The sequence below is a fragment of the Schistocerca americana genome, chromosome 3, assembly GCF_021461395.2.
Source record: "Schistocerca americana isolate TAMUIC-IGC-003095 chromosome 3, iqSchAmer2.1, whole genome shotgun sequence".
NCBI lineage: Eukaryota > Metazoa > Arthropoda > Insecta > Orthoptera > Acrididae > Schistocerca > Schistocerca americana.
The window spans coordinates 909,593,221-909,665,309 of NC_060121.1; the positions used below are offsets into that span (position 1 = coordinate 909,593,221).

Consider the following 72,089-nt stretch of genomic DNA (forward strand, 5'->3'; position numbering starts at 1 on the left):
TCACACCTTTATTTACACTGATGGCTCCAAAACTGACGATGGTGTCGGCTGTGCCTTTGTCGTCGGGGCCGGCACATTTAAATACCGGTTCCTCGACCAGTGTTCCAGCTTTACGGCCGAGCTTTTTGTTCTCCATCATGCCGTTCAGTATGCCCGCCGCCACCGCCACTCATCGTATGTACTCTGCTCTGATTCACTCAGTGCTCTTCAGAGCCTTGGAGCTCCATATCCGGTCCATCCCTTGGTGCAACGGATCCAGCAGTCCCTCCATTCTTCTGCTGCTGATGTCTCTCCTGTCAGCTTTCTGTGGGTTCCTGGCCATGTAGGAGTGCCTGGGAATGAGGCTGCTGATGCTGCAGCCAAGGCTGCAGTCCTCCTGCCTCGGCCAGCCTCCCATTGTGTCCCGTGATCTGACATTAGTGGGGCTGTTTGTAGGAGTCTTGTGTCTTTGTGGTGGGATACTTGGTCATCACTTCAAGGGAACAAGCTCCGGGCAATAAAACCGTTCCCAACTGATTGGACAACCTCCTCCCGACCATCTCGGCGAGAAGAGGTCCTTCTGACCAGGTTGCGGATTGGGCATTGCCGGTTTAGCCACCACTACCTGCTCTCTGGTGACCCAGCCCCGCAGTGCCCTTGTGGTCATGCATTTAACAGTGCGCCATGTTTTATTGTCGTGTCCCCGGTTTAGTCAATATCATGTTGTCCTGTCTCTGCCATCTACTTTACACGATATTTTTTAGCTGATGACGCTCGAGCAGCTGCTCGTGTTCTTCGTTTCATTACTTTGACTGGCTTGTCCAAAGACATCTAACTCCTTCACTTATTTTATCTGCATCTTTGTAAGAACTTTCTGGTGTCCCCCCCCCCTCTTTGAGTTGTACTAGATTCTATGTGCTCTAACAATTGTGACTGGGCGCTAATGACCTCAGTAGTTGAGCGCCCTTAAAAATAAAAATAAAAAAAAAACACTGGCTGGCAAGCAAACGTCCATTCACTGTGGAAGTTAAGAGACTATTTCTGTTTTTCACTTTTATAGGAGTCATGTTACCAAAATCTCTTTCGCAGTCAGCACTTGAAAGTGGAGCGGATATATATGAGAGCGCAAACTATGGTAGCCCTGGAAATGATCTCCCCCCAAGTAAAGTTGTTAGGTTGAGTATGTTCCCTCAAAATATGTAAACTACTGAACAGTTCTTAATATTTTCGTCTGTTTTTACGTTATGTAGTTTTCTCCAGTGATCACTGATTTGTTCTAGATGCTTATCATCATCCAGAGAGACTATTATTGACAAATTTTGGTGTAAGAGGTTTAAGAGAGGGAATTTTTTCTTTTTCTTTGTTTGAAAGATCCCTTTCAGGTGTCAAAACTGCAATAAATGGCAGTAAAACATCATTCGAATTGTATCACTTTTCCAGTCCCGAACATCCCGTCTGCGTGAAATCCATACATCTGCGATAAATGTCTTTCACGGTACCCTGTTCATTATATATTTGTGGTTTCTGAATTGCCTTCAGAGCTGCTCTCAGGAAGATTCTTTGTCCTGTTGGGGGGTCAGCTTATTGGTTACGACATACTGCCAGCCCATGTCGCAAAGCAACATTTCCATGCATCATTCTACCGTCTTTTCTTGTAAGTAACAATAACAACTTAACCACTCCATAACTATTGATTTACATCTGTGAATTTCGTTAAAATGTAGGCCAAAAATAAATGAAACAATTTTAAAAAATTGTCATTGAGATTCAGGGATCGACGAATTTCTTCTGTAGCATTCAGTCCCTCTTCTAGGTACTTTGAATCAAAATAGAGACGCAAATTTCTAACATTCTCATTACAACGTCCCGGAAAGATAGTCGTCTTCACTGTGATGGATGCAACAGTTTATGAATTTTGATATCTAAAACCTTTTTTAATTCATGCAGTTGTGCCCCTCTCTTAAAATTGTCGTGATTATTCCTAGCTAGGTCTTCATAACATATGGAAAGACATTTACAGCCTTCAGTGGCACATATGAAAAGCGAGTGACGTATACATTTGAGAATAATTGATCCAGGACATTTTTCAATTAACCGAGAAGCAACAAAGTTTCTTGACCCCGTCATAGAATTACAGCGATCAGAAGCAGATCCTATAATATTGTTTTCAGAAACTTTGTATTTAGAAAATGAAAACAATAGATTAGAATAAAAGTTTTTACTTGCCGGACCTTACTTTGCCTTATCATGTTCATCTTACTTAAAAATTTCACAAAGATTCCAAAATATTTTTTCAGTTTTATTTGTGTCTTTATCAAATTAACTAACCACGACACACGACGTTTTAATAGATACTACGTCTGTTGACTCAGCAACAAGAACACTGAATTGTGCACATCTCAGTTTTTCTGCAAGTCTCTCTCTACTGTCGCGTTCTTTTACGATCTGGAACATCTAGTGCGACGAAAACGCATAGTGTCGGCGATTTTAGAGTAAGAAAACCAACTCTTAACTGCACCTTCCAGGTGATCTACAACACTGTGTTCTGTCACGAGTCCTGTCATTTTAATTTCAGCAATGTGAGCCTGATTATTTAAAGACGCTTCAGTTGTAGCTGATTTCCAAATGTACCCAGAACTCTCTGGCTTTTATGTGAAACCACCTTTTTTTACATGATTTTAACTTTTAGAATGTTTTCTAACACACCCCAAGCAATGTTACCTTACAGATTGTACTTCTAGTCCTTTCAGAGTTCGATTCATCACCGCACAACCAACCTTCAAATTCAGGATTAGTTTCCCAGACTTTTCTACATTTTTGTTTTCATCCCTAGCATTTAAACACGCGCATTGTTGATTTCTCGAGAGAACTTTTCTTTCATCTGATCCAGTTTTGCCATCCTTGACACCCTATAAATCAGGGCTTCCCAACGTGTGGTCCGAGGACCCCTTAGGGGTCCGCCGGCTCTTTCTAGGGGGTCCGCGGCCACCTTTCACCAAATCGTGTAAAATAATGAGTAAAATTATTGAATAAAAATGTGAAAATCAAATTCATCACTATTTTTTTTCGTGTGAAAAACATGTTTTCTTTTACTTCAGGTCGTATTCCCAAGCAGCATTTGCGGTTCCTAAGTGAGAACGCATACACAGCTTAGTGCCGGAGAATGCGGTTTCTCTGATCGACTGTTTCTTAACTATGCGGGGGTCTTTTGTGCTGAAACCTTTACTGTTGTGATGTCCGGAATCCTGATGAAACCTTTTACGCATGCGCGGATGGAGCTTTGTCGACCAATCACAGCGCTCGCAGGCACGTATGCGGCCCCAGGCATCATTAAATGTAAAACTTGTTTTGTCAGTGCACTATCTATTTCGTAAGTCGATTTTTGACAGTTTATTACTTCTAACATGGATCGGTGGCTGAAGTCAGGATCATTGAAAAAGGGTGCAGTTTCTCCATCGTCTTCACAACAAGGGAAGTTCCCAGATCAAATGAATGCGGAGGGAGGACGACCAAAGGAAGAAGAATCACAACAAGCTCCACAGCTGGATTTATTATGTGAAAACGGTGCAAGTACTCTATTGGCTGCAATATCCTGTTGAAGGGGCATAACCAAGAAGCGTAAGTACAACGAAAGCTATTTAGTAATGAGCTTTATGGAAACGAAGGAGGGTAAAGCTCAGTGTGTAATTTGTGCGCGAGTCCTTCCGAACAGTTCATTGGTTCCAGTTAAATTGCACTGTCATTTTCAAGGTACTCACCCGGTTTTCCAGGCTAAAGACATCGTTTTTTTTTTCAAGAGGATGAGTGCTGAACTAGCTGCTTCTCGGCATTGCATGAAAACTCATGCAAAAACAATTAACGAAAATTCATCAGAAGCTTCTTTTTTGGTTAGTTATCGATTGGCAAAATCAGGCAAAGCTCATATCATTGCAGAAAATCTCATAAAGCCGTGCGTTAATGATATTGTTTCTTGCATGCTAGCCGAAAAGGCAGTAAAGCTTGTATCTTCGGTGATATTATCAAACAATACTGTCAAAAGACGTATTGTTGACTTGTCAAATGATGTGAAAGACACTCTAGTTTCTCGCATCCAACACAATTCATTTTCTCTGCAGATAGATGAATCGATTGATGTTGCAGGATTAGCGATTTTATTGGCTTTTGTCCGTTATGAACATTCTGGATGTTTTGAGGAGGACCTCTTATTGTGCAGACCACTACCTGCCAACACAACAGGTGCTGAAATATTCCGTCTGTTGGATGATTTTTTAAGGACTAACGAAGTTTCATGGTCTAATTGCATGGATGTGTGCACAGATGGTGCAAAAGCTATGACGGGTCCTACAGTCGGAGCAATATGAAAATAAAAGAAACGCCAAGAATTGCAGGAGTCGTCATTGTGTTCTCCACAGATACGCTTTAGCTACGAAACAAATGCCTGTTTCGTTCAAGAAAGCTTTAGACGAATCCATTCAAATCATTAACTACATATAATCAAGGCCGTTGAAGTCAAAATTTTTCACAATACTATGTGAAGATACGAGAAGCCTTCATCGTTCCTTGCTTCTCCATACAGAGGTGAGGTGGCTCTCACGTGGGAATGCACTCCCTCGGTTGTACGAATTAAGATTGGAAGTCTTAGCTTTCCTTTTGGAGCATAACACCACATTAGCAGATCTTATTAATGACGAAAATTGGCGGTGTATACTTGCCTATTTGTCAGATATTTTCTCCAAAATGAACGAAGTGTATATTTCACTCAAAGGACAAAGTGAAACAAAGGTCACTGCTATCGACAAAGTTCGATCCTTCAAGAGGAAAATCAATTTTTGGGCAGAGAGTATCGAGGAGGGGGAGTTCGAGTGTTTTTCACTTCTCAAGGAGTTTTTGAAAAATATAACATTGGCGCTTGGGAAGAATTTCTTTCTTCAAATCCTGGAACATCTCCGAAGCTTCATGTCATTGTTGGAGCATTATTTCCCAACAGCTGAAGATGAGAAACTGCAGAAATTCGAATGGGTGGTCAACCCATTCACTGTATCCAAAAAGCAGAACATTCTATCATCAAATGAATATGAGTTGTTGATAGAAATTGCCACCGACCCTACCTTGAAATCAAGTTTTGACATTGACGATTACTGACACTTTTGGATCCGTTTGTTGAAAAGGCAAAACGTGTACTTCTTCCGACACCACAACGTATATGTGTGAATCTGGATTCTCGATCTATGCTGCCCACAAAACTAAATACCGAAGCTGTCTAGATGCGGAACCAGACATCCGTCTCCAGTTATCAAGAACTGAACCCAACTTTTCAACACTGTGTCAGCAGAAGCACCCTCAACCAGCACATTAGGATTCCATTATTATTCCTACAGACTCATCTATAGTAAAGATGAAAGCATTTTTCTTTGTAGATGCTCAGTGAACGTACCTGAACTATAACTCTGTAGGAATTTTGGTTTCTGTCTTCTATCATCTACAAAATAATTATAGATTGAATTCTGTTGGTATTGATAACTTTTTTACGAAAATTAAAATGATCTCTAAAGCTAATTTCTTTTATTTATAATATATTCCGTCCTTTCAGTTAAAAATATGGCCTTTCTATACTTCAATTACAATTACTTGCTATTACTTTGACACTATATTGTGGCAACTGGCTGCGAGCGTAATCAAATGAGAACTTTCCACGTGTCACCTTGTAAAAGGTAAACCTCCTCTAACAGAATTGTTTCCTTCGAGAAAAAATGTCTTACGTTCTGTGAAATGCTTTGTCGTCTCATATAGAAATAAGAGAGTCTGTTTGTTTGTTTTTCTAATTTGTTTACAAATGGTTCAAATGGCTCTGAGCACTATGGGACTCAACTGCCGAGGTCATTAGTCCCCTAGAACTTAGAACTAGTTAAACCTAACTAACCTAAGGACATCACAAACATCCATGCCCGAGGCAGGATTCGAACCTGCGACCGTAGCGGTCTTGCGGTTCCAGACTGCAGCGCCTTTAACCGCACGGCCACTTCGGCCGGCCTAATTTGTTTACAGTCGAGGCTGACTGCCGCGATATAATGTCCATGTAGTAGAGGAAGTTGTCAGCTGTGGCTAAACTGTTGCCACGCAGTCTGCCACTTGCCAGCTACCAACTGATAGTACACTGTTGCAACGCCGCCTGCTAGCTGCCGGCTTTGGAGTGACAGCTGCCGTTCAGTAGATACGCAAAGACGTAAAAATAATTAGATTTTCCGAGCTGTTTACATGGGCATGAAAATCGATTGTCGAACTGGAAAACGGCTTTATAAAAGCAGATTTCCAAAATCGATTTTGAGGTGTTTACCTGACCAACCAAAAGCGGACCCGGGACATCGGCATACGAAATCCGGTTTTGGAAACGCATGTAAACTGGGTGAATGTATTCCCACACATTGCACAACAGATGTCACAATAGTCCTTTAAAGGCAATTCCTTGGCCTCTTTTCTTTCGTGATGTGTTTGTATCCCGAATCACGGGTCTGCCTCTCGTTTTCACAGCCGTGTGGAATGGCTGCGCAGTCTGAGGCGCCATGTCGTGGATTGCGCGGCCGCTCCCGCCGGAGGTTCGAGTCCTTCCTCGGGCGTGTGTGTGTGTGTGTGTATGTGTAAGTGTGTGTGTGTGTGTGTGTGTGTGTGTGTGTGTGTGTTGTCCTTGTTGTTGTTGTTGTGGTCTTCAGTCCTGAGACTGGTTTGATGCAGCTCTCCATGCTACTCTATCCTGTGCAAGCTTTTTCATCTCCCAATACCTACTGCAACCTACATCCTTCTGAATCTGCTTAGTGTATTCATCTCTTGGTCTCCCTCTACGATTTTTACCCTCCACGCTGCCCTCCAATACTAAATTGGTGATCCCTTGATGCCTCAGAACATGTCCTACCAACCGATCCCTTCTTCTGGTCAAGTTGTGCCACAAACTTCTCTTCTCCCCAATCCTATTCAATACTTCCTCATTAGTTATGTGATCTACCCATCTAATCTTCAGCATTCTTCTGTAGCACCACATTTCGAAAGCTTCTATTCTCTTCTTGTCCAAACTATTTATCGTCCATGTTTCACTTCCATACATGGCTACACTCCATACGAATACTTTCAGAAATGACTTCCTGACACTTAAATCAATACTGGATGTTAACAAATTTCTCTTCTTCAGAAACGCTTTCCTTGCCATTGCCAGCCTACATTTTATATCCTCTCTACTTCGACCATCATCAGTTATTTTGCTCCCCAAATAGCAAAACTCCTTTACTACTTTAAGTGCCTCATTTCCTAATCTAATTCCCTCAGCATCACCCGACTTAGACTACATTCCATTATCCTTGTTTTGCTTTTGTTGATGTTCATCTTATATCCTCCTTTCAAGACACTGTCCATTCCATTCAACTGCTCTTCCAAGTCCTTTGCTGTCTCTGACAGAATTACAATGTCATCGGCGAACCTCAAAGTTTTTATTTCTTCTCCATGAATTTTAATACCTACTCCGAATTTTTCTTTTGTTTCCTTTACTGCTTGCTCAATATACACATTGAACAACATCGGGGAGAGGCTACAACCCTGTCTTACTCCCTTCCCAACCACTGCTTCCCTTTCATGTCCCTCGACTCTTATAACTGCCATCTGGTTTCTGTACAAATTGTAAATAGCCTTTCGCTCCCTGTATTTTACCCCTGCCACCTTTAGAATTTGAAAGAGAGTATTCCAGTCAACATTGTCAAAAGCTTTCTCTAAGTCTACAAATGCTAGAAACGTAGGTTTGCCTTTCCTTAATCTTTCTTCTAAGATAAGTCGTAAGGTCAGTATTGCCTCACGTGTTCCAGTGTTTCTACGGAATCCAAACTGATCTTCCCCGAGGTTGGCTTCTACTAGTTTTTCCATTCGTCTGTAAAGAATTCGTGTTAGTATTTTGCAGCTGTGACTTATTAAGCTGATAGTTCGGTAATTTTCACATCTGTCAACACCTGCTTTCTTTGGGATTGGAATTATTATATTCTTGTGTTGTCCTTAGCGGAAGTTAAACTTAGGTCAATAGTGTGTAAGAGTAGGGACTGATGACCTCAGCAGTTAAGTTCCATAGACTTTACATACATTTGAACATTTTTCTTCGGATTTCACGATATACCACACACACACACACACACACACACACACACACACACACACACACACGACTGTTACGAAATATGCATGCTCCTTACACAATAGTAGCCAAACAGTGGAAGTGAACAGACCACAAGCGGCAGCTTGTCAACGGCGAACAGTTTGGACGTGATGTTGATTGCTCTTGGAGGAAGGCAGCTCCAACGTGTGAAATGTCAATTACCAAGTAACTTTTATCAGGCTATAGTGTGTTGAACAAAGGGAGTAAATCCACTAATAAGTGTCTGGATACAGCGGGAATTCAAATTGGATCGTTAATTTCAAGTTGTTTTCATTCAGCTCTAAACCAAAGACTATTGATACTCCCGGGGGGGGGGGGGGAGGGGGGGCCATTGGGGACGTGGCACTTGCATTATGAAGCTTTCAGTTCCGATGGGTTCCGCTCTGTAATTTGAAGTTACTGTGCTCTTCGTTGACTAGGGGTCCGCCATGGATTTTCGACTGAGGAAGGGGTCCGCCAGTTCAAAAGCTTGGGGAACCCTGCTATAAATCGTTCACTGTCCTCAGCTGAGCCAAAAGACTAACTGTAATCGTTTTTTCTTATATATGAGCACCGCGCAGATGCAAGGCAGTCGTCAGTACGGCGAATTCTCCAGGGGATTCGTCTCGAAAAAAATGGCTCTGAGCATTATGGGACTTAACTACTGTGGTCATCAGTCCCCTAGAACTTAGAACTACTTAAACCTAACTAACTTAAGGACATCACACACATCCATGCCCGAGGCAGGATTCGAACCTGCGACCGTAGCGGTCACGCGGTTCCAGACTGTAGCGCCTAGAACCGCACGGCCACTCCGGCCGGCATTCGTCTCGAACAGTAGCCTATTTGACTTATGCAGATGCAGCGTAATGACATTGGAGAATCCCCTGGCTGGACGGATTGGCATGTAGGCTGCTCAGAATAGTATTTGTGAAATAAATTGAAAAAAAATAAAATAAACCACAAAAATTAAAATAGTAAAAAAGATGAAACTTAACAGTAGTAAGTGTTTCAAAAGGTCGTACAACAGACGTGCCATCCGATGGATGGATTGTGTGTTTCTAGACCATTTTAAACTATCATACAGGTACGAACCAGATAGTAAGATTGGCTACGCTGCTCAGACGTTCGCTCCTAACTCACATTGTCGACGTAGTTCGACAATGCCGTGTCTGCTGGAAAAGGCGGGACACTACAGAAAATTCTAGAAGATAACACTCGCCAACTAGCGCCTGTTTGTGTGCATGTCGCTGGCAAAGATATGGATCACGGTAGCTTTAGATTTCAAGGTGTGCTTTCCAGTGGGGAAGTATTAGAGAACTTGGAAAGCTTCATACATGCGATTTTACATCCCCCCTTTTATTTCATACATTCTCACCCGTGTCAGTTTTCGTTACTAATTGTGACACGCACTGTGCAGATATCTTGTACTCCCAGCTCTACTGTGATGCGTCCTGAGCAGAACCCTTAAGGTTGTGATGCCTCCACCACCCCTCTCATGAGGAGAACACTGCAAGTGCCGTATCCTAATTTCCCAGAAATTTCAATTACCGGAAGAGGGATCAAAATAAGCGAACAAGTGCCTCAGCTTATCCACAGATACTCGACCGTTTCTGAGAAAACGATGGTTGAAGTTTTCGAGGTAATATATGTGCCTTTTAGCGACGAAACAGTCCGACTGGGGCAGTGGCACAATGGTCAGCGTCGCGGCACACACTTTTGCACCCCATGTTCAAAACCCGATTATTATTTTCATTTTTTTGTTTGTCATTTATCTACGCATGTCTGCAGAAGATTAGTAAACGAATGTTTTTCATTATGTGCCGCTTGCCGTGAAATTCTTGCCAAAGCGTGAAATCTTCAGCAATGTTAATGACAACCGGCCTTGTGGCCGAGCGGTTCTAGGCGCTTCAGTCCGGAACCGCACTGCTGCTACGGTCGCAGGTTCGAATCCTCCCTCGGGCATGGATGTATGTGATGTCCTTAGGTTTAAGTAGTTCTAAGTATAGGGGGTGAAGACGTCAGAAGATAAGTCCTCTAGTGGTTAGAGCCATTTGAACCATTTGAATGTTAATGACGCTTCTTCCCGAGTGAGATTCATACGAAGAAATGTTGCTATGGAAAATTTGCCTTCACGCGGTACTTGTTGTGTTCAGAATTTCCATGTTTCGATACGGTGTCGTCAGAGAGAATGCACCAAATCTACTTAAAGAATAAACATAAGAATAAAATGTAACTATAAGAATTGGTATAAGATTGAAATATAAGAGTGTGAGAAATTAAAAAGATTGTAACCCCTGAAAATACCATTCAAACATATACATAATGAATGTATGACACTTGTTGTGAATCCTAGTTGTGATTTTACAATTGGCATAACGCCCTTGTATCCCCTAACTTCATAAAAACATTCGTGCAGTACAAACTTGAACAGACATGAATTAGGCGCTCCAAGTGGGGGATTGTGTCGCTTGGACGTTAGACCGCTCCTAACGGCAGCTGAGGAGGTTAAAGCCATTCGAGGTACGAAGTAAGGAAATACGTCAGGAGAGAAATGAGGCACTATAGTACACTACTGGCCATTAAAACTGCTACACCAAGAAGAAAGGCAGACACGCTTCCAATGTGCTTTCACCGCGATGTCGCCAAACACGGATGCGACCATCATGATGCTGTAAACAGAACCTGGATTCATCCGAAAAATGAAGTTTTGCCAATCGTGCACCCAGGTTCGTCGTTGAGTACACCATCGCAGGCGCTCCTGTCTGTGATAGAGCGTCAAGGCTAACCGCAGCCATGGTCTCCGAGCTGGTAGTCCATGCTGCTGCAAACGTCGTCGAACTGTTCGTGCAGATGGTTTGGGGTCTTGCAAACGTCCCCATCTGTTGACTCAGGGATCGAGACGTGGCTGCACGATCCGCTACAGTCGTGCGGATAAGATTCCTGTCATCTCGACTGCTAGTGATACGAGGCCGTTGGGATCCAGCACGGCGTTTCGTATTATCCTCCTAAACCCACCGATTCCATATTCTGATAACAGTCATTGGATCTCGATCAACGCGAGCAGCAGTTTTGCGATACGATAAACCGCAATCGTGACAGGCTACAATCCGACTTTTATCAAAGTCAGAAAAGTGATGGTACGCATTTCTCCTCCTTACGCGAGGCATCACAACAATGTTTGACTAGGCAACGCCGGTCAACTGCTATTTGTGTATGAGAAATCGGTTGGAAACTTTCCTCATGTCAGCACGTTATAGGTGTCACCACCGGCGCCAACCTTGTGTGAAGCCGGCCGCAGTTTCTGTGCGGTTCTAGGCGCTACAGTCTGGAACCGAGGGACCGCAACGGTCGCAGGTTCGAATCCTGCCTCGGGCATGGATGTGTGTGATGTCCTTAGGTTAGTTAGGTTTAATTAGTTCTAAGTTCTAGGCGATTGATGACTTCAGAATTTAAGTGGCATAGTGCTCAGAGCCATTTGAACTTTGTGTGAATGCTCTGAAAAGCTAATCATTTGCATATCACAGCATATTCTTCCTGTCGGTTAAATTTCGCGTCTGTAGCACGTCATCTTCGTGATGTAGCAATTTTAATGGCCAGTAGTGTAATAAAAACATTCTTCTAGTATAAACTTCAATAGACATGGGTAGATAAATGATAAAAAAAAAATTGGTGGCCCAAGTGGGAGCTTGTGTCACTTGGACGTTACAACGCTCCTAACGCTAACTGAGGAGGTTAAAGTAATTCGTGGTACGAAGTTCAAATGGGTCAAATAGCTTTGAGCACTATGGGACTCAACTGCTGTTGTCATCAGTCCCCTAGAACTTAGAACTACTTAAACCTAACTAACCTAAGGACATCACACACATCCATGCCCGAGGCGGGATTCGAACCTGCGACTGTAGCAGCAACGCGGCTCCGGACTGGAGCGCCTAGAACCGCACGGTCACCGCGGCCGGCGTGCTACGAAGTAAGGAAATACATCAGGAGAGGATTGAGACATTGTAGTAGTCATAGGAACTGATTCTCTGTGGTTTAGAGCAAATATAAAAAGAAAGAAAATATTTATAAAAACACACTTGCAACTGATTTTATTTGCAAAAAAGAGGATTTGTACATAAATTACGGGTATCTGTTAGAGTGCAGAAATCCAGAAGTAGTGTAGAGGACTAGTGGCGTTGGCGTAGGCTGCGGTCGTCGTCAGAGCTGTGGTCGGGGTGGGCGGCTCAGCCGAGGAGCGCGGCCTTGGCCTGCAGGTGGGCGACGGCGTCGGCGACCTTGCCGGCGGCCACGGCGGGGGTGTCGACGGGCACGCCCTCGGGGGTGAGCAGGGTGCCGTCGTAGTGCACGCGGTAGGCGGCGGGCACGCCGGCCGCGTACGCGTAGTAGGCGGCCACGGGCAGCCCGGACGCCAGGTCCACGGGGGAGGCGGCGGCGCGGGCGGCGGCCTCGGCGTGCGCCACGGCGTTGGCGGCCTTGGCGGCGGCCACCTGCGCAGACAACTTGCTGCAGTCCAAAACACAAAGGAACGGGCGACTGCGCCGTCACAGGTGGTATGCCTGGCCCGCCACTTTAATCTGCCCGTGCAGGTAGCGTTCCACTGGAATACTCTAACATGTGCGTTCCTCAAGGTTCCGTGTTAGGTCCATTTCTTTTCCTGCCGTCGATTGGCCTTGCTTTGAACTGAAGCATATTGTTGCGAAGCTGTTTTCCTGGCAGGGTGTATACGACCCGGGACATCCGGGAGATCCGGGAAAAAACGGGGAATGTTTTCGTCAGGGAGAAAACCGCAAAAAACCGGGGATTTTTTTAGAAATCCGGGAACTTTTCCTTGTTTTTGTTACCAGGTTAAATTTTTGTGATTTTGACTGGTAAGAACCAATACTCTAACGAAGAATATTACTGTATCCCGCTTCTTCAGAAAAATGCTGCAGCAAAAAACATTAACGAGAGAAAAAAACCAAAATAAAACAAGTCGCACAGGAAATGCGCCATAAACAACAACAAAACACAATGCACATACAAGCGCCTGCCAACCACAGTGTCTCAAAGGCCTTAGGAAGAATATGCAGTGCTTCCTAACAACAAATTGCCTCCGATGAGCATGACATGACAGCTTTTTACATTTGATTCATTTGAGCAGTTGCGGGCGGGCTCTTGCGCATGCGCAGTTGAGTCGCTTATGCGTAGTACCTTCTCCCACTTCTGACTATAGATGTGTGGCTGGGCGTCACTATCCAAATTGCTCCGGTTCGTAAATATCGTAGATCCAGGGCTGACGCACACAGCAGTCTGAGTTGTTGTGGGGAGGTGGTAGTCTCCACGTGACCTGTGTTTATGTTTAGTGATTTTGCTCTTTCCACTTCGTTTATTGCTCTCACACTAAATGAAAACAAAACGGATCTCTGTGGCCAGGAGCTACCAAATGAATTAAAATACGTTCACATAATTACGGAACGCTAAAATATGTTGTTAGTTTCAGGTTTTATTTCCACCTTTCTGACAGTCAAGCATTAATCACCTTGCAGAACAAGTTATTTTTGTCGCTTTGCTAAAGAGATTTGGCTTTCATTAATGTTTTGCGCTGATTCAGTTTATTTGGAACGAAGTGTTTAATTTCACACTGTTGGCTAGTTTCAACTGTTCGCTGCATTTCAAGTGCACGTTTTCCATCTTCTAGCTCATATGGCATTATGCCGTAATAAAGAACCAAACATGAGATAATACAGTACTGGCACTCAAGATAATTTACATCCGAATCTGGACATACGATTGTGCACTTTAAGCCGAATTATGCATTTTAGTATAGTTCACGAAATTCCGATGCTCCTGAAGTATTCTTTGATGTCTTGTTTCTTTTATGACATAATGCAAGATCTTTTAATATTTTACATCTACGAACTTGCGGGCTTCCTGCGTCATCGTAGCTGCGCAGGCACAGTGACGCCTGTTATCTGGCGCTCTCTGGCAACTGCTAAAACTGACCAATTTCTAACAGGTCACGGGAAAATATTGCGAATGGTGGTTTGAAAAGTGTTACTTTAAAAGTAAATTTCCTTTTACGCAAGATGAAGTATGTGCGAGAATGTACGATGAATTTCTTAAATCACAGAGCGTTTGACTCTCAATTAAAAATCAGCTCTTTGAGGACGACCATCTAGAAAAAATTTCGAGCCCAGAAGATCAGACATTTACGTCGTTATTAAAAATTTTACTGGCACATTTGTGTGATTTATCTTGAAGTGTAACACGCGCAAGATGATCAGCATTATATGTGGAATCTTAGCTTCTCTTGCAGCTTATTAATCTTCGAGACTAATATTATTTGTGAAAGCATCGTTTTTCTTCTAGCAAAACTATGTATATTAATTTAAACCATTAACTTTTCTTTTTGTGTGTTCGCACTATTTAAGAGTGATCTTGCTATTGGTTGACTACACTACGTGTCCTGTGCTGTCATCAGCTGCCGAAATCACGTGACATGAGCTATGACTGGCTTACAAAACCCCGTCGCAATCTCGATTTCATTGCTTCGGAAAGTAACATGCAGTGTTTGGTAGAATTCGAATTTATACTTGCGTAAAACGAAGAAATGCAGCGTACATGTTGCTGCACATCAAAGATCTTTCCAAAACGTGTTTTTTCCCCCTTTGGTTTCGTTTTCTAAAGTTCCGACAAATTCTACGTCTGTGTAGAAAACCACAAATATTCTAAGGATCGATAAGTTGTACATTGCCGAGGAAAAAGTATAATGTCATTTAACATGGTAAAAATCTATTTTCACCCGGAGGAAAGTGTATTTTCAACCGGGAAATCCGGGAAAAATCCGGGAACTTTTTTTCCTTGTCCACGTATACTCCCTGCCTGGGTACAATTCAACCAGTATCACTAAGTTCGGGATATGTCTTATAGTTTTTTGTGGCATTGAAAGGTATGTGCTAAGGTCTGATCAGGGTGGTTCCAGAAAATAGTCGGTACTTGCCAACCGCAAGGTGGAACGAGTATAATATCTTTGAGTAGGAGGATCCTTGATGGTTAAGAGAGCTGGGCGCGCTCAGTAGGTGCCCGGAGGAAGCAGACGTGTGGTGACAGCGTTAAGGTAGGTCGCTGCCCCAGACCAAACTTTAGCACGTAAGTGAGAGATCATTTCAAATCGGTTTTTGTTAGACAATGTTCAGAGTTAGGATTTGTATGTCCAAGGTTTGACGCAGTAAGCGTTTTGTAAAATTTTTTGTAAGAGTGATTCGTGCTACGAAAATGTTTGAAATGGTAGGTTTTGTGTATGACGTAAAATTTTAACAATACATATATTGAGATCAACATTCTGTTTAAATCTAACAGCCTGAATCATAATCCACAACCTTTGCTTGTATTGAATATGAAAATGAGTAGTAAACTAACCAATGAAAGAACCAAGTAAACATCAGGGCCAAAAATTAGGTTTCTATGTTGGTAACGCTACATAGCGCTCTATATGAAAATCACTGACTGTGTTGTGTGAAGTCTGTGGCTGTTTGCATTGTTGGAATATTTGATATTGCCGTGTTGGGCAGCGGTAACACTGATGTATATGTTTATTTCTATTCTTTTCTAAAGCCCGAGTTACTACAAATGTTATCTGTTCTATTATGTTCTTTAATGATGTATTTTGTATCTTTGTAATTGTATACTTATGTTGTAAATTTATAATTGTATAGACATCAGTTCTTCAAATTAAGTTTCATTTCACTGCACACGTTTCTGTTGGTCATAGTATATGCACAACATGTGAAAAAAAGTGGAATGTTAGTGCTCGTACATGTGTTGATAATTCAGCAAGCGACTGGTTAACAGCATTGCTGGTTCTAAGGGGATGTTTCAAGGTTTTCCGTGATTTTCCTAAATCGCTCCACGAAAATGCCGGGATGGTTCCTTTGAAAGGGCACTGCCGTCTTCCGCGCAGTCCTTCCCTAAACCAATGAGACCGATGACTTCGCTGTCTGGTCTCTTCCCCCAACCAACCCAACCCTAACCATCAGAGGTATCAGAATGATTTTCGCTTGTAACGTTCGACTCGTTTGTTTCCGGTACAGGGACCCTTACCTTAGACTGATACATTTATCCCTCTCCATCATCCTAGGAAGATTTGTAACATCATCGCGGAATCACGTTGTTTATGCATACATTTACAGGCGCCGGAGGCTTCAAGAAGACTTCAAGAAGAATATAACAATTCCAATCCCAAAGAAAGCAAGTGTTGACAGATGTGAAAATTACCGAACTATAAGTTTAATAAGTCACAGCTCCACAATACTAACACTAATTCTTTACAGAGGAGTGGAAAACTGGTAGAAGCCGACCTCGGGGAAGACCAGTTTGGATTCCGTAGAAATATTGGAACACATAAGGCAATACTGACCTTACGACTTATCTTAGAAGGCAGATTAATGAAAGGCAAACCTACGTTTCTAGCGTTAGTAGACTTAGAGAAAGCTTTTGAGAATGTTGACTGGAGTACTCTCTTTCAAATTCTAGAGATGGCAGAAATAAAAGACAAGGAGCGGAAGGCTGTTTACAATTTGTACAGAAAGCAGATGGCAGTTATGAGTCGAGGGAAGCAGTGGTTGGAAAGGGAGTGAGACAGGGTTGTAGCCTATCGCCGATGTTATTAAGTTTGTATACTCAGCAAGCAGTAAAGGAAACAAAAGAAAAATTCGGAGTAGGTATTAAAATCTATGGAGAAGAAATAAAAACTTTGAGGTTCGCCGATGACATTGTAATTCTGTCAGAGACAGCAAAGGACTTGGAAGAGCAGTTGAACGGCATGGACAGTGTCTTGAAACGAGTATATAAGATGAACATCAGCAAAAGCAAAACGAGGATAATGGAATGTAGTCGAATTCAGGAGTTTTGCTATTTGGGGAGCAAAATAACTGATGATGGTCGAAGTAGAGAGGATATAAAATGTAGACTGGCAATGGCAAGGAAAGCGTTTCTGAAGAAGAGAAATTTGTTAACATCGAGTATAGATTTAAGTGTCAGGAAGTCGTTTCTGAAAGTATTAGTATGGAGTGTAGCCATGTACGGAAGTGAAACGTGGTCGATAAATAGTTTGGACAAGAAGAGAATAGAAGCTTTCGAAACGTGGTGCTACAGAAGAATGCTGAACATTAGATGGGTAGATCACATAACTAATGAGGAAGTATTGAATAGGATTGGGGAGAAGAGAAGTTTGTGGCACAACTTGACTAGAAGTAGTGATCGGTTGGTAGAACATGTTCTGAGGCATCAAGAGATCACCAATTTAGTATTGGAGGGCAGCGTAGAGGGTAAAAATCGTAGAGGGAGACCAAGAGATGAATACACTAAACAGATTCAGAAGGATGTAGGCTGCAGTACGTATTGGGAGATGAAGAAGCTTGCACAGGATTGAGTAGCATGGAGAGCTGCATCAAACCAGTCTCAGGACTGAAGACCACAACAACAACAAACATACATTTACAGGCGCCGGCGTCTGTAAGTTTGACGCACTGTCGTGTTGTTGGACGACATTTCCTGACATGGTTGCCTATGCAAAATTGTGTCTACTAAGTCCCCTCCAAAGCATGTAGAAGTTTATAACACGAATTGCGGACACACCCTGAGTATATGCATGCGTTGTCATGGAAACGAGCAGTACAAACCTCAGGGGTGTCCAGAGGGACACCTTGGGGTCCGATGACGATGTTGGCGTATCCGCCGACGGGGTAGCCGTAGTAGCCGCGGGCGGCGACGATTGCGGGGGCGGCGACGGCGGGGAGGCCGAGCGTGTTGCGCGCCGCCTCGGCGGCCTGGATGCTGAGGTGCGCGGCCTTGGCGGCGGCCACGTCGGGCGCGTCGGCAGTGATGGGCGCGGGCACCACGGGCACTCCCAGCGTGTTGCGCGCCGCCTCGGCCGACTGCGTGGCCAGGTGCGCCGCCTTGGCGACGGCGACGTGCGGCTCGTCGGCGGGCACGACGGACGCCGCGGGCACGCCCAACGTGTTGCGCGCCGCCTCCGCCGCCTGGATGCTGAGGTGCGCCGCCTTGGCGGCGGCCACGTCGGGCGCGTCGCCCACCACCAGCGGCGCCCCCAGGTAGGCGTGGTGGTAGCCCAGGCCCAGGTAGCCGGGCTTGGCCAGCGCCATCGCCACAACGGAGCTCAGGATCAACTGCAAGGCACACACCTACAGGTAAACACCCACTGCGTAAACGTTTCAAAGCTAAAGCTCACCAGGCAAAATGCACTACTGCTGCACCAAGAAGAAATGCAGATGATAAACGGGTATTCATTGGACAAATATATTATACTAGAACTGACATGTGGTTACATTTTCATGAAATTTGGTTGCATAGATCATGAGAAATCAGTACCCAGAACAACCACCTCTCGCCGTAATAACGGCCTTGATACGCCTGGGCATTGAGTCAAACAGAGCTTGGATGGCGTGTACAGGTACAGTAGCCCATGCAGCTTCAACACGATACCACAGTTCATCAAGAGTAGTGACTGGCGTATTGTGACGAGCCAGTTGCTAGGCCACCATTGACCAGACGTTTTCAATTGGTGAGAGATCTGGAGAATGCGCTGGCCAGGGCAGCAGTCGAACATTATTTTCTGTATCCAGAAAGGCCCGTACAGGACTGCAGCATGCGGTTGTGCATTATCCTGCTGAAATATAGGGTTTCGCAGGGATCGAATGAAGGGTAGAGCCACGGATCGTAACACATCTGCAATGTAACGTCCACTGTTCAAAGTGCCGTCAATGCGAACAAGAGGTGACCGAGACGTGTAATTGATGGCACCCCATACCATCACGCTGGGTGATACGCCAGTATGGCGATGACGAATACACGCTTCCAATGTGCGTTCACCGCGATGTCGCCAAACACGGATGCGACCATCATGATGCTGTAAACGGAATCTGGATTCATCCGAAAAAATGCCGTTTTGCCATTCCTGCAGCCAGGTTCGTCGTTGAGTACACCATCGCAGGCGCTCCTGTCTGTGATGGAGCGTCAAGGGTAACTACAGCCGTGGTCTCCGAGCTGATAGTCCATGCTGCTGCAATCGTCGTCAAACTGTTCGTGCAGATGGTTGTTGTCTTGCAAACGTCCCCATCTGTTGACTCAGGGATCGAGACGTGGCTGCACGATCCGTTACAGCCTTGCGGATTAGATGCCTGTCACCTCGACTGCTAGTAATACGAGGCCGTTGGGATCCAGCACTGCGTTCCGTATTACCCTTGTGAACCCACCGATTCCATATTCTGCTAACAGTAATTGGAAATCGACTAACGCGAGCAGCACTGTCACTATACGATACACCGCAATCGCGATAGGCTACATTCCGATCTTTATCAAAGTAGGAAACGCGATGGTACGCATTTCTCCTCCTTACAAGAGGCATCACAACAACGTTTCACCAGGCAACGCCGGTCAACTGCTGTTGGTGTATGAGAAATCGGTTGGAAACTTTCATCATGTCAGCATGTTGTTAAGTGTCGCCACCGGCGCCAACCTTGTGTGAATGCTCTGAAAAGCTAATCATTTGCGTCTCACAGCATCTTCTTCCTGTCGGTTAAATTTCGCGTCTGTAGCACGTGATCTTCGTTATGTAGCAATTTTAATGCCCAGCAGTATATTAGTCATCCCCATATCGCTGTAGATTGTGTAGTACTGATACCAGTCGGTTATGCAACTTTCCAATGTTGACCAAGTCTTTGACAATTGTTGCGCCACCTCTTGTCACTTGGCGGGTCAGCATGAAATCTTCACCACAGGCCGACGCAAGAAGCGAAGGGAAGAAGGCGGAAGCTAGCAGGGTGGACTATCGCATGGAGCTCAAGCGGACTCAGCCAGCCCAGCAAGAATCGCTCTTGGGGTGGTAACACTGCTGACATTGCGGAAAATTGGAAGCAGATGTAGCCACAGCGATCTCGATTTCTACACTTCCAAGCCTGGCACCGAACTACTTCCTCATTGTATGTGACGAATACTGATGGTTTGGTAAAATAGTAGTGCATAAGGCCACCATATATACTGCCCATTTCAACTCTTACTGTGTGTCACCGACTGCAGCCAGCCATCATCGACCCGAAATGGGTCGACTAGCAAAAACTACTACATGCTGCCTTTGCTAGCTGCCGAACTACTGGCACCAGCAATTGACTCGTAGTTTCGAGTTCGGGGATAATCTGCTCGCCTATCTGCTTCAGGGTGCCAGCCAGGGTGTCCATGGTTCTCGTCTGACCTTGAATAGTTTTTCTTGTGCGGGCACAGTCTACTACTGCGGGCTTGCCCTGCAAGACAAATCTGCTGAACGCTGTGCTAGTTTCGTTGTTTCAACTCTACATGTTCGACTGCTTTCTGCACTGAGTAGAGCAACCACTCCAGTCAACTTGACCGACTGTGGAGTGTGTCATAGGGGCCTGCTGCCCACAGACTGTCTGCCTGACGTTGCGCTACTCTGCCGGATATAACATCGTTTCAGATGCTGACTACTGGACAGGACTACGTAGTGCTCTGGCTGCTACGTGAGGCCACTTTCTAATCTCGGCAACTTTCCCCCATCGAGTCGAGTCTGCATCTTGGGGGCGTAAACCACCGTCAGGTAACACTGTAACTATTGAATCTTTCTCTCACTGTAAAATCATTTATGTTATGATGACTTGCTCTCGGATATACACCTGATACATGAACCACCGCCCGACTAATCGACACCCAACAGCATCTCCATCTGTAATGGGGTACCGGACCGCGCCAGCCATTCTGGTACCCCTGTTACATTTTGATATGGTTTGTGTGTGCCAGATGGTAGAAAAATGGGACGATGTGGAGACGTAACAGAATGGCATGGAGGAGCTATCGTTTTTGGAACATTCCAAGCCCACACCGTGAATAAAGTTGCCCGATTTGCCGATTTACCACCTCGCATTGCCCAACGTTTGTACATGTATTGTGTACCTCTTGTAGTATAGTACACGAGATAAGAACAGTGGACATCGTAACCGACAGGGACCAGAGACAAGTGGCGCACCTTGTCAGTGACAATTAGTTTAAAATATGGCCGGGACTGATCCTGTCAGTGAATGAAGGTCTATCTCAAGGAGTTTTACAGAAAACACTCAGAAGAAAACTGCTTGCAGTGGACTTTTGGAGTGGGCCACTGATCGCAAAGCTACATGTCTTCAGCTGGCCAAACAACACAAAATCTGGACAGTAACTGACTGGAGGAGGTGTTGATGTGTGACAAGTCACACTTTCGCCTATTTACAAGTGATGCAATGGGTCTAGCGCACTGACAGCGAATTGAGGCCTTTAACCCACAGAATATGGAGGGTAAATTTCAGGACGCAGGTGTTTTTAGTATCAGGATTTTGACCTACTCATACAGGTGACTGTGAACGTGAACCAGCTTGGTTATTCCAACGTTCTTGGGGACCAAGTGTTTCGTTTCTTCCACATGTTTGTGTATCCTGTGGACAGTCCCATCTTCCAAGGACTGTGCAGGGCGTACACATTTATGGTTCGATGTACATTCATAAACCCAGTTGTACCTCGTTTGATCTAGTAAATCACCCAAGGATAAACCATAAATAATGTCTGGTACTAATTAGAACCGCGGATGAAAAATAGCAGTTAAGATACGTTCAGTCTGGTAGCTCTAAGGGATCTAATAATATGAGTGGTTTTAGCTACTTTAAGCCCCTCTTGTGGACTCTCTTTCTCGGCAAATTGAAGCTGTTATCAAGGATATGGGGTGTTTCACTGTGTTAGTGGGGATGAGTGAGTTTTCGTTCTACGTGTTTATCATTATCACCCACAGTTAGTTAACAAATATTAATAAAGTATGGCGCTTTAGGTTGGTAGGTTGGTTTGCGGGGATTGAAGGGACCAGACTATAAATGCCATCGGTCCCTGGCGCTTTATATACGTAAACGGCCGCGTGGCTCTGCTTTCTACAATAGAAACACATGATGGATCAAAACGCTCTGGACTATTAGTCGATTTGCGCAGGGTACTTGTAGTTACAACCGATTGTTGAAAGTTGTATTCCTATATGCGTTGCGTATAGGAAACTATATTGTGACTCTGTATCAGGGAGAAATTGTCACATGTGTGAAAGAATTTTGAGGTTAACTCACGGTAGCGTTATTTGGCCAGTACTTTTAGCAATAGAAATAAATGATCTGATGGGTAACGTCAGAATCTCTGTAGGCCCGTCCGCGCATGACTCTGTTGTATATAACGAAGTCACAGAAGCAGAGCACGATAGCGAATTGGAGGAGGGCCTGCAGAAGATCAGGACGTTGCTTACAAAACGATGCGTCTGCCGATTCTTGCATATCTGGGGCGCTTACAAGTAGCGCTAGTACAGCAAAGAGCGTACGAGGGAGATTACAATCACCGCAAAAAAGTAAGTAAATAAATAAAATTAAAAAAAGGCCTTTAACTCTAAACACAAACCAATGTAACGCGCTGTACATGCATCAGAGGAAAGACTCATCGTTGTTTAATGTAGCTAATTTAACAGGTAAGAGGCAGGATGTAAAAAAATACATTGTGTAAGTATTACAAGAGCTCATTTAGGCACTGAAATTTTTCTTGAGAAGAGTGCTTGTTAAAACGCATCGTCGAGACTGTTGAGAGAGATATCGTTCATGGGTCACGAAGTCAAACATCTTTTTTCTGCTAGCAACGCTCTGCTCATTATGAAACCAGCTTTTGGAAACTGCTTAGGATCGTTAGAGAAATGCTCTTTCTTTGGCTTGCAGCAATCGTGGGGGATGCCTCTCTGGCTGCAAAAAAATTGGAAACTTGAACCTGACAGGAGTCACCGAGGTTTCGTGAGGTACTTCCGTAGCAAGAGTATTTCTAACAGAAAAGAAAAATCTGACTTCATGTCGCAGTTTTTGACAGTTTGCAAACTCATATGCGATATTCTTGTGCTTTTAAAGCGATAGTGTATTGTTCATACTAGTTATTTGTAGATAAGTAATTGCACAATTCTACAACCTGCAAGGATGGTCCCATGTTGAAGACACGTACATTTAACTTGGCACACAGATTCTTGCCATTGAACCGCTCTCCGTTTTCGAGGACTTAAATCTTTGATGATTCTTGATGTTTGCAGATATACATTTTACAAAACTGAAACTTTACACGTTCTCACGCATTTCTGATTAACTATATCTACCCTTCATTAATTACTCCAGTGAGTGAAGTAATGGGATAATATTTCTGAGTTTCAATTGTCACGTGCATCATTACATATCTCGGTGTGTGTTGTTTGAAGTTCACTGCTGCGAAAATGTGACAGAACGACTCTGTAACTTTTGATGCACGTTCTATATAAATTAAAGTTTTGTATGAATTAACCGCAGATGGAACTTATTTGAGGTTTGCACCGCGTCCCATTCGGATCAGGCAAATATTTCTTCTACTTCCTGGCAGCAAATCTACCAGTTCTACCAGAATTTACGGACATGATTCTGATTTTGCATTATTATTTATAAACAACTCAAAATAACTGCTAGACCTGGCTATGAGAGGTAGAAGCCAAATGTTAAATAAATCAATGATTACTTTCCTTTATAAAATGGAATATGCCTCTATTGAGTTAGTAACTTCGTGGATCTTTAGAATGAACATATTTAGAGGAACAGTGCATTGCATTTCAGAATTGTAAATGCTGTTGTCAGCGGGACCTATCGCGGCATAATAAACATCACACCAAGAGCTACATGGAGTGGCATCAGTACTCCTGCAATCGTTCTAAGTATCATTTCCACTGATGCTGATAAGAAATCACTGACAGTATTTCATGGAAAGGAGAAGCATCAACCTTAGAGGACATTTGAAGGGCTTATTTCGATAGTGGTACAAATCTATTTTTGTTCATTTTAAGATACATATTCCTGAAGTCAAATGAGCGCTGAAAATCTGTTGTTGAGGTACCAGAAATATTCAAGCATATGGCTTCTTGCTAGAGATGAACGTTTCATTCTGTTTGTTTGGATCATTGTCAGAAGCTCTATAATCAGAATAGTGGAGGTAATGGACTTGTACCACTGTTGAAATAAGCCATTCATTTATATCCGTGCTCCGTAAATTTCTGAGAGATGGTCGCTCGTTATTGTCAATGGTGTTGTTCAGCTAAAATCCTCTCATACATAATATAAAACTAAACATTTTTTGAAATATCACTAGAATATCTCCTAGTCCAATTCTTGAGTGAAGAAAGATAATTTTTGCACGAACTTTCCCTTTGTTTATACAAATTACAATGTAGTTCCCGTATGTACTCAGGAGTACTACACAATAACAGAATATGTGAGAAACAGATAGAAATTCTGCATAAAAACGTGAAAGAGAACGCTTTTCGCTGCAAGTCTGTCTTTGACATATTTTGTGACTGACGTATTTTGCAAATTTAGCTAAGTATACCGCTCAGTGACAAAATGGGCTTAAATTACTTTCCTATGCTAAGTCAAACAGAAGATACCTGGTCATATTCACTTGAAACTTGGGAATTATAGTAGTCAGTAGTTCGCTTGTTCGAAGCTATGTCGAAAGGAAACTGCTTTAGTAACACACGACGACAGAACTTGGTACTTGATGTTCAATTACAAGTGTTGAAAACTATTAAGTATATAGGAAGTAGTAAGGGAAGCCCTTTTAGATCAAAGAAGTTCTAGAGAGGAGGTGAAAATATTCAGAGGATGTGAGAGGCGAAAGCACGGAAAACAGGAGGGGCACATGTATAGTATACAAGTTGTGTGTTACCACAAAGCAGCCGAAGTTATAAGAACTGAAGACAAGGAAGAAGAAACATAAAGATCAGGAAAATACGTTGTTTTACGTCTAAATTTATCGGAATAAGCAGCAGAACTAAAAAGTGATTAAAATAATGAGTCGTACGTATCATAACAGACTGGAACACAGGTGGTGTTCTGGCTGGAACGTATGCCAGAGAACTTGAAATAATGACTTTACACACAAAGATAGACCCTATGGGTAGGAAGAATTATGGATTACGTGTTTGTTAGTAAAAACTGAATGCTTTTATTCCAATGATAACATTACATGTGAAAACTCCGGAAGAGAACCACAGAAATGAATCCAAAGAAACACCAGAAGCAGAAAGTGAAGGTGGAAATGGAGAAAAAAGATTACCAATTACTGCAAATAGAGGCCAACATCGAAAATTATCAAAGAAAAGAGGAGTGTAAGGGGAATAAAGAAAGAACAAGAAGAAATGGAGGAAAAGGGAGCAGAAAATTAGAAGGACTGGTATGAACATGGTGTCAGCACATACTAAATGTAGACTGCAATTGAGAAATTGAAATATTGTCAAAGTAGCACAGAGAAATGGAGAAAGAAGATCAGTAGCAGGATGAAAATTAGTAAATCGACAGGAAAAAATTCAATGACTGCTGCACCATATGAAAGCAGTGTATATTACCAAAAACGAGCAAGTTCTGATGGCAGTAGAACAGTGTTATGGGAAAGAAGGAAGAAGAAGGAAAAGATGATGATGATGATGATGATGATGATGATGATGATGATGATGAAGATGATGATGATGATGAAGAAGAAGAAGAAGAAGAAGAAGAAGAAGAAGAAGAAGAAGAAAATAAGGGAACCTCAAAATCGAGGTCTTAGCCAGGAAATCAGCACATACTACTGAATAGTAAATATAAATTTGGTCAAAATACCTCGAAAGAGTGTAGGTAGAAAGTGCAGTAACAGAGTATGCAGGAAATGAGAAAAGAAAACAGCATCTGGGCTAAGTGGAGATGAAAAGTGACAGAAAAACGTCACGAATCACTTTATATGATACTACCAGCGAACATTACATAAAACTAAGAAATTACGGTGGCAAATGAACAGTGTAGAAGGAATGAAGTAAGAATAGTAAGAAGGGGAGAAAAAGAATTGAAGTTTTGCGGATTAAGTGTGAAAATGGTAGCACATACTACTGAATGCTGTATGCAGCCGAGAAAAGTTGGGCAGTAGAAGAAGATGGGAGAGTTTAGGTAGAGTGTGGGGAGGTTGGGTGTGGGCCGCAGAGCGTGCGGCGGGTACTCACCAGGGCCTTCATGTCTGCTGCGGATGCGGTCAGAGAGAACTGCCGGCTGTGCGTGTGGACGCGTCGCGGGCCGGGCTTTATATAGCGGCGGGGCGCGTCCGTCGCTTCGCGGGCGTCGCGTCACCGCGGCGGCCAGGGCCGGCCGGGCGGGTCGTCCTCGCGCCGGCCGCCTCCAGCTGCAGCCGCCCCGCCGCCCATCCGCAGCTGGACCGGCCCGGGCCCGCTGGAAGCTCCGCAGCCTCCGGCGGCGGCGTGGCCGCGGTCCACCTGTTGCGTAACTCCAGAGCCAAGGTCACTCCGCGGCTCTCTTCCCATCATCGGAATTGGGCACTACTGTCCTTCGCGCACGGTATGCCGAGCACCTTGGAGACGAGCACGCAGGTGTACTCGGCGTTTCTGGAGCTCCGAATAGTAAAACGTAATGGAAAACAAAGACAAACGTCTAATCCTGGACAATATGTCAAGAAATTCAGCTGTATAGGGCAGGATCGTAATAACTCCGAAAACCAACGTCAGTTGATTGTTCTCCAACAGTGCTGCAAGATAACTCTCCCTTGTGCAGCAGCAGTCTATTATGGGTCGCTAGAGGAATTTTGTGCTCCAGGTGACTGAAAAATGCGCGGATCACTCCCGTTTCCAAGGAGGATCGTCGAACGGACGCACAAAACTCTGTTGTAGAACTACGGAACCAGTTTGAATCACCAAGGAATCTAGAAGCAACACTTTCTCAATCTCAGCTCTGTCAGTTCGTCCACGAGACGGCTGTACGTAGCGACGACCAGGTCGATGCCATGTCCCTCAACATTCATAATGCGTAAGACACATTTCCGCACTGTCACCTAATGGACAAAGTACGAACATACACAATACCACATCGGCTCTGTTTCTGAACTGAAGAGCTCGTAGCATATAGAATCTAGGATGTCATTCCTAACGGAGAGAAAATACCTTCGATTAAAATCAAAGACAGTGCGATAACATTATTGTTGTTTTGTGGACTTCAGTCCTAAGACTGGTTTGATGCAGCTCTCCATGCTACTCTATCCTGTGCAAGCTTCTTCGTTTCCCAGTACCTACTGCAACCTACATCCTTCTGAATCTGCTTAGTGTATTCATCTCTTGGTGTCCCTCTACCATTTTTACCTTCCACGCTGCCCTCCAATGCTAAATTTGTGATCCCTTGATGCCACAGAACATGTCCTACTAACCGGTCCCTTCTTTTTGTCAAGATGTGCCACAAACTCCTCTTCTCCCCGATTCTATTCAATACTTCATCATTAGTTATCTAATCTTCACCATCCTTCTGTAGCACCACATTTCGAAAGCTTCTATTCTCTTCTTTTCCAAACTATTTATCGTCCATGTTTCACTTCCGTACATGGCTACACTCCATACAAATACTTACAGAAACGACTTCCTGACACTTAAATCAATACTCGATGTTAACAAACTTCTCTTCTTCAGAAACGCTTTCCTTGCCATTGCCAGTCTACATTTTATATTTTCTTTACTTCGACCATCATCAGTTATTTTGCTCCCCAAATAGCAAAACTCCTTTACTACTTTAAGTGTCTCATTTCCTAATCTAATTCCCTCAGCATCACCCGATTTAATTCGACTACATTCCATTATCCTCGTTTTCCTTTTGTTGATGTTCACTAACACGAATTCTTTACAGGCGAATGGAATAACTGGTAGAAGCTGACATCGGGGAAGATCAGTTTGGATTACGTAGAAATATTAGAACACGTGAGGCAATACTGACCCTACGACGTATCTTAGAAGAAAGATTAAGGAAAGGCAAACCTACGTTTCTAGCATTTGTAGAGTTAGAGAAAGCTTTTTACAATGTTGACTGGAATACTCTCTTCCAAATTCTAAAGGTGGCAGGGGTAAAATACAGGGAACGAAAGGCTATTTACTATTTGTACAGAAACCAGATGGCAGTTATAAGAGTCGAGAGACATGAAAGGGAAGCAGTGGTTGGGAAGGGAATGAGACAGGGTTGTAGCCTCTCCTCAATGTTATTCTATCTGTATATTGCACAAGAAGTAAAGGAAACAAAAGAAAAATTCGGAGTAGGTATTAAAATCCATGGAGAAGAAATAAAAACTTTGAGGTTCGCCGATGACATTGTAATTCTGTCAGAGACAGCAAAGGACTTGGAAGAGCAGTTGAATGGAATGGGCAGTGTCTTGAAAGGATGGTATAAGATGAACATCAACAAAAGCAAAACGAGGATAATGGAATGTGGTCGAATTAAGTCGGGTGATGCTGAGGGAATTAGATTAGGAAATGAGACACTTAAAGTAGTAAAGGAGTTTTGCTATTTGGGGACAAAATAACTGATGATGGGCGAAGTAGAGATGATATAAATTGTAGACTGGCAATGGCAAGGAAAGCGTTTCTGAAGAAGAGAAATTTGTTAACATCGAGTATAGATGTGTCAGGAAGGCGTTTCTGAAAGTATTTGTATGGAGTGTAGCCATGTATGGAAGTGAAACGTGGACGATAAATAATTTGGACAAGAAGAGAATAGAATCTTTCGAAATGTGGTGCTACAGAAGATTGCTGAAGATTACATAGGTAGATCACATAACTAATGAGGAGGTATTGAATAGAATTGGGGAGAAGAGGAGCTTGTGGCACAACTTGACTAGAAGAAGGGATCGTTTGGTAGGACATGTTCTGAGACATCGAGGGATCACAAATGTAGTATTGGAGGGCAGCTTGGAGGGTAAAAATCGTAGAGGGAGACCAAGAGATGAATACACTAAGGAGATTCAGAAGGATGTAGGCTGCAGTAGGTACCGGGAGATGTAGGAGCTTGCACACGATAGAGTAGCATGGAGAGCTTCACCAAACTAGTCTCAGGACTGAAGACCACAACAACAACAAGAAGGAAGGAGATCATAATAACTCCGAAAAACTACCATCAGTTGATTGGTCCTCAAGAGTGTTACAAAATAACTCCCCCTACTGCAGCAGCAGTCTACCATAGGTCGCTAGAGGAATTTTGTGTTCCAGGTGACTGGAAAATGCGCGGATCACTCCAGTTTTCTAGAAGGATCGTAGAACGGACGCACAAAACTCTAGGCTCGTATCACTCGTATCTGTTGTAGAACTATCGAACCCGTTGGAATCACCAAGGAGTCTGGAAACAGTACTGTCTGAATCCTAGCTAGGTCTGTTCGTCCGCGAGACGAGAGTAGATAGCGACGACCAGGTGGATGCCATGTTCTTTGACATACATAGTGTGTTAGATACATTTCCGGATTGTCACCTAATGGAAAAAGTACGTACATACACAATAACAGATCGGCTATTTTCAGAACTTAAGAGCTTGTAGCATATAGAATCTAGGATTTGAAGACCCAACGGAGAGCAGCGCGCTTCGTTACAGGATCATTTAGTAATCGCGAAAGCGTTACGGAGATGATAAACTCCAGTGGAAGACTGCAGGAGAGACGCTCAGTAGCTCGGTACGGGCTTTTGTTGAAGTTTCGAGAACATACCTTCACCGAGGAGTCAAGCAGTATATTGCTCCCTCCTACGTATATCTCGCGAAGAGACCATGAGGATAAAATCAGAGAGATTAGAGCCCACACAGAAGCATACCGACAATCCTTCTTTCCACGAACAATACGAAACTGGAATAGAAGGGAGAACCGATAGAGGTACTCAAGATACCCTGCGCCACACACAGTCAGGTGGCTTGGGGAGTATGGATGTAGATGTAGATGTAGATTCCTAACGGAGAGAAAAAAACTTCTAGTAAAATCAAAGACAGTGTGATAAGATTATTACTGTTCATGATATATGTAAATGAGAATTTCATAAACTCGATCTGGCTCTTCGCGATTGGTGCATTTGTTGTTTATTGGCATCTTCTTGGAGATGTGGCGCTTCAGTCCGGAACCGCACTGCTGCTACGGTCGCAGGTTCGAATCCTGCCTCGGCAATGGATGTGTGTGATATCCGTAGGTTAGTTCGGTTTAAGTAGTTCTAAGTCTAGGGGACTGATGACCTCACATGTTAAGTCCCATAGTACTCAGAGCCATTTGTACCATTTTTTGGACATGTGGCCCGTCGGAGCAACTAAATGAAGGGTTATTTCTTGTTTATGCCATACGCCTGTGCATTTCGCCTCTTCTTACTTAAGAAGTATCCGCAGTAAATTATTATTTGCGTTTGGTGTATGCATTAACTTTAAAATAAAAGTGATTCTCACAGACTTTCTGTTGTCTCTTATTGTTGCGTAAGTATTGTGTTTCATTAGGTTAAATTTCTGTTTCACGCTAATTGCGACTTCTTCGGATCTTTTTATCACATACGCTTTCCCATCGAATTGTAACTCATGGTCCTGCGTACTCCATGAAATCCAGTGTTAGGGGCTTCCCAGCACGCTTCAGCTAAACACTTCACTATCACAATGTGTAATTCTTAAAAACCTGTGCTCATTGTGTGTGTGTACTGTTTATAGCACTGTCAACTGTCACTGTGCTGTCATATGAATAGAGGGGCACGAAGGAATCACTAGTTGGGAAGGCAGTAATGCGGGTTGTAGCCTTTCCCCGTTGTTACTTAATGGCTATATTGAGCAAGGAATGGAATCGAAGTAGATATTCTGAAAGGGGATTAAACTGCAGGGAGGAGAAATAAAAACTCTTAAGTAAGCAGTTGACATTGTAATTCTGTCAGACAGTAAAGGACTTGAGAGGTGTTGAATGTAGTGGGCAGTGTCTTAAAAGAAGGACTTAAGAGGAATACCATAAAAAGCAAAACAAGTGTTCTTGGCCGAAATGAATCGTGGCTTGGAAGAAAGTTTTAAATGAGTACAAAGATTGGAAGGGTGATGAAGTATAGTCGAATTAAATCTGGAGATCCAGATAGTATAGACCGTTTTGTGGTTAGGGCAAGCACAGCTCCGATTATACACTGTTACTGTTAGAAAATTTTCAAAAGGTCTCCAAAAAATATATCGAAAGCCTTTAAAAAGCTTCCTGAAAATGAACAAAAATTCTTCGACGCTGCATTAACTAGAACAGGTTCCCTTACTAAGTCATTCCTAGTAAAGGATCCTATACACAGCTAATGCGGCCTTGAAGAATTTTCATTCATTTTCAAAACACATTTTGAAGGCTTTTTTAAGTTTATTTTTTAGAATTTTTGGAAATACGAGGAAACGTGACACTTAAAGCATTCGTCCAGTTTTGGTATTCGGGCAGCAAAATAAGTGACGATGGTCAAAGTAGACAGAGCATAAAACGCAGACCGACAGTATCAAGAAATGCATCTGTGAAAAAGAGAAAATTGTTTTAAATTTAACTGTTAAGAGGTCTTTTCTGAGGATGTGTTTCTGTAGTGTAGCTTTTAACAGTTGAAATATTGTCAGTAAACAGTTCAGACTAGAAGAGAACAGACCTTTTGAAAGTGTTACTAGAGAAGAATGTTTATATGGAGAGATATAGTAACTAATGGAAAGGTACTGAAGCGACTTAGGGAGAAAAAGAACTTAGCGACACAGTTTGACTAAAATAAGGCATTGGTTGTTAGGAGACATTGTTAGGCGTCAAGGAACCGACAGTATGGTAATAGAGGAAAAAGCAGGGGGTGGAAGTTGTAGAGTACAATTACCAGGTTGAAACTGATGTAAGTTGCAATAGTTACGCAGAGATGAAGAGGCTTGTAAAGAGTGGAGTAGCGTGGAGACTTCGTACCGAAGAGCACAGTAAAGACAACAACATAATACTGTGCTCCAGACGCAATTTCTCAGCAATATTTTCTTCAAATCAAAGCTTTTGATACTAATGGATATCTGAGGAAATTGAATTATTTTTTATTTCGTCTGACTCAGTAGCACTGATACAAAATTCAGCTGTAATGGTCACTGGTTTCGGGCCCACACACACACATTTGTAAACCAAATACCTAAAAATTACGAAGTATCTGTCTTAAAATAATGTGTACAAACAATATGTATATCCATATTATGGGAGCTCATTTGCTTATAGATATACCTTCATATTAAATGTAATTATTCATACAACAAGGTGCCAAAATGCACTGCAAAGTGGGCAACAAGTGCCATCATTGATCGTAGCCTATGCGACCGTTTCTGCTGACACAACCACACTGAAAAATACTACCTACAGCATCAACAGGACACCGGTGTCGCCCTCTTACAAATGCACATACGCATGTGACTGCCTATCAGTTTTCTGCAGTGCTGCCGCAACGATTGTCTGTTTATTGGTAATATTTTAATAGTAAAGAAATATCGAATTTGCATTATGGAAAATGCTGACAATTAACGTGGGATGTGAAAGAAAATATCAGTTTTACACTTCAGGAAAAGTAAACAAATTTTTACAAAATAGCGTAGCGTCCAAATGGAGCACGCAAAGTCAGGAAGGTCGACATAGCGAGTCCTCTTGTATATAGACCTATGTTTTTGTAGCAGGGAAGTATCTAGCATTACTAACTTGCATACAGGGAGTCAATGGTAAAACCTAAAATATGCTATTCATTATTGCATGTTAGCCACATACTGTATAAAATAAAAAAGCCGAAAGACGTAAAACAGTTACAGCTTCGGTAATTACATTATTAGTGTAACCTTTGGTACCAAACCTACAATAACGCATTAAATAAACATCTGAGCATCATCCGACGCAATCACCATTCATAGCGTCAAGGCCGGATTCAAAGACAAAAAAAAAAAATGGTTCAAATGGCTCTGAGCACTATGGGACTTAACTCCTGAGGTCATTAGTCCCCTAGAACTTAGAACTACTTATACCTAACTAACCTAAGGACATCACACACATCCATGCCCGAGGCAGGATTCGAACCTGAGACCGTAGCGGTCACGCGGTTCCAAACTGAAGCGTTTAGAACCGCACGGCCACACCGGCCGGCATTCAAAGACAAACCTTGTTTCTGCACTGATTATATAAACACAATAATCGTAGGCGTATTATTCATAATGCTAGTATATCATTACAGAGGGCTACCTTACAAAACGGCGTGTTACAACTACTATGGGTCATCATGAGGCGTGCAGATTTTAGTAATACACCCTTTGAACAAAAAATTACGTATGCGCGCACCCTGAGCACGGTAGTAATACAACAACATATGCTTTTCGTTCAGATCCTCGACACCCGATGCATACGCGCCGAAAACAACGTGTCCGGCTGAAATCCCGCAGGAGTTTCATAGAAACTACTGAAGAGCTCGCCACCAAGCCCGTCGCAAGGCGGCTATCTCTTTGGGAAGAAATGGTGCCACACTCCACAATGGAACTACTTGAGGAGGGATTTGCAGGATTTCAACTACCTTTTACAACTTGGAGGTCATTAAACCGGCTGCGCACTAGAGTAACTTGGTGCAAATCAAACCTATTTAAATGGGGTTACAGTGATAGCGATAGGTGTGAATGCGGAGCAATACAGGACTTCGACCACCTATTGATTTGCCCAGATATGTCTATAACATGCACTAAAGATGATATTTTGAAAGTCAATGACAAAGCAAACTACGTTGCTAAGTACTGGGAAGGGAAGATATAATTGGTGCATCCGGATACGGAAGAAGAAGAAGTTCAGAAATGGAATAATCATAAGTACCGGTGACACATACAGCACAGCACATTTTTGTGTGACCATACAATGTCTGGGTTGTGCAATCGCACCCATTACCACTTTTCGTTTCTTGCATTAAGCGTTTTCTTATTAAAACAAAATCTCTTGTTTCTTACGAGGTGTCATGAACACAGTATTAACATGTTATACAAAACGTAGTGGATGCCAACTCGTTTTCTTGACTGGTGTGTGCCAGAGGGTACTTTGTGTACCACCTCCATTTCCACCTTTTCCTGTTCCAGTCGCGAGTGATTCACGGGAAAAACGGTTGTTGGTAAGCATCTTTGTGAACTGGAATCTCCCCAGTTTTTATCTTTGTGGTGTCACCGCCAGACACCACACTTCCTAGGTGGTAGCTTAAATCGGCCGCGGTCCATTAGTACATGTCGGACCCGCGTGTCGCCACTGTGTGATCGCAGACCGAGCGCCACCACAAGGCAGGTCTCGAGATACGGAATAGCACTCGCCCCAGTTGTACGGACGACATTGCTAGCGACTACACTGACGAAGCCTTTCTCTCATTTGCCGAGAGACAGTTAGAATAGCCTTCAGCTAAGTCCATGGCTACGACCTAGCAAGGCGCCATTAGCCTTACATAGTTTGATAGTTATCGTATGAAATGTCTCATCAAGAACGTTGTAAACCAAAGGACGATATAAAAGTTAAGTATAGCAGCTACGTACTTTTCTTGTTACCATTCACTACTTATCCTGTTCCAGAATTCACGCCCGTCTGCGTTAGATAGCGTGCATTTCGGCCTCCTCTATCTACAAGGTGTTGGCACATTTGCCAACACATCAAGCTTCAAGATGTTCTCGCGATATATGCGTAGGAGGGATCAATATATTGAGTCAGATTAACAGGAACTGAAGTAAACCTGAAATTTACCACATGTCTCTGTTGTAATCTCATCAGAATGTTTGAAATTGATTGAAAACTTACACACAGTTTCGGCTAAAAAGTAGGAAATAATAATTTAAATAAAATGAATTTTGAATATACCTCATTTTTAATTGGATTAAAAAGTATAAAATATTTTCTCTTAGCCCAGTATACGCCATAAAGAGTGCCCTGAAATGTGGGGTTCATCAAATACATAAATGATGCATGAATTGCTCGCCTCTTTACTATTATCTATTGCATGCAGCCCACGCTTTTCATTTCAAATCTTGCGGGTATTTTCATAGGTATTAAAAATTCACAATCACAGATTTTCAGGAGTATCTATAAGGGGTTCATTACTTTTTTCTTTTTTAAAAACGCTTTAGATTAACGGTCACACTTATTTAAATAATAATTTATGTTGTTGCCTCTTCTTTTCCTTTCCCAACTTAAACCTGAGGATGATATGGTGGGCAGAGCGAAACCGGTAATCATTAATAAAAGAAATTAAGATTCAGACGGTGCTCAGTCATTCATTGCAAAGCTCTGTAGATATCCCACAATGGTCGCCGCAGCCAGTCATCGGCTGTAATAAATCGCAACTTTGACTGTAATAAACAATTGTAGCAGTAGACGTTAGAACCTTTATTTTTGTACGAAAACACAGCATGTGAAAGAGCCCCCGCGTGTATCAACAAGAAAATTTTGTTCTCGGCTTCTCATCTCTGCCCACTCCCTCTCCCTCTCTCTCTCTCTCTCTCTCTCTCTCTCTCTCTCTCTCTCTCTCTCTCTTGTGCCGATTTTGCTCACGGCTTTTTTTCTTGTAGTGTAAACAGTTCCGTTCCGTAATTTCCTTCATTTGCCACACTCTTCTTTTAGCCGATCTGGTTTCTCGTGATCTTATTCCGTTCCGTCACGCCTTGTACCTTTTTGCTATAGAACGAAGCTCTGCTCAGTGAACACAGCATGCCGAGGCGCGTCGCGTGAGAGGCGAGCACGGGCATCTCAGTTCGGCAGCTTCTAACTACAAACCGGAATCAGATTTAATTTCAATGAAACTGAAAATAAGGGCGGCAATTCCATTGTTAAGAGGAAGAGCTGAAAAGTGGAAAAGTACATCGAAGGTTAATGACGTGGTACTCGTAGAAAAAGAAACAGGAGTCGACAGGAAAGAGATAAGGCGTCCAGTATTAGAATCAGAATTTAAAAGAGCTTTGGAGGACATAGGATCAAATAAGGTAGAAGGGATTTATAACATTCCATTAGAATTTCTTAAATTGTTGGAGGAAGTTCCAACCAAAAGACAACTCGCGTTGGCGTGTCGAATGTATGAGACCGGCGATATACAATCAGACTTCCAGAAAAGACATCATCCGCACAGTTCCGAAACAGCAATAACTGACAAGTGCGAGAATTATTGCACATTCAGCTTCACAGATAATGCAGCCAAGACGCCGGCAAAAATAAACTGAGGTGACAAGTCATGGGGTAATATATGGCGGCAGTATCGCGTACACAAGGTACAAGAGGAAGGATAGTGCATGGGCGGAGCTGTCAACTGTTTTCAGGTGATTCGTGTGAAACGGTTTCTGACGTGATTATGGCCCCTCGTTGGGAGTTAACACACTTTGAACACAGAATGGTAGTTGGAGCTAGACATAAAGAACATTCCATTTCGGAAATCATTAGGGACTTCAGTGTTCAGAGATCCGCAGTGTCAGTGTTTCGAGAATTCGAAATTTTAGCCAATACATCCCAGGGCCACGGACAACGGAGTGGTCGACGGTCTTCACTTAACGACCGAGAGCAGTGGTGATTGCGTAGAGTTGTGAGTGCTAACAGACAAGCAACACTGCGTGGAGTAACCGTGGCAGTATGGGACCTACGACGAACGTGTCTGTTGGCACAATATGGTGAAATATGGTGTCTATGGGCTGTGGCAGCAGACGGCTAACGCGAATATCTTTCCTACACCACGACATCATCTCTCTTGAGCCCTGACCACTTTAGTGGGACCCATGACGAGTAGAAAACCAGGACCTGGTGAGATGAGTCCCACTTTCAGTTGGTAAGAGTCGATGGTAGGGTACGAGCGTGGTACACACCCCACGAAACCATGGACGTTCGGCTACCTGAAGACCATTTTCAGCCATTAAACGATGGAATTTTTATAAATGACAAAGCATCTTGTCACCGGGTCACAAGTCTTCGCGACTGATTTGAAAAACATTCTGGACAATTCGAGATAGTGATTTGGCCCCCGAGAGCTCCCGACATAAATCCCATCGAATATATACGGGGCATAATCGAGAAGGCAGTTCGTGCACAAAATCATGTACCGCCACCGCTTTTGCAGTTATGAACGGCTATAGAGGCAGCTTGTCTCAATATTTTCGACTTACTGACTCCATGTTACATTGAGCTGCTGCACTGCGCCACGCAAAATGAGGTCCAACACTATGATGGGACTTCTGTCACCTCACTGTAACATACAGAACAACGGAAAACAAAACTGAGGTTCTGTTCAGTGACGATCAATGTGGCTTTAAGAAAAGTGAAGGCAGTAGCGAGGCAGTACTGACGTTGCGGCTGACAGTGGAAGCAAGACTGAAGAAAAATCAAGACACGTTCACAAGATCCGTCGAACTGGAAAAGGTTTCGCCCTTGTGAACTGATGCTAGATGTTCGAGACTGAAAAAATTAGGTGTATGCTACAGGGAAAAATGAGTAATATATAAAAATATATAAAATGCACAACAACAAAGAGAGAACAATAAGAGTGGAAAACCAAGAATAAAGTGCTCTGATTAAAAATGGTATAATACAACTATGTTGTCTTCCGCTCCTACCGTTCTATACATCGAAGAAGTAATAAAGGAAATAAAAGAAAGGTTGAAGACTGGGATTAGAATTCAAGGTGAGAGGATTTCAATGACAAGAGCCGCTGACGACTTTGCTGTCCCGCAACTCTGCTATCTAGGCAGCAAAGTAACACATGATGGGCAGAGCAAGGAAGAAATAAAAATCAGACTATCACAGGCATTCGTTTACAGGAGAAGTGTACTGAAAATCGGATATAGACCTCAATTTCAGGGAGAAATTTCTGAGACTGTATTTTTGGAGCACAGCGTTCTAAGGTACTGAAACATAGGCTGTGGGAAAACCGGAACAGAGGAGAACGAGGCACATGAGATAAGATGTGGTGCTGCGGAAGAATGTTAGGTGGACTGATAAGGTAAGGAATGAGGTTCTCCGCAGAATCGGTGACGAAAACACTGACAAGAAGAACGGACAGGTTCATAGGACATTAGTTAAGACATCACCGAATAACTTCCACGACAGTAGAGGAAGCTGTAGAGCATAATATCTGTAGAGGAAGACAGAGATTGAAATACATCCAGCAAATAATTGAGGAAGTAGATTGCAATAGCTACGCTGAGATGAAAATTTTGACACGGGAGAGGTATTCGTGGCGGGCCACATCAAACGAGCCAGAAGATAAAATAATAATAATAATAATAATAATAATAATAATAATAACGTCTGAGACAGGAAAGAGAAATAATAATAATCTTTAGCAGTAACATCGAGAAGTAAGGTATTTTTACTAGCGGACTCTCTATAGTGGTTCTTCCCTAACATTAATATTAGTCCTGTAACACTACCGCCTAGTACTAAACTAACAATACACCGATAATGTTACTCGTGTGAAAGGATTTAACTTTGACCGTGACTGTGTGTTATGAATAAGTTATCGGAAACTTTTCGTTTTTCAAAAGATTAATATTGAAAGGAAACAATAGTAGCACAAAGGGGATTCGAACCAAGATTCTATAAGTTATTAATTAAACTGTAATGACGTAGAAAGAACACGGTCGCCAGACTAATGAGGCAAATTTGTACCAATTATTCGCTCTGTTCATAAAGAAAGTTAACTATTAGTACTTACTTTACTTAATTGTGAAATACTATTTTTGCTTATGGGATACGAGACAGTAGTACAATTTAGCAAGCAATATACCGGTGGTTTGGCATGAATAGCTTAGAAGGAATGTTAAAACGTTTTGTCAACTACCGGCTCGCAAGAGCACTTACTGTCTGTGTAATAAAGCAGCAAGTAATGATCATTACAAGTAGATGATTCACTTATGGTGGAGCACTACTAACTTGGACTTGAGGTTCTTTTGTCAGTTCAATTATTTGAAAATACTGTTATTGAAATTTTTTTCAGATAGTTATATCCTTTGTACTAATTAGTATTTGTATTCTGAAGGATCATTCATTTCTCTGTACTATTTATCTCAAATAGGGCATGTAATACCCGGATCTAGTACAGTTTGAATAATTCCAGTTACTTGCTTTCTGTAATTCACACAAGGTATAAAAACAAGAAGTTGTACTTCTTGAGTACTGATATGAAATTTATATTTGGCTCAACTATTGACAAGGGGACCCAGAAACTTATCTAACAGTAGACTCAGATCAAGACTGAATATTTTAGTCACAACACGATACAAGAAACACTATTGACTATGTACACATGAAGTTATAAACAGTGTTATTTCCAAATGTGCTCAGTAATTGATTCTTACGCTGGCCCTTCATTTGACATATCATTTATAACTGTAAGTTTAATGTTCAAATGGTTTAAATGGCTCTACGTACTAAGGGACTTAACATCTGAGGTCATCAGTCCCCTACACTTATATCTACTTAAACCTAACTAACCTAAGGACATCACACACATCCATGCCCGAGGCAGGATTCGAACTTGCGACCGTAGAAGCCACGTGGTTCCGGACTGAAGCGCCTAGAACCGCTCGGCCACAGCGGCCGGCTAAGTTTAATTTAATAAATATTATAATGTATTAAAACCCGTATATTAATTTATACACATCCTATATTACCAAGCCCCTGTGTAATGAGACAGTTGTCGTTGCTCAGTCGTGGGTGTGCGAGTACATTTAACACAGCGTAGACACTAACTCGTAGTTTTGGAGATGTGTACTGGCTGAGCCAGTTGCATAGGAAGTGGTGACGTTAATGCAACTAGTAGAATATGTTAAATACAGTGTTTTTGAAGTTCGTACAAAAACTGGTACGTACAAAAGTTTCTTGTATGTGAAATATTCTGCTTCTCCGGAATTTCCTTCACGGTTTTCTTAGAAGCAACACTTTTTCAGTAACTTTAATGCCCTTACGTGACACATGCCCTTTATTTCAGAGCGTCTGTTATATAAAATGTCGTCAAAAACTTGTACCACAGGTTCCAGACTTTGAAATCTCTGCAGTTTATCTCCACTCCTAACTGGATTGTTATTTCTAATAATTCTTTGTTTCAGTACAAGCATGTTTTAAGTAATTAAATCAATTCGGCTTCTGGGTCTTGCTCAAGTTGGCATTCGTATATGTGTGACACTACAATGTTTGAGGGTTTTTCTCTTGTCCAACTTCACATTACACATTTGATTCTTCCATGTTTTCCTACAGAAGGATTGTGTATTCTTTACGTGTTTCCTTAAAATGTCCATTTTCCTTTAAATGTCCATTTACTTCTTTGATTAATACTGAATAACATGTCTTGAAAGGAGGATATAAGATGAACATCAACAAAATCAAAACGAGGATAATGGAATGTAGTCGAATTAAGTCGGGTGATGCTGCGGGAATTACATTAGGAGCTGAGACACTTAAAGTAGTAAAGGAGTTTTGCTATTTGGGGAGCAAAATAACTGATGAGAGGATATAAAATGTAGACTGGCAATGGCAAGGAAGCGTTTCTGAAGAGAAATTTAACATCGAGTATTGATTTAAATGTCAGGAAGTCGTTTCTGAAAGTATTTGTATGGAGTGTAGCCATGTATGGAAGTGAAACATGGACAATAAATAGTTTAGACAAGAAGAGAATAGAAGATGCTGAAGATTAGATGGGTAGATCACATAACTAATGAGGAGGTATTGAATAGAATTGGGGAGAAGAGGAGTTTGTGGCACAACTTGACTAGAAGAAGGGATCTGTTGGTAGGACATGTTCTGAGGCATCAAGGGATCACCAATTTAGTACTGGAGGGCAGCGTGGAGAGTAAAATTCGTAGAGGGAGACCAAGAGATGAATACACTATGCAGATTCAGAAGGATGTGGGTTGCAGTAGGTACTGGGAGATGAAGAGGCTTGCACAGGATAGAGTAGCACGGAGAGCTGCATCAAACCAGTCTCAGGACTGAAGACCACAACACCAACAACATGGGTTAAAAATTAATGGCCAATAATGACTTCATTGTCGTATAATATTTATAATATTCTCTATTTTCAACTAAAATAGTCCCACATAGGTTGTACACAAACTGTTTCTTTGTATGTTTTATAAACGCGTCAACTTAATTACATCCTGCGGAATAGGGAGAAGTTGGGTAAGATAGCGAACAAAGCAAAATGATTAAATTCATAACCCCCGAAAATGATGCTGAATGGATTACCTCTGCCTGCATTACGAGAGACATCTAGCAGCCAGCCAAGTGTGTAGAGCCCAAATGCTGTTGTTCACATAGTTCGTATAGTGTTGAGGCACACTGCATGCGTGGGTTTGGCACCACTTCGGAACCACAGCGTTTGTTGAGCAGATATAGTTAAGTTTCATTATTTGATATTCACGTAGCACTCGAATCTCATCAAACTTAAGTATAAATTTTTATTTTCCGATAAGCTGATCTGGCAGAACGTCGTCTGACTTAAAAATGGCAATGTCTGTTAACATGGCATTTTCTTATTTAAATTGTTGTCATTTCTAGTGCGTTATACTTTAAATGTTCGGATACTGAAATTTCTACTTCACTAGAACTGAACATACGAAAGAAGAGTGGAGCGAAGCAAACTATTGTTCATACGATTGCTCTGTCATCTCTGAGATGATAAGTGATGAAAGATGGTGAAGGAAAATTAGAGGAAAAGAGAGGCGTATATTTCAGTAATTTTCATTCCAGATTGAGTAATTGGTTTCTACATGTATTGGAGTAAAGAAACTTCCACTGACAGTTCAATACTGTTGGTACATTATCAATTTTTTATCCCTTCTTAGTCACCAAGTGTTTTTAACTCGTTTCCAAAGTCAGCAAAGCTTACAACACCGCCGTTTGTTGTTAAAATAACTTGTTGTCTTAGTTTGGCATCTTCTTCGATCCCGTTCGTTAACGTATCCACACTTTGAGGAAAGATGACAATATATACTTTTCCTAACAAATGAATTTGTTATTCTGAAACTTGGGAAATCTTTTTTTTAAATATGATATTAAGCTAAGTAGTTGCAAGAATATTCTGTGAATGTTCTAGTGCACAGTAAACACACAATGTCAGGAGCACTGCTGAAAACTTGTATCATCTTGCCTAATTTTTCTCTATCAAACCCGTCAATATGTTGAGCATCAGTGATGTGCTGGGAAGTATTATCCCTCTTCCCCTCTTATGGGGAAGCTCACATTGTCAGATGGTGTTTCTCCTAATGTTCCACAAAATCTGCAAGGCGACATTATTAATAGTCCAGAAAGATTTTGTTATATAACTACACTGTTAATTCATCTACCGATCTCTGTTTTCCTTTCCACATTTCCCGGAAACATCTTAGTCCAATTTACATTGTCAGACTTTCTCTTGCAACAAAAATTTCTCCCTCCATTCCACGCACATTTCTTTTTCTTAATTTTAACTAGAATTGAAATCGATCAGTACGTCCTCGATTTAACTTTCAGTTTGTCTATATGTCATTTATCCAATAAGACAACCTTGAAGTCAGGGCAACCACAGCTATCAGTTGTCATTCCGGTATTAAGAACCACTTCGGCTGCTTTAGTCCTCTATTTTTAGATCACATCCGGTTTCGTGGCACAAAAAACATCTTCATGTCAACATCTGTGTAACAATAAATCCAAAAGGAAAAACAACCCTGAGACATACTGATACGATAAATTTTCTAATAATTTTAAGATTTAAAAAATTTAAAAAGCTGCTAAGAACTTTTACATTAGAATATTAAAATATTTATATTCATATAACTAATACATTAGAGCTAAAAATCTCGAACTGCGTACCCGACATCCGTTGTCCGTCAGAACAAAACACCACTTAAAGACGGTATGTCATAAAATAAAACAGCCGGATTCAAGTATGGTGGATGGGTCCTAACATATTATACCATAGTGATCCATTGCTAAGGTGAAAGTAAATAAAAAAACTATTACGACGTAATTTGTGACTACCAAGAAGTGGTTGCCACAAGATGAAGGCATGTTCTACCTAGACCAAACCCGTCAAGTAAACAGCTATTGACGAGAAAGCAGAACCTGTAAACCGCACTTCTTCCGTCTGTAAATCACGAACAGGGGACGCGGCCTCGTGCTGTGTCGTACTGATGGCTAGAAAGAACAGCTTACCTATAGACGGCTCTCGTGCATGCGCTGGTGATGCGCGGGCTCGACTTCTTTTGGGGGACACACGAATGGTGACTGAGAACAAGGAATACTGCAATAAAAAGTTCCAAATCTTTTTTGAAAAACAATGTGTATAATACAATATTGACAGTTGGCATACACACACATAAAAAAAGTTTTGCATAAACCCGGTTCCGAGAGTTCAGGAACCTGTACAGAGAATTGGAATAGAAATCAACATAATCATTCCGCTCCTTTTATTGCTCATTAAAACCACACATTGCATGTTGTAGCACCATACAGCGAGACATTCAGAGGTAATCGTCCAGATTGCTGTACACACCGGTACATCTAATACCCAGTAGCACGTCCTCTTGTATTGCTACATGCCTGCATTCGTCGTGGCATACTATCCACAAGTTCATCATGACATTGTTGGTCCAGAATGTCTCATTCCTCAACGACGATTCGGCGTAGATCCCTCAGAATGATTGGTGGGTCACATCCATAAACAGCCCTTTCAATGTATACCAGGCATATTCGATAGGGTTCATGTCTGTAGAACATGCTGGCCTCTTTAGTCGAGCGATGTCGTTATCCTGAAGGAAGTAATTCACAAGAAGCGCACGATGAAGACGAATGCCTCGCCATTAAGCTGCCGATATGGTTGCACTATCGGTCGGAGGATGGCATTCACGTATCGTACAGCCTTTATGGCGCCATCCATGACCACCAGCGGCTCAGTTAAGAGGGTACATTTCTCCAAATTTTTAGGTGTTCACATTGACTACAACTTGAACTGGATGAAGATTATTACTGAGCTTTTCAAACAATTAAGTTCAGCTTCTTTCGCTCTTCGTATAACCGCTAGTCTTCGTAATAAACATATCATCCTCCTAACGTACTTTGCAATATTTCCACTCATTAATGTCTTATGGAATAGTTTTCTGGGGTAACTCACCACTTAGACATAAAGTATTGATAGCAAAAAAGAGAGCAGTGAGAATAATTGCCGGCCGGAGTGGCCAAGCGGTTCTAGGTGCTTCAGTCTGGAACCGCGCGACCGCCACGGTCGCAGGTTCGAATCCTGCCTCGGGCAGGGATGTGTGTGATGTCCTTGGATTAGTTAGGTTTAAGTAGTTCTAAGTTCTAGGGGCTGATGACCATCGATGTTAAGTCCCATAGTGCTCAGAGCCGTTTGAGAATAATTAGTGGTGTTCACCCAAGGATGCCATGTAGGCACCTGTTGGAGGAGTTAGGTATTTTAACTGCACCATCAGAGTACATATATTCGCTAGTGACATTCGTTATAAATAATCCATAAGGACCGAAAGTTCTGTCGTCGTTGACGGAAATAAAAGAAGTTTATTTTACCTTCCTATGCCAGAGGAGTTGCGTTTTAGAACGCTGTGGGTCACCGTAACTACGAATATTAACCTCATGGAGTTAAAGAGAAGAACTTAAAAAGTTATTTTCTCTGTAAGTGCAACGAAATAGCTGCATCGAATCCTTCGGGGAACATGTCGGAAACAATTCTTTTGGGCCTTATATCAAAAGAAAGAAACCGTTGGATATCAGTTTTGAAGCACCAAGACCCTTTAAAAATATAGACTTGTTTTTACTGTTCTCCTGGCAGAAGCCGGATAAGCAGATCCTGGAGAGCAGTTGAACAGTCTCGTCCATGAAAGTGACCGCTGATTGCATCGGGCGCTTTGCCGGTAGCCCATTCGAGGAGCACTGCCGCCGCGCCTCCCGGATCTGAAGACCGCGAGGGAATGCCGGCGGATCAACGGGGAGGATCAAGTCGACGTAGCTGCTCACACGGTCTCAGTAACGCGGGAAGTCCTTTCTCAACCGATACTTTCCGTGTTTTACGTACTTCTGATGCCCTTTTTTCTTCGAAAAATTGCCTCCAAAATTCAGGTGCGTCTTATATTAAAAATTAATATAAAAATGTCCAGAGTTTGATTTAAAATTTCCTACAGTCTTAAAAGTGGCGATATTTTCGATGCCGCAGGATACCTATCTCTATCTGGCAACATTGGATTCAACTGGCAGCGGCAGTGCACCGATGCGACGAACATGAGTTGCGTGGATTCAAGAACTTGCTAACACTGTCTCCTTCCCGCCCGCCGTCACGAACCCAAAACACTGTCTAGCTCATGAGGCGTCATTGCAGTCTACGGTGCTGTGAACTTGAATTGAAAGTGATTTGGTTATTGGTAACAGTACAATATTTTTGTTCGTAACTAGTTCCGTAACGAAAAAAAAAAAAGAAAAGGTGCTCATGTGAAGCGTGCTGTAAATTGCAAGTAATAGCATATGCAGAAGAACATGGAAACAGAGCAACTGAGCCGCATTTCAGCCCTCCGCCAACAGAAGGATCCATTCGCGATTGGCGGGCTAGGAAAGAAGAACTGAAGAAAATAGGGACGCCTAAATGAGTAAATAGAGGACTCAATACAAATTGACCACAACTAGAAGATGACGATTTTCAGGGATCTTGAAGGTCAGTCCGCTGTTTTTTTCTTTTTTTTAATAAAAAAGAAAGGAATTTTTTGTCTTTCTTTGCAATCTAGTAATAAAATTGGTACAATTTTTACCTTTTTTAAAAAAAATTGCTTCAAAATTAAGGTGCGGCTTATAGTCTGTAGCATCTTATAGTCCGTAAATAGCGTAAAATAAAAAATTACAAGACGAGGGCTATAGGGTGTAACTTCTCGTTGACGGCGAGTTGCTTCGATACCGAGTATTATGAAATATATTTGCCCTCAACAACGTGTGAGACAATAGCAGTTGAGTACAATCATAGCGCAGACCACGACATCAGCTGTTACGTCCATCATTCACACAATGGTAGATAAATGCGAGAATTATTGTACAATCAGCTTGATGCCTCGTACATCCAAACTGCTGAGTAGAACAACGGAAAATATCACGGAGGATCGGTTCGGCGACGATCACTTTGGTCTTACGAAAAGTGAAACTAGCAGAGACAAGTCTAGCGTTATCATTCATAGTGGAAGCAAATTCTAGAAAAATCATAACCCCTTCAAGAGTTTTGGGAACTAAAACAAGCCTTTAACTATATGAAATGGTGCAAGATGTTCACAGTTCTTAGAGAACTAAGTATACAGGAAAAAGGGCGATATATAATTGCACAAGAACCAAGAGGGAATAACAAGGGCGATATCTAGATGTGGGCGCGGATTAAAAAGGGTATAAGGCGAGTATGTCGTCTTTCTCCTGAAGTGTTCTGCCTATATATAGAAGAAACGACGGGCACGGTGCTGCACCGTAGTTACGCGTTGTTGGACATCCGCACCATTTCAGGAGATGAGACCCACTGCTTCAGATACTATCCGGAGACCAAGCGGCAGTCAATGAGATGGTGTTCATCGTCTTCACAGCCTTCCAAAAAAAAGTCACCTGACAAAATTGAAGATTAATAAGATGTTGATGGCATTCTTCGACAGCAATGACTTGATCTATGATGAATTTTGGTCAGATGGAGGACAACCAGTACTTTATTTATAACTTTGTGTCCTTAATTTTCTGAGACTATTCAAAAACGGCTCTGATCACTATGGGACTTAACTTCTGAGGTCATCAGTCCACTAGAACTTAGAACTACTTATACCTAACTAACCTAAGGACATCACATACATCCATGCCCGAGGCAGGATTCGAACCTGCGACCGTAGTGGTCGCGCGGTTCCGGACTCTAGCGCATAGGACCGCTCGGCCACATCGGCCGGCTGAGACTATTCACTGAAGTCTTCAGACACACTTCGTATTTCAGGGAGGAACGTTGACAGAGGTAATGTTCGCTAATTACATTGCTGTCCTCTGTGAAAACGACCCAGTACAACAAGAGCTTTTGAAGGGGGCGATCGGTGTTCTGAGCTTAGACTGTGGATTCAGAGCAAATAAAAGAAATACGAAGATACTGAGGAGCAACAAACAAGAGATTAGCTATAAATTCCATATCAAAACTGAGGACCTTTTACCACAGAAAACGAAGGATTTCTGCTGTCTTGAGAGCTAAAGAACGCATGTCGATGGAAGGAAGAACGGTATAATAAGCAGGCAAATGAAGCATTCCTAGTTGAAGCAAGTCTCATAATATAAAAAATAGGCCTAACTTGAGAAGGAAATTACCGAACAAGTGGCAGTTAATTCTGAGCTGTGGGAAGCCCGGAGAAGGAGCGAAACGAATCCTCGGAGACGTGATCACAAAAGGATGCGGAAATTAAGGAAACTAGAACGAAAAAGGAGATTCTCAGTAAGATCATGAAGAAAAGTATACAAAAAGAAGCTGATGCACCACGAAGGAATTAGCCGAATGAACCGCAGATCGGTAGATGTGATGTATATGTACAGACTAACAAATGATTACAACTGCAGAAAAATTGGATGATTTATCAAATTGAGACACGTTGGTTCACCTCTGGCCCTTATGCAAGCAGTTATTCGGTTTGGCATTGATTGACAGAGTTTCTGGATGTCCTCCTGCACGATACCGAGCCAAATTCAGTCCAGGCGGGTTAGATTGTGAAAATCCCGAGATTTTGCAGACCCTACCCATTATGATCCAAAAATTCTCAACTGGAGAGAGATCCGGCGTTTTCACTGGCCAAGGTAGGGTCTCGCAAGCAGGAAAACAAGCAATAGAAACTTTCACCGTTCAAAAAATGGTTTAAATGGCTCTAAGCTTTATTGGACTTAACATCTGAGGTCATCAGTCCACTAGACTTAGAACTACTGAAACCTAACTAACCTAAGGACAGCACACACTTCCATGCAGGATTCGAACCTGCGACCATAAAAGCAGCGCGGTTCCGGACTGAAGCGCCTAGAACCGCTCGGCCATAACGGCCTGCCAAACTTTCGCCGTGTGTGGGTGGCCATTGTCCTGCTGAATGTACGCCAATTGGCTTGCCACGAAGGACAGTAAACCGGGTCTAAGAATATCGTCGACTTATCTCTTTGCTGTAAAAGTACCGCAGATGACAACCAAAGGGGTCCTGCTGTCAAAAGAAATGGAGCTCATCATTCCTCGCTGTTGATCCATATGGAGAGCCAAGGCCCTGTCACTGTCATGGGCGTCTCCATACACGTCTACGGCCTGGAATCTCATTGACTGGAGTAGAAATGGCTTCAGTGATGAGTTCCGCTTCAAACTGAGCCGCTGTGAGCAGCAAAGACGTTTCTGGAGATGCTCCGGAGAGTGGTGGGATACGAAGCTGACTGTCACCCGCGGTACGGCTCGACAAACAGGGGTGGTGGTCTGTGATGCCATTTATTTTCATAGCAGGATAGCTTTCGTGGTCATCCCCTTACATCACAGTGGTACGTCAACCACATTCTACGTCCCGTTTTGTTGCCCTTCATGGCAAGCTACCCTGGACTTACATTTCAGCAAGATTATGCCCGCCAAAACAGGGCGAGAGTTTCTGCTGTTTGTTTCGCGCCTGCCAAACTCTACTTTGACCAGAAAGGTCGTCAGATCTCTCCCCAGGTGAGAAAATTTGGAACATTATTGGCAGGTTCTCCGATCATATCGGGATTTTGACGATCTAATCTGAAGAAAAGAAATTCGTTACATCGAGTATAGATTTAAGAGTCAGAAAGTATTTGTATCGAGTGTAGCCATGTATGGAAGTAAAACATGGACAATAAATAGTATAGACAAGAGGAGAACAGAAGCTTTCGAAATGTGGTCCTACAGAAGAATGCTGAAGGTTGGATGGGTAGGTCACATAACTAATTACGGGGTACTGAATAGAATTGGGGAGAAGAGAAGTTTGTGGCACAACTTGACCAGAAGAAGGGATCGGTTGGTAGGACATGTTCTGAGGCATCAAGGGATCACCAATTTACTATTGGAGGGCAGCGTGGAGGGTAAAAACCGTAGGGGGAGACCAAGAGATGAACACACTAAACAGATTCAGAAGGATGTAGGTTGCAGTAGGTACTGGGAGATGAAGAAGCTTGCACAGGATACTGTACCATGGAGAGCTGCATCAAACCAGTATCTGGACTGAAGACCACAACAGAAACAATGCGCCAATTGGACAGAATTTAACACGATATCTCTCAGAAGGACATCCAATAACTCTATCAATCAATGCCAAGCTGAATAACTGCTTGAGTAAATGCCAGAGGTAGACCAGCACGTTACTGACTTGATCAATTTGAGAAATCATCCAATTTTTCTGTATTTGTAATCATTGTTGTTGTGTACATGTATATGTCATCTACCGATTTCCGTTCCATTTGGGTAATTCTTTCGTATTGCATTGGTATTTTTATTATCTAGATGTATTAAGATGATAAGGCATATGTTAAGACATAAGGAAAGAAGTGCCACGTAACTAAAAGGAACCGAATAAGTAAAACGTTGTAGAGGAAGACAAGGCTTAAACAGCTCACGAAGTTGGGCGTAAGTGCTACTCAGTACTCTGAGAGATTGCCATAGAAATAAAGTCGTAACGGGCTGCTTCAAACCAGCTGGACGAGGGATGAGACCATCCCTGTTCAATCCTCCACTTGCCAAACCGACAAAAAAAAGGGAATACAGCATTCTCACACCTTCCTATTAATTCAAAAAACAGTCCTAGGAGTATAATTCCTTATTGGCTAAGGCCGATTTCGAGTAGCCACCATCAGACCGAAAGTGTCTTCTACACACTCTGCATCTCATTCCAGCAGGTTTATATGTTGTTATTTCTCCCGCACGACTGTCCTAGTAGGACATAAATTTTTCAGCCACTCGTTAAAAATGGAACATTTCATGAACGTCTCAAGATAACTACTCACAAATCGAAATGTTCGTAACAGCGCGGAGCGCGGAGTAATGAACATTCGATCCGAAATGGAGATCTTTCATAGCATTTTTTTTTCTTAACCGAGATTTCTCTTATTTACAACTTTCAACGATCAGTCGTTCTCATGCTTGTTATATCCTAATACTAACAGTGGATAAGTTTCAATGAACTCCATACTAAATAATATTCATGAACAGTTTCATTAAGCGTAGTGAACATTCGATCCGAAAAAGCAGATATTTCGTAGCATTTTTTTCTTAACCGAGATTTCTCTTATTCACAACATTCAACGATCAGTCGTTCTCCTGCTTGTAATATCATAACACTAACAGTGAACAAGTTTCAATGATATCCATACTAAATAATATTCATAGACAATATCATTAAGCGTTTTTTCGAAAGCACAAAGTGCAGTGTTGGCGTATGTTGCCCATTATATAGCACGACCAGGATGTAGGAATCCCCAAGGTATCAGAACCTCTGTAGAAACCTTCGTTTTGCGGCAAGCTTACGGAATAAATGCCACCTTACTTCCAGAGTCTTTCAGTTCCGATTGTTGAAAATTCTTACCTTCGACGAACATACCTGTGCAAAGCAGTGACGCTTTTTTTCCTGTTCACGCTTAACTTCCTCAGTCAGTCGAACTACATATGCATTAAAAATCAAGGTGGTATTACTTTTGGCGATGTCCAATAATTCCTACCTTTATGTGTAGCGACCCAAGCACATTGCCTGTACTAGGGCAAAATATTGTGAAGTGCACACCGAACATTTTATTGTTAACGATTACACCTTCATCTGTCGCAACTGCAAGGTAATGATTGTAATATTTTAGTTCTGTTAATTGTGTAAGTTAACCCACCGCACTTACTTCAAATGTTATGTGCAACTCTATTGATGAGTTTTCGTACACTATAGCATATCACAGCTCAGGAACTTTACAGTGTTATGCAAATGAAGACACATATTCCATGCGAAAGTCGTTAATTTGGTCGGAAAGCCGAGGATGAACTGAGAACAGTCTCACTGTTCGGAAAGAGCTAACAAGGACTTGTGGTACTCAGAGTATGCCGTTTCCTCCAGTGCCACTGGATTACACATTCCATCAGCAGGTTGCGAGGCGACTCGACAAAGGTAGCGTGACGGGTTTCTTTGTTTGGAGAGCGAAGCGTGTCGACTTGCGTGGAGAGGAACTGGATAGTGCAACATTCCGCTTGCTCGACACTTGCGGGGTCCCTTTGGCGGTGCACGGCCGCGCGCGTAACGCCCCGGTGGGGCTAATGAGGGAGAGAGAGTCCGACTGTTGCAAACACTTCACTGCTCCGTCTGGGGCTGTGTCTCTTATGGCTGCGCCCACAGTGGCACGGACAACGGTTGTCAGACAACGTCGCCAGAGGTTCACCCGATAACATGGGACGACAGATTGGTCACGGTGCGTCCGATCTCATTCGTCAGTTTTTGGCGGAGTTTGAGTTAAAATCTATTGTGTGTATGAGGTGAGTTAGATTTCAGCCTCCAAGGGTAGGGTAGATACCACAACGCCTGTGTGCTTGAAGACGAACGCTGCAATGCGGCGTTTGCTACTAAAAAGATGCCGAATGAGCTGTATCTGTTTCAAAAATTGGTGTCGAGTAGAATACATACTGTCTTTAGCTATTGGAATTAGCAGACAAATTTTTGGAAATACCTGTCTATTAGGAAAGTATGTAGTTTTAGTGATACGCGGCACTAAGGATCTGTTGTGTGAAATCTTATCAACTGCCAGTATCAGTTGCAAAGCGGTTTAGAAAAGATTGCTGTATGGTGTGGCAGGTGGCAGTTGACGATAAATAACGAAAAGTGTGACGTGATCCACATGAGTTCCAAAATAAATCCGTTGGAATTCGATTACTCGATAAATAGTACAATTCTCAAGGCTGTCAATTCAACTAAGCACCTGGGTGTTAAAATTACGAACAATTTCAGTTGGAAAGATCACATAGATAATATTGTGGGGAAGGCGAGCCAAAGGTTGCGTTTCATTGGCAGGACACTTAGAAGATGCAACAAGTCCACTAAAGAGGCAGCTTACACTACACTCGTTCGTCCTCTGTTAGAATATTGCTGCGCGGTGTGGGAACCTCGCCGGGTGGGATTGATGGAGGACATCCAGGACACCGAAAGGGTGCAAAAAAGGGCAGATCGTTTTGTATTATCACGTAATGGGGGAGAGAGTGTGGCAGATACGATACGCGAGTTGGGATGGAAGTCATTAAAGCAAAGACGTTTTTCGTCGCCGCGAGATCTAATTACGAAATTTCAGTCACCAACTTTCCCTTCCGAAGGCGAAAATATTTTGTTAAGCCCATCCTACATAGGTAGGAATGATCATCAAAATATAATAAGAGAAATCAGAGCTCGAACAGAAAGGTTTAGGTGTTCGTTTTTCTCGCGCGCTGTTCGGGAGTGGAATGGTAGAGAGATAGTATGTTGTGGTTCGATGAACCCTCTGCCAAGCTCTTAAATGTGAATTGCAGAGTAATCATGTAGATGCTAAGGTCATCAGTCCCTACGCTTACACAATACGTCTCAGTCACCTCTTGTTCGCACTTGTAACCTCCCCCTCACTTATCGACCTTAATGACAGTGAAAAATTAAACCGCGTGCACCTAATGGAAATTTCGGAAAAGCAATCGTCACCGATGTTAATTTGTCGGCAAAGAGGGAGGAAAGGGTTACATCTAAATGAAAGGAAAAATGCAAATGAAATTGGTGAAAATTAATTTTGAGAAAAGGGTAAAACTAATGAAGAAAGTAAATGTGCTATCATTACGTTAACAATTCATTGGCGTTAATTATATATTTGAGATTTGGGGAAAATTACAGTCGCCAGTCCTATGGACAAATACTATAATAACCGAAAATGCAAGATTAATGCACATATAATTAGTACTAAAAGCGTGGCAACTGATGGTTGACACGTGCTATGTGAAAACTGAATGTTTGTCAGAAGTAATAAATTTCACTACACTCTGACTTAATTTAGCAAAAGAATTAATGAAACCGGAAATTTGAAAGTTAATTTAATGACTGAAATTAATAGTGAACTTTGTTTCTGAAGCACTACGAAATTCAATAAAATAAGGTTAGTCTTGGGCTACCTCAACAATCATTTCAAAAGCTACTTGAATCTACGCAATTTAGAAATAAGAGATTTAACTTTGAACGAGAATTAAATGAGTCTGAACAATTAACAATAGTAAAATTTAGTACGTACCAAGCTGAGCTGCAGTCACAGGTAAGCTAAAATATGGTAAAAAAACTCGCACTCTTAATTTCTGTTTGTGTAATCTAAATATTGTAGCCAGCTATGAATACTTTAACTGAACTTTGAAATTAAAGCAGTGAAATGGAATGATGTTACTTTAATGCTGGCGTATGAATTTCAACGACACTCGGGTTCATTCCAGAAAAGGAAGGGACCCTGCTTGGTAATGCAATTGGTACAATGAGCAACAAAGTTTCATGCTAAGTTGCCGTATTTTTGTGATGCAACAGTTCGAAAACTGAGGTCTGCCATACAGTTCTACAACTTTACGTGTTTTTAGTCTTCCTTGTTGGTTGATTGAAGGTTTTCAGTCGTCGATCTGTTGTGGAATTTTAGAACACTTTTTTTGCTCGCGTATCATGTCATTTCTGGAAACCCAGAATCTACTCTGTAGGAATCAACATGGATTGCGGAAACAGGGATCGTGTGAGACCCAACTCGCTTTATTTGTTCATGAGACCCAGAAAATATTAGATACAGGCTCCCAGGTAGATGCCATTTTCCTTGACTTCCGGAATGGGTTCGATACAGTTCCGCACTGTCGCCTGATAAACAAAGTAAGAGCCTACGGAGTATCATACCAGCTGTGTGGCTGGATTGAAGAGTTTTTAGCAAACAGAACACAGCATGTTGTTCTCAATGGAGAGACGTCTACAGACGTTAAAATAACCTCTAGCGTGCCACAGAGGAGTGTTATGGGACCATCGCCTTTCACAATATATATATATAAATATATATATATATATATATATATATATATATATATATATATATATATATGACCTAGTAGATAGTGTCGGAAGATCCACGCGGCTGATCGAACTCACACGCACCTTGTATTTATCGCCCCTATAGAGCTTGGCAACACCACCGTCATTAGTATAGATAGGCGATTACAGGCCCTGCAGATCACGCGCTGCTTCTACAAACTGCCTTCATTCCTTTCTGTTTTGTGCCCGGTTCCTCCAGGTTTCTTCGATTCCCAGGACTTTTAGATCCTTCGCCAGGTCGTCTATCCACCGTTGTCTTGGTCGTCCAATGGGGTGTTTGGTGTTTGGTTTCCCCGCTAGTGCCATCTTCGCATGTCTTCCATCTGGCATACGGGCTATATGGCCCACCCATTGTATTCTTTTGCTCTTCAACTTCTGTAGGATAGTTGGTTGTCGCATCAGAATGTAGATTTCCTCGCTTTTTCTCCTCCATTTTCCGTTATCTAAAACAGGTCCCCATATCTCCCTCATTACTCTTCTTTCAAATATTAATAGTTTTTCCCTTCCTCGTTTAGTCATGCTCCATGTTTCTGAGCCGTATATTACCGCTGAGCATATCACTGTGTTGTAGATTTTCATCTTAGTGTTCACTGAGATCGATTTAGAGAGTCTCTCTGAGGGAATGCAAGCATTTCATTCCCACTGCTATTCTTTCCTTGATGTCCATTTTTATGTTGTTGTCCGTGGTAAACCAAGATCTCAAGTACTTGAACTGGTGTACTCTCTTGAACCTCTTGCCATCTACCTCAAGATATACTTCATGCTCTTGTCTTCTTCCTACTTGCATGAACTCTGTTTTGTCTTGATTCACTTTGCGCCCTACCTTCTGTGCATCATTGTCCACTTTCTGGTACATTTCTTTCAACTCGTGCTGTGATTCACTTAGTAGTACTATGTCATCTGCATATGCGAGACAATAGAAGTTACCGTCCATTCTACTCCAGCCCACTCCTGTTGCCTACACTCTGTTATTACTTACATCTACATCTACATGATTACTCTGCAATTCACATTTAAGTGCTAGGCAGAGGGTTCACCGAACCACAATCATACTATCTCTCTACCATTACACTCCCGAACAGCGTGCGGGAAAAACGAACAGCTGAACCTTTCTGTTCGAACTCTGATTTCTCTTATTTTATTTTGATGATCATTCCTACCTATGTAGGATGGGCTCAATAAAATATTTTCGCATTCGGAAGAGAAAGTTGGTGACTGAAATTTCGTAAATAGATCTCGCCGCGACGAAAAACGTCTTTGATGTAATGACTTCCATCCCAACTCGCGTATCATATCTCTCTCCCCTATTACGTGATAATACAAAACGGGCTGCCCTTTTTTGCACCCTTTCGATGTCCTCCGTCAAGCCCACCTGGTAAGGATCCCACACCGTGCAGCAGTATTCTAACAGAGGACGAGAGGACGAACGAGTGTAGTGTAAGCTGTCTCTTTAGTGGACTTGTTGCATCTTCTAAGTGTCCTGCCAACGAAACGCAACCTTTGGTTCACCTTCCCCACAATATTATCTATGTGGTCTCTCCAACTGAAGTTGTTCATAATTTAAACACTCAGGTACTTAGTTGAATTGACAGCCTTGAGAATTGTACTATTTATCGAGTAATCGAATTCCAACGTATTTCTTTTGGAACACATCTGGATCACCTCACACTTTTCGTTATTTAGCGTCAACTGCCACCTGCCACACCATACAGTAATCTTTTCTAAATCGCTTTGCAACAGATACTGTTCTTCGGATGACCTTACTAGACGGTAAATTACATCATCATCTGCGAACAACCTGAGAGAACTGCTCAGTTTGTCACCCAGGTCATTTATATAGATCAGGAACAGCAGAGGTCCCAGGACGCTTCCCTGGGGAACACCTGATATCACTTCAGTTTTACTCGATGATTTGCCGTCTATTACTACGAACTGCGAGTACATACCCTTTTCTGAGGCCTGTCTCAATTTCGAATGTTTCTGATGTGGCTCCTCGGCAACGTACTGCTGCCTTTGACCCTTCCATACAAGCTTGCACCATTCTCACTAGCTTCTCAGGGATTTTGAAGTCACGTATTGCATTGTACAGGTTATTTCTTTGGATGCTATCATATGCACGTTGAAAATCGACTAACAGGCTGTAGATATCTTTATCATATTCCGAGCGTTTTTCAAACAATTATCTTAGCGTGAAAATGAGATCTATTGTCGATCGGTTTGGTCGAAAGCTAGCTTGGTACTCCTGTATGTTGTTCTCTATGAATTGTTATATTTTCTGAGGATAATGATGGACAGCAGTTATTCAACTAGCTGATTCATCTGAAGCTGCCGCATTCCATTTTGCTTCCCTTCTTGTAAACTGGGCATTTTATAGCCAATTTCCATTCTGCTGGCAGTGTCTCCTTCTCCCATATCAATCATTAGTATCGATAACGTAAATTCATCAAAATTGTAACATTTGGGTAAAATATGATTCAACTAACACCGTTAGTACCACAACGCCTTAAAAGTTAAGGTCATATGACATAGTTGGCTATAAAATCTCCAGGAGTACGTTCTGTCACTTGAATGGAAAGGTTTCCTTTTCTCGTGCGCAGTAGCATCTTTCCTTCGCCGAGTGTTATGTGTTGTGTCGTAGCTTTAGCTGTCAAGTGTTGGCGACCTTTGTGAGTGCTGGCCGGCCGAAGTGGCCGTGCGGTTCTAGGCACTGCAGTCTGGAACTGCGAGACCGCTACGGTCGCAGGTTCGAATCCTGCCTCGGGCATGGATGTGTGTGATGTCCTTAGGTTAGTTAGGTTTAACTAGTTCTAAGTTCTAGGGGACTAATGACCTCAGCAGTTGAGTCCCATAGTGCTCAGAGCCATTTGAACCATTTTTTGTGAGTGCTCTTAAAGTTTTAGTCGCGTATTTGTGTTGTCGAGGATCGTAGACAGAGAGAGAGAGAGAGAGAGAGAGAGAGAGAAAGGAAAGGGTAAAACCCGGTATCGCCAAGCTTAACATTCCCATCCAACAGACGGCAGTAGAGTTCCGAAGCTAATATTTTTAATAACGATGTCACAATAAAATTAATGACTTTTTCGTTAAATACAAAGGGTGTTGAAAAAGTTTCACACAGTCGTCTGCAATTTTTTCTTATATTTTTTTACAGGGGGAGACTGAAACTTTTTGTGAACGTACTTGGAACATTTATTTGTAACTTGGTGTATAAAAGTATTTTCTTTTATTTACAGGTGAGCCATAATGGACCGTGACACAGATGTCAGGTCGCGACAACGGTCGGTGATGGAGTTCCTCTTCAAGACCGGCCACATCGAATCACAGGAAGTTGCTCTCTATTTATGGGGAGGGTACAGTGGATCGCAGCGGTGGTTGCAGAGGTTTAAAAAAGATTAAAAGATTTCTCTCCACTGGACAATCCAAGATGCGGTAGACCATCGACGACAGTGAGTGATGTGAATGAGGAGACCATTGATCAAGTCATCCAGAATGAGAGATGTGTGATGACACAACAGCTTGCTGAAATGTCTCGTTTGTCATTGGGTAGCGTGTATCACTGGTACAGTTGCTAGGGTACAAAAAAGTCTGTGCACGTTGGGTGCCTAGATTATAAACAAGAGAAATGAAAACGATGAAGAAGAATGTGTGCGAGGGTCTTATGAAGACCTTTACTGAAGAGTGGAAATAGTGTTTTGACGGTATCATTACCCAGGATGAAACATGGTTGTTATTGTCCGAACCTGAGACCAAAACCCAATCCATGAAGTAGCGTCATCCGGGTTCCCGTCGGAAGAAAAAAACCAAGACTTTCACTAACAGCAGTCCGATAAGTCATGGCCTCCTTCTTCTGGGAACAGTGTGGTGTCAGTTTCATTGAATTTTTGGAACCTGGCTCCACAGCTTCAGGGTCAGCTCATCAGACTACACCATACAGCCCTTATGACACAGGGGAAGATCAGGAAAATGGGTTGGAAAACTGTTCCTCATCCTCCCTACAGCAGTCCAGACTTGGTTCAGTCTGATTTTTACCACTTTAATCGTCTGAAGCCGCACCTGCGCGGTAAAACATTTGATAATGAGAAGGACTTTATTTCCTGTGTCAAGCGATGGTGTAAAAGTCAGTCCCCAGAACTTCATCAAAGCGCATTTACATCATGGAAAGAACTTTGGGCATGATGCGTCACAGCTGATGGAGGCTACATTGAGTAGGCTCAATGTATAGCTAAATGTTCCAAGTACGTTCACACACAATTTCATTCTCCTCCTGCAAAAAATAAAAAAAAATAGAGACGACTGTGCAAAGTTTTTTGAATGCCCTTGTGATATTCCACCACTGGAAGAAAAGCGATAACATATGCCATCTTGAAAACCACTAAATACTGCTGTTTTAGATACCTTTTATTTTTTATTTTTATCAGCGCTTTCCCTCAGTGATCTCCATCTAACGAAGAAAAGTCTAAAATAAGAGCACGTACTTAAAACGACGCTGAGCAAAAGTACTGTGTGTCATGGTGATTTTCAACACGTTTTTCATTAATTGTGTCAAAACGTCAGAGCACAGCTTCCGAAAAATACACTCCTGGAAATGGAAAAAAGAACACATTGACACCGGTGTGTCAGACCCACCATACTTGCTCCGGACACTGCGAGAGGGCTGTACAAGCAATGATCACACGCACGGCACACGGACACACCAGGAACCGCGGTGTTGGCCGTCGAATGGCGCTAGCTGCGCAGCATTTGTGCACCGCCGCCGTCAGTGTCAGCCAGTTTGCCGTGGCATACGGAGCTCCATCGCAGTCTTTAACACTGGTAGCATGCCGCGACAGCGTGGACGTGAACCGTATGTGCAGTTGACGGACTTTGAGCGAGGGCATAGTGGGCATGCGGGAGGCCGGGTGGACGTACCGCCGAATTGCTCAACACGTGGGGGGTGAGGTCTCCACAGTACATCGATGTTGTCGCCAGTGGTCGGCGGAAGGTGCACGTGCCCGTCGACCTGGGACCGGACCGCAGCGACGCACGGATGCACGCCAAGACCGTAGGATCCTACGCAGTGCCGTAGGGGACCGCACCGCCACTTCCCAGCAAATTAGGGACACTTTTGCTCCTGGGGTATCGGCGAGGACCATTCGCAACCGTCTCCATGAAGCTGGGCTACGGTCCCGCACACCGTTAGGCCGTCTTCCGCTCACGCCCCAACATCGTGCAGCCCGCCTCCAGTGGTGTCGCGACAGGCGTGAATGGAGGGACGAATGGAGACGTGTCGTCTTCAGCGATGAGAGTCGCTTCTGCCTTGGTGCCAATGATGGTCGTATGCGTGTTTGGCGCCGTGCAGGTGAGCGCCACAATCAGGACTGCATACGACCGAGGCACACAGGGCCAACACCCGGCATCATGGTGTGGGGAGCGATCTCCTACACTGGCCGTACACCACTGGTGATCGTCGAGGGGACACTGAATAGTGCACGGTACATCCAAACCGTCATCGAACCCATCGTTCTACCATTCCTAGACCGGCAAGGGAACTTGCTGTTCCAACAGGACAATGCACGTCCGCATGTATCCCGTGCCACCCAAAGTGCTCTAGAAGGTGTAAGTCAACTACCCTGGCCAGCAAGATCTCCGGATCTGTCCCCCATTGAGCATGTTTGGCACTGGATGAAGCGTCGTCTCACGCGGTCTGCACGTCCAGCACGAACGCTGGTCCAACTGAGGCGCCAGGTGGAAATGGCATGGCAAGCCGTTCCACAGGACTACATCCAGCATCTCTACGATCGTCTCCATGGGAGAATAGCAGCCTGCATTGCTGCGAAAGGTGGATATACCCTGTACTAGTGCCGACATTGTGCATGCTCTGTTGCCTGTGTCTATGTGCCTGTGGTTCTGTCAGTGTGATCATGTGATGTATCTGACCCCAGGAATGTGTCAATAAAGTTTCCCCTTCCTGGGACAATGAATTCACGGTGTTCTTATTTCAATTTCCAGGAGTGTATTTTAACAAAAGCATTGCTTTATAAATAGACATGGCGAACAACAACTCTCTGCCCGTTTTCCAGAATGAATACATTATCGGTAATGGGCAGGACGTGAACAGATTTCGCTGCCAAAAGCCTGCCAATAATTACCGCCAAGTGCAGATCCTGCTCTGGCCTGGGTGCTTGACAGAGCTGAGGTAGTAAAATTTCCTTTTAAAATATGAAAATTATTGAAAGATGCTAGTTTTTGCGTCGTTATCGTTTTGTACACAGCAAATCTTTAAAGACTATTTGTTAGAAATATTTAATACTGCAATAACGGAACAACACATTTATCGCTGAGTACTAAAATAAATTCACACTGACACTATGTGACGCGTTTGTTATTGCTGTTCTGTGTCACAGTGAATGAAGACTGAATGTCACCTCTCTAATTTGTAATTATAAAACTCTACTGAGAACGAACCTTCAAGATGCACTCATATTCCAGGACAGCAGAAAGCGTTTTCGTTCTTCTTGCGACTTTAACTGTCCCTGTTTCCATCAAATATTAACACAAACGGATAAGGACTTTTTTTAATTTGTCATGCTGAATTTTCATTGTTCTTCGTATCTGTGTGCCATTTCTGAATTTTACCGATCTACTCGCTCTTCCCCCCTTTCACAATTATCTGCCATTTTCGTCTTTCCTTGCAACTTTTCTTCCCTCAACATCCTGCTATTAAGATACCAGTGATCCTATTACAGTGAGGGTTCAACACAGGCTATAGTGCAGTTTAAAAAAAGTTCAAAACCAAAGGAGTTTTTACTGTTTAGTTATGGAAAACAGGATCCATTTAATGGCATAAGTTGGTCGTCAGGAATTTCTTTATTGTGACAGAGAAGCATTCTTCTGTCACTGTCTTGAAATTTTTCTCCAAAAGCCTGTATCTTCTGAGTCGAGATGAATTTAACTTTTGAGAACCGAAATAGTCCCGAGGTAAGTAACGTGGTGATCATGATACCGAGTTCGGGCTTGCTTTTAAACGAGAAATCGGCGAACTCCATAAATTCGATCTAACAACCGTTTTATCACTTCCTCGTTTGTAGCACTAACCCGATGTCTTTGTAGACAGGACAACTGTTTTCTAACATCACGATCAACATCGTTGACTGCCTTGATTTTTATAAGTGCATTTTTTCAGCGTAGGCGATGTTTCACCCGCACATGCAGAACACTAAGATTAATTTAGAGGGTCTTACGCATCATACCGTGTGAAACCTCCAACAACAATTTTGTCTAAGAAATTCTCGACGCCGTTAATAATGGACAACATGTCTTGACTGAACATGGTCGTTCATTAACTCCCGCCTCATAATACCTGAGAAAAACGAGAAAAACTTTATACAGAGGTTCCACCTGACCAAATATTCATAAACTGCTTAGGGAATGTTTAGCGTTTCTTCTATCATTCGAGACGTCACTTTCAGATCGTGTTCAGTCTGTTTAGCATTAGTTACAAAGTTCACTCTGGTCAGAGCTGTTGCCTGTCTATCCCTTCGTTAGGCGTCTTAAGGGCCCCCGGTTTCTCACAAAAATATTTGTGCTGCTGAGTGCTGACTCATCATACTCTTTCAGATGCCTCTGCCGCTTAAACATCAGGTTTGCAACAAAATATCCAAGAAATTCCGAGGCTTGCTCATAGATTTCTTCTCAGTAGGTACGATCAGAATGCGAATATCACGGAATTGCTTCGTGAACTCAAATGAGAATCCCTGGAGGGAAGAAGACGTTCTTTTCGGAACTGTAGCGAGATAGTTTAGGGAACAGGCACTGGCGACAGACAGTGCACCGATCCTACTGCCACCAACGTACATCTCGCGTGAGAAGTGGAAAGACGAGACAAATTATGAGTCGTACGGAAACAAAACTGCCTTGCCGTGTTGGTACCGCGAACGGCTGAAAGGAAAGGGAAAAAACAGCCGTCATTTTTTCCGAAGGCATGCAGCTCTACTGTATGGTTAAATGAGGATGGCGTCCTCTTGGGTAAAATATTCCGGAGGTAAGGTAGTCTCCGGGTGAAGACTACTCAAGAAGATGCCGTCATCAGCAAAAACAAAACCGGTGTTCTACGGATTGGAGCGTGGAACGTTAGATCCCTTAATCGGGCAGGTAGGTTAGAAAATTTAAAAAGGGAAATGGATTGCCTGAAGTTAGATATAGTTGGAATTAGTGAAGTTCGGTGGCAGGAGGAACAGGACTTATGGTCGCCTAAATACAGGGTTATAAATATAAAGTCAAATAGGGGTATTACATGAGCTTGTTTAATAATGAATAATAAAACAGAAATGTGGGTAAGTTACTACAAACAGAATATCGAACGCAGTATCGTAGGGAATATGTACACGAAACTTGCGCCTACCACAGCAGCTCAAGTTTACATGCCAGCTAGCTCCACAGATTATGAAGAAATTGAAGAAATGTATGATGAGATAAAAGAAATTGCTCAGATAGTTATATGAGACAAACATTTAATTGTGATGCGGTAGCGGAATCCGATAGTAGGAAGAGGAAGAGAAGGAAAAACGGTAGGTGAATATCGACCGGGGGAAAGGAATGAAAGAGGAAGCCGCCTGGAGAAATTTTGCACAGATAATAATTTAATTATAGCAAACACTTGGTTTAAGAATCATAAAAGTGGGTTGTATACTGGAAGAGGACTGGAGACATTACAAGGTATCAGATTGATTGTATAATGGTAAGACGGAGATTTAGGAACGAGATTTTAAATTATAAGACATTTCCAAGGGCAGATGTGGTCTCCGACCAAAATTTATTGCTTGTGAACTGTAGATTAAAACTGAAGAAAATGCTAAAAGGTGGAAATTTAAGGAGATGGGACCTGGATAATTCGAAAGAACTAGACGTTTTTGATAGTTTGAGAAGGAAACAGGGGAAAGGAATACCGTAGAAGGCGAATGGGCAGCTTTACAAGATGAAACAGCGAAGACAGCAGAGGATCAAATACGTAAGAAACACAAGACCTAGTAGAAATCCTTGGATAACACGATAGATATTAAATTAAACTAATCAAAGGAGAAAATTTAGACACGCAGCAAATGAAGCAGGCGAAAGGGAATATAAACTTTAAAAAACTCAGATTAGCAGGAAGTGTAAAATGGCTAAGCAGGGATGGCAAGAGGACAAATGTAAGGACTTACAAGAGTATTTAACTAGGCGAAAGATAGATATTGTCTTCAGGAAAATTAAATACTCCTACGGAGGAAAAAGAAGAAGCTATACAAATGTCAAGGACTCAGATGGAAAACCCGTCTTAAGCAAAGAAGAAAGCTGAAAGGTGGAAGGAGTATATAGAGGTTATATACAAGGGAGACGAGCTTGTAGGCAATGTTATAGAAAGGTAAGTAGACGAAGATGAAGAGGAGATGGGAGTTATGATACTGCGAGAAGAATTTGACAGAGTTCTGGAAGATCTAAGCCGAAGCAAAACCCCAGGGGTAGACGATATTCAGTCCGAACTACTGATAGCCGTGGGAGAGCCAGACGTGGTGTGCTAGACTTATGATACGGACGAAATACCTCCAGTCTTCCGGAGGAAAGTACTAACTCCAGTTCCAAAGAAGGCAGTTGTAGGAAAGTGTGAAAATTACCGAACTATCTGTTTAGTAGCTCATGGTTGCAAAATACTAACACCTATTCTTTACAGAAGAATAGAAAAACTGATGGAAGCCCACCTCAGAGAAGATTAGCTTGTATTCCTGAGAAGTGTAGGCAACACGCAAGGCAATACTGACCCTAAGACTTATCTTAGAACATAGGTTAAGGAAAGGCAAGCGGACGTTTGCAGCGAGTGTAGACTAAGGGAAAGCTTTTGACAATGTTGCCTGCAATACTCTCTTTGAAATTATGAAGGCAGCAGGAGTAAAATACAAGGAGGAGGGAAAGGCTATTTACAACTTGTACGGCAACCAGACGGCAGTTATAAAAGTCGAGGGGTATGAATGGGAAGAAGTTGTTGAGACAGGGCTATAGCCTGTCCACGATGTTATTCAATCTGTGCGTTGAACAAGTTGTAAAAGAAACCAAAGAAAAATATGGTCTGTGAATTAAAGGTCTGGGAGAAGAAATAAAAAATATAACTTTTGCTGATGGCATTGTAAATCTGTCAGAGACAGCAAAGGACTTGAGAGAGCAATTGGAAGTCATGGAAAGGAAAATATAAGATGAACATCAACAAAAGCAAAAAAAAGGATAATCGAATGTAATCGAATTAAATCAGAGGATGCTAGACTAGGAAATGAGACACTTAAAGTAGTAGGTGAGTTTTGCTATTTGGGAAGAAAAATAACCAACGATATCAGAAGTAGAGAGGACATAAAATTTGGACTGGAAATGAAAAGAAAAGAGAAATTTGTTAACGTGGAACTTAGATTTAAGTGTTAGGAAGCCTTTCGGAAGGTATTTGTATGGAGTGTTGCCATGTATGGAAGTGAAACATGGACGATTAACAGTTTAAACGGAAATAGGATAGAAGCTTTACAAATGCGGTTGTACAGAATAAAGTTGAAGATTAGATGGGCTGATCAGGTAACTGATGAGGAGATACTGAACAGAACTGGGGAGACAAGAAATTTGTGGCACAGCTTCACTAAAAGAAGGGATCTTTCTGAGGCATCGGGGGATTACCAGTTTAGTACTGTAGGGGACTATTGGGGGAAAATCGTAGATGGAGACCAAGAAATGAATACACTAAGCAGATTCAGAAGGATGTAGGTTGCAGTAGATATTCAGAGATAAAGAGGCTCTCCCAGGATTGAGTAACATGGAGTGCTGCATCAGACCAGTCTTAGGACTGAAGAGCTCAACAAACGACGGTACCATATAGCCAGTCGTTTTCCTCTCATTTAGTTTGGAAGTGGAACAGGAAAGGGGATACCTAGCAGTAGTACAAGTCAGCCATGCACCGTGCGGTGGCTTGTGGAGTATGTATGTATGTATGTAGATGTTGTACAAAGCTGAAGGAAGTTGTTCCAGAAGTGGGCGAACTACTACCATTCGCTCTAAAGTGCCGGCCTGTCAACAGTCAGATATTTCTGAGTAGTGTTTCCAAATTTTAAACGAAGATGCTCTCTGGCTTGGTTTAAAATGGTTCAGTTTTAGTCATTCTCTTATACGTGGGCAGTAAACCACACGCTCTTCTCGTTTTAGTAAGTTCGTATCTTTCACGTAGCCTCTGGTTTATTTCCCAGTGTTTAGGGTGCTTTTGCCAATCTCGCCTCAGTGTCACCCTGTAACGTTTTACCTTGCGATCGGTGTGGTCATATAGTCGCTCAGAAACTAACATAATCGGTTCCATTTCTGGGATTGAAATCATTTTTACTAAACATCAACAGCTCAACAGTTTTCTAGTTCTGCAAAGTTCGCAGGAGAGCTTCTGTGAAGTTTGGAAAGTAGGAGACGAGGTACTGGCGGACTTAAAGCTGTGAGGACGGGGCGTGAGTCGTGCTTGGGGTAGTTCAGTGGTAGAGCACTTGCCCGCGAAAGGCAAAGCTCCCGAGTTCGAGTCTCGGTCCGGCACACAGTTTTAATCTGCCACGAAGTTTCAGCTCAACAGTTTGTCATACAGTGAGGGCACCTATATTTTCTGGTGCCATTCTATCCGTCGGATGGGAACGTTGTAATTGGCGTTCTTTATAGTTAAATTACACCAATTATGTGATGATCCTCCCAGAATTTAAGGAGAGTTGGAACGCCCTATCAAATGGTTCAAATGGCTCTGAGCACTATGGGACTTAACATCTATGGTCATCAGTCCCCTAGGACTTAGAACTACTTAAACCTAACTAACCTAAAGACATCACAAAACACCCAGTCAACACTAGGGGAACGCCCTATCCCGACAATGTTAAATTTAGTGATTTGGCTTCCCTGTATTTCAGGAATCACTGTAGCCATTGACATGTAACTTTTACACGGCATTAAACTGTATGTTCTGAGCCTATTGAACTACGATAGTTGCATTTCAGCCACTACTTTCGGAATGCAAAGTTTTAATTACACAGCTAAAATTTTGTGTACTTTTTTGTACGTTATCCTAAATAATTTTAATTATACATAACATTATGTCCTCCTTTTAGTTCTGTATACTCAGAATATGTCTGTTATTACTCCCTGAAAATTTGAATACTCTTCTCGAAGTGGTGTCTGTGATTTAGAGAAAATGCAACAGAAAATGTAAATGTTCAGGAACGGTTCAAATGGCTCTGAGCACTATGAAACTTAACATCTGAGGTCATCAGTTCCCTAGAACTTAGAACTACTTAAACATAACTAACCTACGGACATCACACACATCCATGCCCGAGGCAGGATTCGAACGTGCGACCGTATCGGCCGCGCGGTACCAGACTGTAGCGCCTAGAACCACTCAGCCACACCGGCCGGCTTTTCAGGAATGGCTTCTAAAGTTTCAAAAGACTGTAACTCAATATATGCTTCATTTTTTATATTTAGTCACTCAGACGCACCCTGCACCATACTGCATATCATCATCTTTTTCCAAGTTTTTTCTTCTTTTCTTCTTTCTGGTCTCCTTAGCGGCCAACTGTGGTGCTTACTCTGCTTTATCAGTGCAAACCTTGTCCATCTGTTCAAGTTCTCTGATGCAGTTTGCTCCAGAATCAATTATCATATGCTGCAGCACTTTCACCCTACCAATGTTGCCATCATTAAAAGCAATAAAGCATCACTGACCCCCCTCCCCAATTTAGTGTCTTTATTCCAACAAAAAAATTTTTGGTAAGCGAGTCAATATAAGATTATTGCACTACTCATTGGAATTTGAGTCTGACCATGCAGACACTTCTTCAGTAATTTAGGATTTGTCAGGTCTCTGTAAATACGTTTTATGATATCCGTGACTGCTGCTGGCATGGAATGTTTATGGCTGTATGAATTGTTTGAGTACTGGGCACTGCGGAATTGCACCATGAATCATGTCCAGGAGGGCAACTGTGGTGTACTGGTTTTTCATCAGTTGAAAGTCTGTGGAAGAAGGTAGCCCATACTGCCTACTTCATTTTCAACAAATCACAGTATTATTTCTAATGGACATCCCAGAATACTGCTGTAGTTCATCAATCATTTTGTCTGTCAGCCTACCTTTTACAGTTTTACCATTAGAAAGTTTCTTGTCTCACAAACTTTGTTTCAGCTTCGTCAACCTGGTGCCCATCCTCTTCTGGACATGACCAACACATTCCGTTATTGTGATAATCTTCTCACCATAAAACTGAGCGGCTACTACACTGTTATATGCTTTTGAGTCTCCGTCACCTAAGAACTTAGTGTAACAAACAAACTCCCCTTTTGTTCACAGATCAACTAAAAATTTCAGTAGCTGCTGAGGCCTCCATACCACCACTTGTTCCTTCATAATTTCTCTCACAGTCATGGCCTTCTTCATTCCCTGACTTATACTTATAACAACGTTTCGTTAAAATCTGGAAATCTATTACCTTTCCAGTATCCACACTGGTCACCATAGCAACTGAATTCCTAGAACTGTAGCTGCGCTTCTGCCAAATGCCACCAAAACCTACAGCTATGTCATTCATACCATCATTTATTTCAACAGCTTCGTTTGCAGCACCCTTTATTCACTCACGTGCAACAAATTCAACAGCAGCTCCAATAAATCCTACATACTTGTCGATTTTACAAGGTGGGCGTGGCATATTCATCACGGTACACATTCTTTCTGCTGCTGTGTGTCCTTTGCCAATAGCTCTCAAGCCATAAAACCACCTAACATTTACTTCGAAGTAATTATCTTTACATTTATCAGAATTCGAAAATGAGTGAGTATATTTACAACTGGCAAAAGTAATGATACGTTTCCTGGCTAGTCCATTTGATACCTCTGTCTTTACGTAAATTAACTGGCCCTCCACATATTTTACAACACACACATTCACCTAACATCCTTGTTAGGATGTGTAAATCCACAGAATATAACCTAACCTACTATTTACATCACTTTCGTTTGTAGAAAACTGTGTATCACAACGTTTTATTATAATCTTCGAAGCTCTAATGGGTGTTTCTCTAGATACTGGACGAGTTTGCCTGTATTTCATTGTCTGTAACTGCACACGCCACATGTTAAACACAATGTTTCCCTTCATTTGAAAATCTAATACCATGAAACCTACGTTTCTTCAAAACACTTCGTTTTGGCGTCATACTTTACTTTTTGAGAGGTTTATTGATGTATTCATCAATTTTCCTCGGAAAAGCGTTAGGACTTCGACTTACGAAACTTAGGACTTCGACGCACAACGCATATTTATACTATGAAATGATACTATACTGTTTTCGACAGTGCTACCAATACAAACACGTAATTTAATCTCTATAACACAGCAATTCACAGCCTTCCGTATAAAAAATTACCGTTTTTATTAGATCTTGAAGTAATGCACGTAAAAATTTTAACATTTTCAACCAATGTAGATTATATTTAAAAGAAATTCTTGCCGTGTGATTTTGTAAGTGACATATACATCATTTTATTCGTAATATTGCAAATTTTATGAGATAAAAATCCGAAAACGCGAAAAAAAATTTTTCCGTTCTATCTCCTCTAAATCCCACTGAACATGTTTAGGAACGGCATAGACGTATTATGGCAGTGATGTCAGCAGCTCCTGTGAATGATGCAAAGCTTAAGATCTGTCATCTTTCGGAGGAAACATATCCCTCAAGAACCGATACACATAAGAAAGACTAATCTGCGTCTGTCTATCGCAATGCCTACATCCTGTGTTATAGACAGTAATTATGTTTTTTACTTCACTTGTTTCTGGACTTTCAATACAGCTGTTGTAAATGCTGCCTTCTCATGGCTTAAATGATGTCAATAAATATAGCACATAACCTGCTACGGCATACTCTGCTTTATGATACTAAATGCTATAATTTATCCTCTTACGTAAGGTATCACAGCGGACAAAAACCTTATCTTTATGTTATTTAAGGAGCCACATCTAATTGCGTTCACCAGTCTATATAGTTGAAGTGTTACTCCACCGTGGAAAAGCTTGAAACTTGGCTGCAAAGTAGTGAAGTCAGTTACTGCTGAAACAACCGGTTTTCGGTTACACCGGTTCCTTTCGTCTCCAGTTTAACCTGACTACTAAAACTGCTCAAAATAACAGGTTTCTAAAATAATCGATTTTCGGTTTTTTATTTCTGTTACTTCCAGTATTAAGTGTATACTTCGAAGAATGACTGAAAAATTCTAATGAAGGTGAGGAAGTAGAAGCTCACGGTCAATATGTGATTAAGGCTGTGGCAGAAATCGGTCTCACTGTCTCCTGTAAAGGTTGCGAAAATGAAGTAGACAGTCGAGGTGACAGCGGGAAAGAAAGGTCGCAAGTTGTGAACTTCCCTGCATCGTCACTTTTGGATGGTAGCAACTTTTGCCACCCTGAATGAAATACAAAATTAAGATTTGTGTTATTATTCCAAGTTTATACCATGTGAATAAAATTATGAGTAGGTGAATGAAATCTACCTTCGCTTCTAACAAGGGAACCTCCCCATCGCACCCCCCTCAGATTTAGTTATAAGTTGGCACAGTGGATAGGCCTTGAAAAACTGAACACAGATCAATCGAGAAAACAGGAAGAAGTTATGTGGAACTACGAAAAAAATAAGCAAAATATACAAACTGAGTAGTCCATGAGCAACATAGGCAACATCAAGGAGAGTGTGAGCTAAGGAGCGCCGTGGTCCCGTGGTTAGCGTGAGCAGCTGCGGATCGAGAGGTCCTTGGTTCAAGTCTTCCCTCTAGTGAAAAGTTTACTTTCTTTATTTTCGCAAAGTTAGGATCTGTCCGTTCGTTCATTGACGTCTCTGTTCACTGTAATAAGTTTAGTGTCTGTGTTTTGCGACCGCACCGCACAACCGTGCGATTGTTATTGAAGTCGCGAGCTATATTTGCTGGATTCATATTGCCCACGGAATACATCTCACGTATTTAATGCACTCTCGTCCAAAGTAGCGAACAGTCAACTGCCAGCCAGGGAGCCTCGTTAGCGTGAATACTCTCTTCCGTGCGCTGTAGTCGACTGACGTCATGTGTTTCGATGTTTGTTTAGGTGTAGCGTCCCCATACTACTACGCAGTTACCTCGCATCGGACGGACGGACCGACAGATAATAAATGTCTGAAAATAAAAAATTAAACTTTTCACTCGAGGGAAGACTTGAACCAAGGACGGCTCGAGCCGCAGCTGCTCACTCTAACCACGGGACCACGGCGCTGCATAGCTGAGGCTACCCTTGTGTTGCTTATCCTGCGCATTGACTACTCAGTTTGCATATTTTGCTTATGTTTTCATAGTTCCACACAACTTCTTCCTGTTTTCTCGATTGATCTGTGATCAGTTTTTCAAGGCTTATCCACTGTGCCAACTTATAACTAAATCTGAGGGGGGTGCGATGGGGACGTTCCCTTGTAAGAAATATCGCAGGTGCTGCCTGCTTATAATCATCATGTCTCGTGTTTATTGCATCTCCTCCGATTTTTAATCCTTTAAAGCAAGTGGGGCATTGTACTTCACTGCTTCCGGACTTTGTAAATTGCTTCCAGAGTAGGGACGGTGTCATTCTGCTACAGAACGAATGTCCGAAGAGGACAGTGAGGAAGTACCGTATAGACTAGATACGTCTTGCATACGGCAGATACACGCCTTACTATCTAACAGCCCACGTCACAAGACAACCGGTACACTGTTGTCTCTTCAATGCTGTAACGATTCTCATGCCGTGTGTTGCTAGTTTCTAACTGCGGGCGCTGTTATGAAAATAGCGCTGATCGCTTTTCAAAATTTTTATGGTAATCCAATATTTACAATCAGTGGAAATTTTACGAACAGATACATTTAGAATGAGATTTTCACTCTGCAGCGGAGTGTGCGCTGATATGAAACTTCCTGGCAGATTAAAACTGTGTGCCCGATCGAGACTCGAACTCGGGACCTTTGCCTTTCGCGGGCAAGTGCTCCACCAACTGAGCTACCGAAGCACGACTCACGCCCGCTACCCACAGCTTTACTTCTGAGAGTATCTCGTCTCCTACCTTCCAAACTTTACAGAAGTTCTCCTGCGAACCTTGCAGAACTAGCACTCCTGAAAGAAAGGATATAGCGGAGACACGGCTTAGCCACAGCCTGGGGGATGTTTCCAGAATGAGATTTTCACTCTGCAGCGGAGTGTGCGCTGATATGAAACTTCCTGGCAGATTAAAACTATGTGCCGGACCGAGACTCGAGCACTTGCCCGCGAAAGGCAAAGGTCCCGAGTTCGAGTCTCGGTCGGGCACACAGTTTTAATCTGCCAGGAAGTTTCATATCAGCGCACACTCCGCTGCAGAGTGAAAATCTCATTCTGGAAACATCCCCCAGGCTGTGGCTAACCCGTGTCTCCGCTATATCCTTTCTTTCAGGAGTGCTAGTTCTGCACTTCCGACTTTTTATATAAAACTGATATAAGCATGCGTATTCAAATACAGAGGTGTGTAAACAGGCAGAGTATAGCGCTGCATTCGGCAACACCTATACTATACAACCAGTGTCTGATGCAGTTGTTGGTGGGTTATTGCTGCTACAATGGCAAGTTATCAAGATTTCCGTGAGTTAGAACGTGTTATTATAGTCGGCGCACGAACGATGGGAGACAGTCTCTCAGAGGTAGTGATGGAGTGGGGATTTTCCCGTACGACCATTTCACGAGTGTATCGTGAATATCAGGAATCTGGTAAAACATCATATACCCGACACCGCTGCGGCCGGAAAAAGATATTGGAAGAACTGGAACAATGACGACCGAAAAGAATCGTCCAACGTCACAGAGGTGCAACCCTTCCCAAATCGCTGCAGATTTCAGTGCTGGGCCGCAACAAGTGTCAGCGTGCTAACCATTCAACGAAACATCATCGATAGCGGCTTTCGGAGCCGA

General features: G+C 42.4%; 1 protein-coding gene across 1 annotated transcript; it reads right to left on the minus strand.

Moving 5' to 3' along the window:
• Nucleotides 1–12,205: 12,205 nt before the first annotated feature.
• On the minus strand, nt 12,206–26,299 carry LOC124605407 (cuticle protein 18.7-like). Its single transcript, XM_047137055.1, has 3 exons — nt 26,235–26,299; nt 17,806–18,312; nt 12,206–12,633 (listed from the first exon to the last, which is right to left on the minus strand). The coding sequence occupies exons 1-3, from the start codon at nt 26,244–26,246 to the stop codon at nt 12,370–12,372; spliced, it is 783 nt and encodes a 260-aa protein (XP_046993011.1). The 5' UTR covers nt 26,247–26,299; the 3' UTR covers nt 12,206–12,369.
• Between the last annotated feature and the right edge of the window lie 45,790 nt (nt 26,300–72,089).

Coding starts and splice junctions, on each gene's coding strand:
- LOC124605407 (XM_047137055.1), bottom strand. Junction 12,634..17,805: donor TCCCTCTGGACACCCCTGAG/GTTTGTACTGCT, acceptor TTGTCTGCGCAG/GTGGCCGCCGCCAAGGCCGC.